Source organism: Schistocerca americana, chromosome 4 (assembly GCF_021461395.2).
Source record: "Schistocerca americana isolate TAMUIC-IGC-003095 chromosome 4, iqSchAmer2.1, whole genome shotgun sequence".
Taxonomy (NCBI): domain Eukaryota; kingdom Metazoa; phylum Arthropoda; class Insecta; order Orthoptera; family Acrididae; genus Schistocerca; species Schistocerca americana.
Genome location: NC_060122.1, coordinates 335,249,914 through 335,322,002, shown reverse-complemented (window position 1 = coordinate 335,322,002; position 72,089 = coordinate 335,249,914). Strand labels below are relative to the sequence as shown.

The 72,089-nt window shown below is 41.8% G+C and overlaps 1 protein-coding gene across 1 annotated transcript; it reads right to left on the bottom strand.

Annotated features, from left to right (window-relative positions):
- Positions 1–41,750: 41,750 nt before the first annotated feature.
- On the bottom strand, positions 41,751–56,367 carry LOC124614061. Its single transcript, XM_047142896.1, has 2 exons — positions 56,343–56,367; positions 41,751–42,457 (listed from the first exon to the last, which is right to left on the bottom strand). Exons 1-2 carry the CDS (start codon positions 56,361–56,363, stop codon positions 42,098–42,100), a joined length of 381 nt encoding a protein of 126 aa, XP_046998852.1. The 5' UTR covers positions 56,364–56,367; the 3' UTR covers positions 41,751–42,097.
- Positions 56,368–72,089: the final 15,722 nt, after the last annotated feature.

The following is a 72,089-nucleotide window of genomic DNA, read 5'->3' as shown; positions in this document are numbered from 1 at the left end:
TGACGTGGCAAACGTCAGTAAGGTGTGCCGTACATTGAATTTTCTGACATGAAGTGAGTGGCAAGGTGTGACGAAAGACCAGTTTGTAAATCTGTTTAATCGGTTGTGTACCTGCAGGAGCAAAATAGTTAGATGTGGCAATATGGAGAGGAAAATATCTCTACACGTCCTGACACGCCTACCCCTACTACCATTATGTCTTGGCTCATATTGCTTATCCAAAGTGAGAGATTTTCTGCCCAAACATACGTGTTATTTTTCTCTACGTCTTGCAGCTCCTGTGCAGTTTTCATCTGAAACCCTGGAGGTACTAACGATTAACAGTGTATATGGGAGTATTCTCCAAATGAATGTGTGTCAGACTTGAGATCTGACGCCTTTCTCATCCACTCCAGATTACAGGGTCATGCCATTATGAATCATGGATAGAAACTTTGAAGTACTTAAAGCTTTTTACTGATTCCAATAGGTGATCTTCTGGTGTATAGCAAAATGATGTCGGATCATTTCATCCATCTATGTTTAATACATCACCTGACATTTATTTATGATATGATCAGCTGCTGCTCTTTGCACCGGGGACTGATTATATGCAACTCTAAAGCTACCACATCATTGAACACAAATGTGCCTGCTGTGAATGGCCTCATATGGCGACAAACCATCTGACAGGCCATTTACATATATATTGTTTAGTTACATAACTAAACAATACCGATAAACTTCGAGGGATTGTTGAGCATGTATTGAGCAACATATTGACGATAGTAACCACTCTCTTGAACGCTCATCGAACGACGCTACACAGCATCGAACCTGCAGCGGCTAGTAACGCCTGCTTCTAGGCCACCCATTCAACAGCTGCCATAAGGCATGGCCTAGCTATAGGCGTTGGCTCACACTATCGTCGTTGGATGACATTTCCAGACGATAACTACGATCCTCAGCTTTTCCCTAGGACATCTTCTACAGCCCCTGTAGTTTATAGATACCGTTTTGTTACGCCTGGTACATCGACAGTAGCAGCAACCTTAACACACTGCGTTGAATTGTTACATTGCTTCTGAAGATGCATCTCTATTAAGAGAGATATCCTGCGATACGTTTACTCGGAAATATTTAGTCCTATCACGTATGTACTCCAGTGTCTCGTATGACCGTGGTTTGTTTACTAATCGACGGTATGACGCCATGCAGAAGGCTCTCCGGACGTCGAGATACACGTCATCTATCTGTGCTCCTGTCCCACCTCGGTAGCTGCACGGTCAGCGAGGCGGGTTGCTAACTGAAGAGGCCGGGATTCGATTTCCGGCCGGGTCGGATACTTTCTCCGCTTGGAACTGGATGTTGTACTATCCTTACGTTAGCGTCGTCATAATTGACATTACATTGTGGAGACAGCCGTATGGGTACGTCCCTAAAGTCGATAAAATGAAAAAAAGGAAATGGCTCCTGGGCCCCCTAGTGACTAACCCATCTAGTCAAGATACTTTTTGTCTCTCGAGCGGTTTCGGTTGTTCGTGTCAGTTTTGAAAGTTCTAGCGCGATCTTTGTTCTTGCTTCTCATCCGGGCGTATCCACTGCTAGCAGCTAATATGACTTACGGAACCATTTTTTCACATGGAATGTGGTGTTTTTGAAGTTATTCGGAGTGCATGACATATGTCTATTGGTTAATGCTGTTGGTTCAACTATAATCTTTAAAATCTGCTATCACATATTTCTGTATCTGTGTAACTTACACTATCCTTTGTCGGCCTTCTTGATAAATCATTTTAAGCAGACATGATTCAGTACTTCTTCCGTTTTATACCATAGTAGTTAACAAGCTTAACGTGAAACGTCCTTCCACATGCATAATTTCTGTACAGAAGTACGGTAGCTTTGAACCTCTGGATCTCGGTAACGGATGATGACATCGAGAAAAGCTTCAAGGTTCCCGAGAACGTCATCGTAAGGGGAGACGGAAGACAACTTTTATCCCTATTCTGCCACAGTATTTCATCCTTTGAATCGGTATATTTTTCAAAAGAACTGAAAGTATTTACTGAATGTATATAACATACATGCCTGCATTTGCAAGTAAAATGAACGAAGTGCATCTTATGAAGAAAATAATTTTTTTATTCTTCATTAATAAAATTTCACTTTTTTAATACGTTAATTACTATAAAACAATCTCTGTTGGATTGGTGGTTCTCAATTTAATTGTAATAACGTATTACCAGCCACAGTTCAGATTCAACAAATTTCATATTTCTAATCACATTTAGAACATAATGGTACCTGACAATCAAAAAATGTAGTTTTGAGAAAACTCAATTTAAAGTTCTGTATTGCTATTTCAGCATAGTTATTGATGAGAATATATTGAAATTGTCCTGTAGTTTAACAAAGTGTCGCGATCGTTCGGGCAAGGACAGTGCTGATGAATACCATTTGCAGAAAGCTTCTGAAGAAAGCAAATACAGCTTTTTCCAAGTTTTCCAAATTTCCAATATTTCTTCATATGGTCGAGCCATAATTTCTCAGGCGTCCTTTACCACCTATATTCTTCCCATCTTCCAGTACTATTGTTGACTTTTCTTTTAGTAATTTTCTCAATCTGGATCCCATTCTCTTCCTGGAGCCCAATGCATTTCTAATTTAGAAATTGTGACATTAGAACCATAGGGTTTTTATGCACATAGCCAGTAATAATCCTTGCTATCACCGTCCCCTGAATACTGTGTGTATTTGACACCTCTGTTTGCTATTGAATGATTAAAAATCCTGAGAACTCCTGCTACTTCCATCCCACCACCTGTATCAGTATAATTCGTCTGACAGTTATGTTCATCCTCTTTCTCAGCTTCACTACCACAAGTTTTACGGTACTTGCTTAAAATCTCAGTACTTGCCTGTATCAAAACATGTAACTCTCCCGACGTCATTTAGTGAAGTGTGGCCACGTTTCTGCCAGATGACATCAAAACATGCACAAATATCATCACTTTGGCTGTATCACTTTCCTTCAGTGCTTCTGTAGCTGCTTCCTTCATTGAGATGTAAAAATTTCAGCAACAGCTCTTCCAATAATTTTATTAGAAGTCATAAATTTTTCAGGTGGATTTGGCATATCATGTAATGCACATAAGAAATTTCCTGCCTCCATTCCTTTACCAGTAGACCTGAGACCATAAACTAGCCTTATGTTTCTCTCATACAGATTATGATTTCCTATTTCTAATGTCATTCTTGTAGCTTGTGCACCTCATTTTGAACTATCCAAAGCCAGGTTTGGCACAATCTCTCTTTGCGTAGACACTGATTCTCTCCCAAGGATATGTAACGACGACATATTCTGCACACATTATTTTTGGAAATGAAATCACATAGTGTGCTAAGTTTCACCACAATATTTCTAAACGAGTGTTCATCTCCACAAGCTCCCGTGGGGGGGGGGGGGGGAGGGGGGGGGGAAGACTCCTTGAAGACACAACAGTCTCTTTCCTGAGGGGCTGATTCATTCTTGGTTCCTTTGACCCACTAATCTCATTTACCTTTACCTATTTATGTCCTCTGAATTTTAATTTAGGCGATAATTTCTTTATTCGCGACGTTTTTATGAAAACGTGCTAAACCGGAGAAAATATAAATCAATACTTACTTCACTCTCAACGGACTTCACTGAATACAACCGTTTTTATATGAAAAAAAAAATTTTACGCAGGGGATAGCGAACGTTTCAAACACGCAAAAATCTAAAAATCTATTTTTTGAGTCCGTTTGCCTTCTGTCCCCTTTTAAGAACATATGGTCAAAATTTCGACAGTTTGCCATGAATAGAAATTATGGAAGTACGCATTCCCATAAGTGGTACTTTAGGGTCGAAGAAATCATTGCTTCTCAGGTATATTTTCAAAATGGTTACAGATTTCCGAAAATGAGAATATGGCGTTTCTAGATGAAAATCTAAGGAACGTACTGTCAAAATTTAAGCCATTTGCTCTGGTTATCTATTTAGATAATTCCAGCCCACGGTGAGAAAGGCAGGTGAAATCTGTTTTTATTGTTTTCTGCACAATTATAGTAAATTCGAGCTTCTGTATCTCGGAAACGGATAACGATATTGGGAAAAGTTTCGAAGTTCCCCGAGGATATCATCTTACAAACGTATAGTAAATGTTTCGACGATTTGGCATGAACAGAAATTATAGAGTGGCCAACCCAACAATTGATTCGTTTGGTACCCAAAAATGATGGTTTTTCGGGTTTTTTTCAGGAATTGCTCTTGGAAGAATGGTGTTTTTATAAGCCACCTACGCTCCACCCTAGATCGCACGTAATGCGAAGGAATCAACTGATTTGCTCAATTTGCCTGGGCCGTAAGAAGTGCGTAGTTTTCAGATTTTGACCCTGTATTCTTAAGATAGGATAGGCATACAGACGGCCGCTAGGCAAAGAGCTATCCAAACACTGAACCCCTTATTTCTGACACCGATAGGATCCGAGGTATGGCCCACTGATACGTCGCGTTCTTGTGCGCGGCTTCATCGAACATGCTGGTACCGTGCACTGTACTGCACAGACAGATGTATAGAACAGAGTGTACAGAGTAACTGCTGGAGGAACTCTATGTCCTGAAACCTGGAAACTTTAAATCCGTTACTCAACAATCTACAGGAAACAGGAAGCGTTAAAACGTCGATGATCTGTAAGGAAGCGAACGCTGAAAACATACGCTACCGCGCACTTGCTGGCTTGCGCGACGTATTACAATACACCATACATCAAGACACATTTATTTCATGATTTGATTTATTTATTTATTTATTTGTTTGTTTACAGCACGTACCCTTCTCCGTACAAATAGGAAAACGCCGATAGCCCATGATATTACGTACTATGATTAGTATGAAAAAATTTATAAATAACGTTTAGATTTCTTTAACAATGGTCCTATGCTTATGCAAGAAATACTACTAGTCACAAATAGATAAAAAGGGTTTACAAACAGATCCCCGGAAACAAATACAGCGAAGGACATGTAACACGAATGATTGGTTGACAAGGTCCAAATAAAATAACGTGTAACTTCATCCGTTTCTGTTCATTTAACATGAAACACAGATCACTTAACACTATAAAATTTTGATTTTTGGACGATGAAACATTGGTGTTTCCAGCAATTGCGACGCCATCTAGATTTATTGACTTCTTTTTCAGTAAACCGCTGCTGCAGTACCGCATACCCTAGGGTAAAACCATTCGATCATAGGTATACCTAAGTCGGTGAACTGTGTCTAAATCAGTGAATCTGGTATCAAAGCTGATTGGTATATTACTTTACCAGGAATGGCATAAAAATCGTGACGAAATGGAACCATTGTTTGACATGAACTGAAGATTGAATTTCTTAGGGCCGTTAATGAGAAACCAGATTCGAACAAGGAAACCTGCGGGGATTCTGCTATTGCTAACTCTACTCTATCGGCGATAATAAAAACAAACATAATATTACTGTACTGAGTCCTGTATGTTTCAGGTAGAGAGGAAACGTATGAGAACAGTGAATTCGAACTTGTAGATATTGCGTTATTTGTTTCGTTCAAGTAGGTAGGTTACGGAATATTTCAGTGTAAGGACCTTCATTGCCGGAACAACTAATATACTTGAAAAACAAAAGCAAACTGAATTGTCCCGGAATACAGTGTGATCAATAAGTTTCAGAAAAAAAATATAGGCTGAAATATGTTTTCAGCACCGGAAATACTAGGTTATTTTACCACTGTTTGCCAAATAACGCCGTACTCTTTAAGGATCAACAGTGTTCATAGACAAAAAGAATTGCGGCGTCCGCAGAATGCAGTGGGAGTGGACCAGAAGGCTTCTAAAAGTATTAGCATACTATAGTAGCTCTACCACCACAACATACTTTTTACTGCTACTTGATTCCAAATTAATAAATTGTGGAATTATAATACCTCTCTATTTTCCACCAGTGTGTTTCATCCTATCCCGAGTACCTTAACTGATAGATTTTACCGCCAACTATCCAACGGCACTTTGGTTGATAGAATGTGATGCGTTATTAATTTCTCAAATGCGAGTGTACTTTCCTGTTTTTCGCGCCGAACATCTCTTAATACGAGGGCGCGTTGAAGAGTAATAACTCCAAACTTTTTATGTGAAAACTCTTAACAACCTTTACATAAAACAAACCTTATTAACATTCTACATCTTTATTCTTCATCTCTACATGTTTGTAGCCCTCTGCCGCTAGAGGTCTCCGAATTGTAACATGGCTGTATGTAACGTAACTACGACGTCGATGCTTGTGAGACAGTGTACTGTAATCGAGTTTCGAATTCGAAGAGTTTGTCCGTAGATGGAGCACCCTCACCTTCACCGATACAATGGCAGACCACATACGAGAGCCGTGACATCTGGAACATTCCGACACGTTGGGACCACTGTGAAGGATCATCCTCCGTACAGTCCCGACTAAGCCACATCCGATTTTCGTATGTTTCCAACAGTTAAACGAACACGATCGAGCGCTTTACATTGATAATAACTAAGCGGTGCAACAGAGGTGAGGATGTCCGACAGGAGAGTCAGACATTCTACAGTGACTGTATGGACAAACTGGTCTGTCGTTGGAAGAAATGCGTTCGTTGGCACTGTGACTATGTTGAGAAATAAATATTTAGGCAAGAAGAATAAAGATATGAAATGTTAATAACTGTTGTTATCTTTGAATTTTCATGTAAAAAATTCGGAGGCATTGCTTTTCAGCAAGTACTCGCACAACTGTGTAATGAGGAAATGCATACGCTGTATGTGATGTAGTAAATTACTGAATTTCACTGTTTACGTTCTTTACAATCAGCCAGATTAATAATCTTGTTCTGATACCATTACATACTTCGAACGGCACGAACTGAATGCCTGTAACTACTACGTCTGACAACAGTATCACCGTAAGAGGAGTAAGCACTGGAAGAAATAGAATAAACAAGAATTTCGCTTCTACAGGAAGACAGGCGACACAATAGAGTACTGAGCGATCTGGTGAAAATGTCCGCCCCCTGCGCGAACGCGTGATCCAGGAAAAAAGCCAACGTTGTTATGAGTGAAGCACTATAGAGACACCATGGACGTAAGTCAGATAGTAAGTGTCCAAAGCGGGGTAGCAGGTAGGAGAGATTTGGAGATTTAACAGACCTCGTGTGCCGTACTACATAAGACTAGGGGGCGCAGTACCTCTCTAACTCCATACTGCTATCGGGGCAGCCCACGTGACCCTGAGATCGTGTTTCTGGTGGCACTAGACAGACGCTGACTATAATGCCTCGGATCTGCTATCGATATCCTCCACTGGTGGGGTTATTAGACTTGCTACGTGAAAAATGGCAAATATCTCAAGCACTATATACCGCGTGATCAAAAAGTCAGTATAAATTTGAAAACTGAATAAATCACGGAATAATGTAGATAGAGAGATGCAAATTGACACACATCCTTGGAATGACATGGGGTTTTATTAGAACCAAAAAAATACAAACGTTCAAAAAATGTCCGACAGATGGCGCTTCATCTTACCAGAATAGCAATAATTAGCACAACAAAGTAAGACAAAGCAAAGATGATGTTCTTTACAGGAATTGCTCAATATGTCCACCATCATTCCTCAACAGTAGCTGTAATTGAGGAATAATATTATGAACAGCACTGTAAAGCATGTACGGAGTTATGGTGAGGCATTGGCGTCGGATGTTGTCTTTCAGCATCCCTAGAGATGTCGGTCGATCACGATACACTTGCGACTTCAGGAAACCCCAAAGCCAATAATCGCACGGACTGAGGTCTGGGGACCTCGGAGGCCAAGCATGACGAAAGTGGCGGCTGAGCACACGATCATCACCAAACGACGCGCGCAAGAGAGCTTCCACGAGTGTAGCATTTTTTTTTTTATTTTTGGTTCTAATAAAACCCCATGTCATTCCAAGCAAGTGTGTCAATTTTTACCTCTCTATCTACATTATTCCGTGGTTTATTAAGTTTTCAAATTTATACTGACTTTTTGATCACCCAGTATCTGAGACCACACTGAAAGGTTTTTTCCTACTTTTTGCCACTACTAATGCAATTACGAATATGGGGCACTTTTCTAAACACACAAGTCAAGAAAATAGTGCACTTTATTTAAAAATATATCTGTTACATAAGAATGAGCAAGGTATCTCTACGGTATGTTTTACTTCCTTGTCCCTGCCCAATTTCCTGCTTGTTCTACGTTTCTTATAGGCTTGTCATTGACGGGTCGTTAATTCCTAACTTTTCTTCTTTCCTTCCACATTGATTATGTAGATTGCAATTTTATCGCCCTTATCGCGCCCTCCTGTACGACTGAAGTATACTGGTGTCCTATCGAGTGTATATTACGTGCTTTTGTGTACAGTCGATAGCACATTTTTAACCAAGTGCGTAATAGTTTTTGTAGATCCATCACGCCGATGTGAATGCGGGACTGCAGCTGATCGATAACTCGAAAAAAAAAAACGGATACCAGAAGCCGTTATTCTTCCTAAAAATATGATTACTTAAGCAACCAGTTTCGATGCTTCATTAGTGACATCTTTAGGCCCCTATGCGAAAAAAGAATGGGGACATCCAACTATTTTAGGGGAGATGTCTGAGCAGTCTGCAGTAATACATCGTTGCATATCATCGAGTGTAGTTGGTATGTCCTTATAGCCAGCGTTTTTGAGTACTCCCAACAGAAAAAATGCCTACAGGTTGTGATGTAATAAAATAAAACTGATGTTGTTATTCAATGGAAAAGTTGGAATTTGAGATTTCGCTTGCTGTTTTATCAATCACAATTGACGTAAGAATCATGGATTGACCATTGTCGTAAAATATTGTCTTATGAAATGTGAATATTCTTTACTTGCAGTTTCGCGTGGCTTGAAGTAGTTACAGCTAGCGTGCTATTGATTAAGAAATTACATTATCGTCTTTCTGATTACTTGATGATCGTAGATGCGATCATATCCGGTCGTGAAGTTATTGTTATGACAAGACAATTTCCTAAAGGACCAGAAAGTTCTTAAGGGCGCAAAAACAACTCTAACATAACACAAAATAGAAATTCCATATTATAGCTGATGCAAGAAGACGATAAAACAGTTTTCGTTTTGTCAATGTAACACGCACATTAGACTGCTAATCTTGGTGTCTGTAATTTTAACATAATGCGTAATTAAAATGAAAATAATACTGAGGAGATGATAGGAATGAGCACTGCTAAATGATTCAATATTTCCAGAACAAATATTTGTTGTAACCAAAACATATATAGTACCTTATGCTTAGTACTGCAATGACGGTAGATTTTTATGTCCGTATCATGTCCATTGAGCGCTCTTTTATATAGACATTGTCCTCTTGAGTCGCCCGTGCGCCCTCACGATAAGTTATAACCGTTCATCTTTTTACACTTCACTCAAACTTAGACGGAACACGTTTTTATATATGTAGTAAAAATTAGATCAGACCGCCACAAATCTGCGTCCGTCTTACTGAAGAAAAACACTACAAGTGTTTAGCGGTCAAGGCTTCATTTGTTCTCCAGCGAACAAAATAGTGAAGGATCGCATATCGATCCGTATTCTTCTGTTTATATTGCCGCCAAAAGACGACGAATTACATTATTTATGAAATTCAACCGTCGCTATGCGACGCCTTATTATACATAAATCATTCTTAAAAACAAGTATTCGCCTTCTGGCTGAAAGTGTTAACTATTTGCTGTTTTAATGAAGCCAAAAATAGCGAATATCACAAGGTGTCAAACCCGGGGAACAAGCCGGCCAAGATACAGGTCTTCTGCGGGCAGTCGAATGGTCTGGAAACAATTCGTGAAGACATGCTGTAGTACTTCGTGCACTACGGGCTGGACAGCCATCATGTTGGTACCACAGGTTCCTCATAGTCTGCAGAGGAACTTCTCCCAGCATTCGTGGAAGAAGGGAAGATGATCCGTTAGGAGGCTGCAGTACCTGTGCGTCTATGAAATCCGGGCGCTTGAGCTGATTGTTTGCTATCTCACACCAAATTCTTATACTCAAGGACGTTGATGTTGCACCTGACGAACCGAGACTTTCAATATGTCAATAGTGCATATTTCCGTGGTTTACCTGACCATGATCGATACATGTTACTTCATCACTAAACGAAGTACGTAATACAGTTGGAGTATCTTACATTAATGCCCATGTACAGAAGTTAATACAATTCTCGTAATCGTTTCCATACAGCTCTTGATCGAGAGAGATGCGATAGGGATGGAATCTACGTCGATGGGGAATGCGTAGGGCGCTTACCTGACTCATGCCGCTTCCTCAAGCGATTAAGAGGTAGCTAGCGAGCGGATCAACCGCCACAGCAGCAAGAACATTAATTTACCCTCTTAATTTGTCACTTGTTTCCTTTAGTTATGTTGCCTGGACGCTACACTACCAGTTTAATGTAAGTGGTCGAAGAGGTTGATAAATAATTGCCAAGATGTCTGTTAAGGGGGGTAGGACGTCAAACGGGACGACTTGGAGCACGAGAGATACCACAGGAATTTTTAATTTCCACTGTCTATAATTTTAAAAATAAATTCGTAAAACTTTGTCAGAAAGACCAGAAATGATTCAGGATTTACACTTATAGTGGTGAAAGATCAAAAATATAAGAAAATATTTTATTTTTTTACATTTGTATTTCACCTTTTTTTCACTGGCTGCATTTGTTGCTATAGGTACACTTTTCTTTATAAGTAAGGGAGATTCTTCGATGAATTTTGCACAGCATACAAACCGTACTTACAAGTATATGAAACTCTAGAATTTTCTAAATCTATTAAAACTGTGGTAAAAATTGAGGTAATGAACTATAAAATTTGAATTTTTTCGAAACATTAAGTTTAAATTGTAACAGCACATTCATTTTTTCATAAATTAAATAGTTTCTAGACTTTCATGCACCTGTAAGTATGGTTTGTATGCTGTTCAATATTCATCGAAGAATCTTTCTTACCTATGAAGAAATGTGTACCTATAGCAACAAACGCAGTCAATAGAAGTGAAAAAATGATGAATTTTAATATGTAAAAAAATTATTTTGTTACTTTTTTGAACTTCCACTGCTATGATTGTGAATTCTGAATCCTTCCTGGTTATGCTGACCAAGTTTTATGAATTTATTCGTAAAAGTATAGACAGTGGAAATTAAAATGTCCTCTGGTGTCTCTCCTGCTCCAAGACGGCCCGTTTGACGTCCTATCCCCTTTAAGATACTTTGCTGCATACACCGTACATGAAAGAAATGCATTCTTCCTAAACTCTCCATACGCCATGAGCAAGTCGACCTTCCTGCGTCAGCAAATCCGAGTCCCTGGCTAACAATCCATTGCGTGAAAACAGCGCATCAATAGCACTTTCCATTTCCCCAATATTTACGGTGCACGTTTTGGGTGATCCATCATGTCGATGTGGATGCGGGACTGGTTATTGTGGGTTTTTATGTATTCTATATGTACACGCCAGACGTTCAACTCTGAAGATCTGTGTTTTCGCTTAGAGGTCTGAAAATGACGTCAACGAGGCGTTTAAAAAATAAGTTTACTAGGGAAAATTGTGGCTGTTGGTATCCTTTTTCTACGAGCAAAAGTGCGGAAAGCCATTTTTCAGGAGCCACTGGAAGAAAGTTAGAGATAGCAGATAACGTAGGACTCTCCTAATCTGACCTTGGAAAGACAGTCCTCTAAACGAGCATACTGATCATGGAGTAGAATTACCAGCTCTGGGTGACGGTTGTATGCGAGCAAACTGCCTCATGGTAACATACACCACGCTGTAGCATGAGATACGTGCAACGTACGAACCATCGATCCAGTGCTGGGTTCTGTATTTGCGGCAACATAGCCCGTAGTACATTCTGATCAGTATTTAAACGTGGGCTGCCAACATCATGTTAAATTGTGCGTCTAATATCAGTTTCACGCACGTGATTGTGAACTGCAGTGAGTACACGGGCATCCGGTAAATGTCGAGTCCATCGATGATGCGCAGCGAATGCATTACACGCCATTCCACGAAATGTGAGATTCTCGGTGCAGCCACGGGATGCATAAATTAGGCAGGATATCGGTTCACCCAAGATAGATTAATATTTTGAGGGCTGCCTGGCTCCCAAGAAAACGTCTATTCTCTTTCCAGCTACAATAATCTGATTTCCGTATTGACAGCCGTTTTCTACAAACACAAATATTTTAATTTTCTTTGCAGGTCGCTTCCCAGCAGAATGTGTAAATTTGCATCCATGCAGATTTGTTGAGTTCACGCAGCTTTCTATGTTATTCTACAAGCCTGATCACCGCTGCATAACTATTGCAATACACTTCCAATTCAGCCCGCCTACTGCAACTAAACCTTGCCGCTTCTCTGCAGTTTTTGCCCGCCACCGTTCCCACCATTTCTAATATAACTTTCCTTTGATGTTGCAGTACATATCAACCGATGTCTCGTTTTAGTCAAGCTGGGCCAAACTTTTCCTTCATCCACGATTCGATTTATTTAATCCTTCATTAGTTATCTACTGAAGTAATCTGCATCATTTTTCTGTAGCTCCACATTTTAAGTTTTCGCTCCCTCATTCTCAATACTGTTTCTTGTCTGCGTTTTACGTTCGTATAAGGCTACATATTAAATTCATACTTCAATTAAAAAACCTCATAACCTCATTTTTTTTTTTTTTTTTTTTTTTTTTTTTTTTTTTTTTTTTTTTGCGATTACAGTTCTGCATTTCATATCTCCTTTACTGACATAATGTTTATCCATCGTCCGTTAATTATTCCTAATAGCAAAGCTCGCTTACTACTTTCTGCGTTGTTTTCCAATTTCCTGATAATAATCCGATTCAGTTCCATTATATTCGATTACCTTGTTTCAATTTTATTGCCATCTTACAATTTTCAAAACACTCTACATTCGGTTAACTGATATTGCAAGTCCTTTGCCGTCATCGATAGAAATACAATCTCATCGGCAAAAAACAAATTATGTTTGTTCCCTGAACATTAATCACCCTCCCTGACTCCTCCTTGTTTACCTTCACTGCATAGTCTACGTATGAACTGATTAACGTGGGAAACAGACTACAAACAAGCCTCACTTTCATCTCTACCACTGGTTTCATAAATATGTTCTTCAGGCCTTCTGGTTAGACTAAGGTAAATTTGCAGAGATAATAGCAGAAATCCCAGCTAAGGTACCGTCTTAAGTCATAAAATACCGATGACTACGCGTGTCAGAGCAGCGTCTCTCTTAGGGTGGGAATGAGAAAACTACACTACTGGCCATTAAAATTGCTGCACCAATAAGAAATGCAGATGATAAACGGGTATTCATTGGACAAATATATTATACTAGAACAGACATGTGATTACATTCTCACGCAATTTGGATGCATAGATCCTGAGAAATCAGTACCCAGAACAACCACCTCTGGCCGTAATAACGGCCTTGATACGCCTGGGCATTGAGTCAAACAGAGCTTGGATGGCGTGTACAGGCACAGCTGCCCATGCAGCTTCAACACGATACCACAGTTCATCAAGAGTAGTGACTGGCTGGCGTATTGTGACGAGCCAGTTGCTCGGCCACCATTGACCAGACGTTTTCAGTTGGTGAGAGATCTGGAGAATGTGGCAGCCAGGGCAGCAGTCGAACATGTTCTGTATCCAGAAAGGACCGTACAGGACCTGCAACATGCGGTCGTGCATTATCCTGCTGAAATGTGGGGTTTCGCAGGGATCCAATGAAGGGTAGTACCACACATCTGAAATGTAACATCCATTGTTCGAAGTGCCGTCAATGTGAACAAGAGGTGACCGAGACGTATAACCAATGGCACCCCATACCATCACGCTGGGTGATACGCCAGTATGGTGATGACGGAATACACGCTTCCAATGTGCGTTCAGCGCGATGTCGCCAAACACAGATGCGACCATCATGATGCTATAAACACAATCTTGATTCATCCGAAAAAATGACGTTTTGCCATTCGTGCACCCAGGTTCGTCGTTGAGTACACCAACGCAGGCGCTCCCATCTGTGATGCAGAGTCAAGGGTAACCGCAGCCATGGTCTCCGAGATGATAGTACATGCTGCTGCAAACGTCGTCGAACTGTTCGTGCTGATGGTTGTTGTCTTGCAAACGTTCCCATCTGTTGACTCAGGGATCGAGACGTGGCCGCACGATCCGTTACAGCCATGCGGATAAGATGCCTGTCATCTCGACTGCTAGTGATACGAGGCTGTTGGGATCCAGCACAGCGTTCCGTATTACCCTCCTGAACCCACCGATTCCATATTCTGCTAACAGTAATTGGATCTTGACCAACGCGAGCAGCAATGTCGCAATACGATAAACCGCAATCGCGATAGGCTACAATCCGACCTTTATCAAAGTCGGAAACGTGATGGTACGCATTTCTCGTCCTTACACGAGGCACCACAACAACGTTTCACCAGGCAACGCTTGTCAACTGCTGTTTGTGTATGAGAAATCGGTTGGAATCTTTCCTCATGTGAGCACGTTGTAGGTGTCGCCAGCGGCGCCAACCTTGTGTGAATGCTCTGGAAAGCTAATCATTTGCATATCACAGCATCTTCTTCCTGTCGGTTAAATTTCGCGTCTGTAGCACGTCATCTTCGTGGTGTAGCAATTTTAATTTGCCAGTAGTGTAAAAACTAGGTTCAAGATAGGTCATGACTGAAACGAACATTCAGTTCTAGAATGAAACTAAACAATATAATTCTAACTGGCTTCATCCGCACAAACAACTTGTGGTTGAAAAGTTTCGAGAATCACCAGTAATTTGACTTCCATAAAATTTCATGTCAGTCAGTGAAAGAATCAGCTATCATTACTGCATGAAAATACTCGAGGACTGAGGAGTAACGTAAGTTACTTATTTGAATATGTGAATTGAGTCGACAAACCCAGTTAATATAGTCTGCCTCTCTCGACACTGATTATCGGTACGGAAAAGAGTTATAAAAATGAGGTCAGAATTTGATTTCTGTAGAGTAGAAACGCCCAAGTACCAGTAGAATTTACCTAGGAAGCTTTATCTCTGTAGGCACTGTTATTCGGAATGAAGTGGAGACAGAAACATAAAAAATAATGCTGCATTTTTCACCAACCCAATCGAGACTGACAGAGACACGAAATTAAATTTTTTTCAATTAGAGAAGCAACAAGGTCACACGGAAACGCATTTATAAAACAGAAATTTTATCACAAATCAGAATGTTCGCGAGCTTCCAGTGTCTTATCTTGATTTATAGATCAAATAAAACTTTACACTGTACATCAACTTTAGAAAGTGGAGGTACGATGTTGTCAATGGATTTCATTGAGCTTTTGGGACAATTGCTTGCTGTGGAAATCTTTGACCCAAAAACTCTCTTTTGGGAGAAAGTAGCACAATTCCTTCCCGTCGTTCAAACACAAGAACTACATTGAAAGAACACTTCCAGATTTCCAGGTGTCATCTTATGTACATTTTATGCTAAACTCTGTCATATAAATCATGAAAAATTTCTAAAGCTGTTGAAAATGATTTATTTTTTTAGAAGTTCGCTTAACAGCACTTAATTCGGTTGATGAGAGTGACGCGTTACGCTTAGTCACAGCTGAACGCATGAGTTAACGGTGCCAGTTGAAGCGAACGTTCCGCTGGCTGGGTGCTAAGAGGCGGAATGACTCGTCGGCATCCGCAGTTCGATAATTGCCGGAGGCTGCGAACTCGTCCGCACACAACAGGCGGAGCGATGACTCCGCAACGCAGGGCCCGGCTCTCGCAAGTGCTGAAGTGAGCCTATTGTCTTAATGAGCTGTTGACTCTCCACTTACAATGCTTCCCTAGTTAATCGTGGCCGCACACTCCGTGACATCTGCGTCTATTTGAGGAGCACTCGACGGGCTGAGTAGTGCAGCCCTCTCACGTGCGAGTGTCGCTTTTCGTGTTTTCACCTACTGTCTGCAAGGGTGTTGCGCCAGTGTCGGGCGTTGTTTAACAGCGTTTTCCAGAACGATATCTTCACTCTAAATCGGAGCGTACTGTGTAGTGAAACTTCCAAAGAGACTAAACCTGTCTGCTGGATCGGGTATCAACTTAGCAGTCACACCACAACTTAATGTCTCTTCAGTACTTTGCAAAGACTCTTCGGAATAAGGACCATCACACCTCAGCGGTGGTAAAGTTATCAGTGAATGAAAAATTATTCGTTAGCTGTACGGGGGCCAGTATACAGTTTTAATGTGGTAGAAAGTTTCAAAAGAATTACAAGTTTTCAGGAAAACATAAGTAATATTTACCCTGTGAGCTCTGAAACAGGGCTGCAGCAGTTACGATAAAGCACAGTACAATGCTGGATCCAGTATACGTGTAAGAACGTCGATTAACTTTCTAAGAACGGTATTATGACGGATATACTCTCGTGGCAAAAGTAAGTTACCCCAGGAAGAGAAGACAAACTGTTAATATGGGTAAATAATTATAATTTTTGATATATCGTCTGAATGATACTGGCGAAGAAGAGATATGAGAGGAAAAATATCGATATTTTTTGCATATCAGGTATTCAACATAGTCAGCTAAAGAAAAAAGTTGTGCTAAATCTGCAACAGGAAACTGTTACTACTTCAGTTTTGAGAAGAGTAACCTGTTACTCTTGATTTGCACCGATGTTTTTTCATTAATATCTTTTTAACTAATACTTTATGAACTGGTTATTTGATTAAAGATATGAACATGGATGTCAGGTAGAAAATAGTTGTTCAAATTTGAAAAATAGTATTAGGAAACCTGCATAATTTGATCTGTTTTAAACTACTGCTTGCTATCTTAGTTCAATGGACGTTCAGACGAATGACGTTAAGAAGTCATGTCAGTTGAGATAAAAACAAAAATTATCAGTAAAGGAGCCGTTCACGATTGAAAAGTTTGAAGATATGCCATAAAGCGTATGACTTTTTTACCCCTGAGAAAGGTCCATTGTTCTCCGTCGTAAAAGTGAGAACTAAAGAGCTTTATTGGAGGCTGGAACATTCATCGTGATTTACTAGTAGGTGAAATAAGCGTAATTCTAATATTTTTGAAGAAGTCCATCGAAGGAAGGTTGTTTATTCACCAGCTTCAACCAATTCGCTAGGAAGAAAATCACGATAACACTCAAGTATTGCTTTGGGAAAAAAATATTTTTTCCATGAAGAAACCAATATTATAGTCACTGAGAAAACAAGAGATCTCCTTGCAGAAAAAAAAAAAACAAATGAAACCATCAAGGAAGTTTACAGTTGCTCAATATTCAACTAAGTGGCATTGAAAATGACGGAAAGAAATCGCATTAATTACAGTTTGAAGAAGAAATGTGACACTGTTAAATTAATTACAGGTAGTTACTGCATGGATGCGTCATAAAAAAAGTAATTTTAGGAATCAGTGTTGATTCTCAGTTGCGATGCTGTGAACACACAGATATTTGCAAACAGAATGTCATTAGCACGTTATGCCCTTAGAGTCATGTCATCAGTGTGTAACATCAGTGTCTTTAGTTAGAGGGTGACAATTATTGAACTATAAGAAAACTACGGTGTGCACATATTTTATTCAATATGTAAACGTCACTACAGATATTCGGATTTATGTTATGACATGTTCGATATGCTTGCCGTCATTGACGATGATGTGGCACAGACGAATAGCGAAATTCTGAATGGCCCGCTGAACAATCGGAACATTGATGCTGTGAATGATTTCCTGAATGGCTGTTCTCTATTCAGCAATGGTTTTGAGGTTATTGCTGTGCACTTCGTCTTTAATATAGCCCAAAAGGATTCGCATGTGTTCACATCCGAAGAATATGGCGGCCAATCAAGGTCCACGCCAGTGGCCACTGGGTACCCAAGAGCCAAAATGTGGTCCCCAAAGTGCTACTCCAGGACATCAAACACTCTTCTACTTCGATGGGGTCGAGCTCCGTCTTGCTTGAACCACATCCTGTCGAAATCAGGGTGACTCTGGATAATGGGGATGAAGTCATCTTCCAAATCCTTCAGGTGCCATCAAGGAATATCGCACATATTATTCCGTGACTGGGTACTGCAAACCACACAGTCAACCGTTGAGGACGAAAAGACTTCTCGATAGCAAAATGTGAATTCTAAGTCCCAAAAATGCGCCAATTTTGCATATGACGAACCTATCGAAATAAAAGTGGGCTTCGTCGCTAAACCATGCTCATGCGCATAGTAATTCCCACCCTGCCACGCTGCCAAAGATGCAGTTTGAACGTCCTAACGCAAAACGTTCAGAATTTATGATGATTTTATTTCGTGTTGTTGTGATTTTCAGTCCAAAGACTGATTTGATGGAGCTCTCCACGCTACTCTATCCTGTGCAAGCTTCTTCATCTCCCAGTACCTATTGCAACCTACATCCTTCTGAATCTGCTTAGTGTATTCATCTCTTGGTCCCCCTCTACGAGTGTTACCCTCCACGCTGCCCTCCAATACTAAACTGGCGATTCGTTGATGCCTCAAAACATGTCCTACCAACCGATCCCTTCTTCCAGTCAAGTTGTGCCACAAATTTATCTTCTTCCAATTTCTATTCAATATCTCCTCATTAGTTATGTAATCTACCCATATAATCTTCAGCATTATTCTGTAGCACCACATTGGGAAAGCTCCTATTATTTTCTTGTCCAAACTATTTATCGTCCATGTTTCACTTCCATACATGGCTGCACTCCATACAAATATATACTCGATGTTAACAAATTTCTTTTCTTCAGAAAGGCTACTTCGACCATCATCAGTTATTTTGATCCCCAAATAGCAAAACTCTTCTCATTTGCTAATCTGATTCCCTCAGCATCACCCGACTTTATTTCGTATGGTTCAATAATTGTCACCTTATACTTCCTATTCAATGAACATTCAGTTATTAGCTACGAAATACTTTTCTTTTGAACATATGCACAAAATATGAACACAGTTTACAAACTACCGAAAAGATCTATAAGAATTATAATCAAAAATCTTGGTCGAGCTTATTGTAAAAGTCTGTTCAAAACACTGGAGATTTTCACTTTACCAGGTGAATGCGTTTACCAGTCATTTTTGCTTACCAGCAATAACATTGATAATTACTGTACATACATTTCTCCATGACAAAGGTACTAGAACTCGAATGAACTTGTACGTACCAGCAAGAATAACCATAAAATTCAAACCAGCATTTCGTACCAAGGTATAAGACTGTCCAAAGAAATTAAAAAGATTTCTAAAAAAACTTATTTATTACAAATGCAGTTAAAAATACTGATTGAGAATACACTCTATACACTGAAGGTAGTTAAACAATTAGAGTACTGGGTGTGGTAAAAATGTAACACATAACGATAATAACCACAACGATAATAAGACCTGTTGTTTCACATATCACCTTTACATAATGTTTTCTCTTCTCCTTTTTCTACTTGAAAAACTTAATCCCAAAATCTATTCAACGTATAATACTAGCGCCTTATACCGTTTCTGAGCTCATCATCGTGACGTCAGATGGTGGTGCGCCCAGTGTTGTATTTGAAACAGTATATGTAGTGTGCGTAGTATCTCGAGTGACGGGCGGTGAGAAATGAATGCACAATATAGCACTAACCTTTTACATTATCAAATAACTTCTTTGTAAAACGGTATTGTACACTAGATATAAACCGAATGAGGTAGGTTTTAAACAGAGTGGCCTTGTATTCGGGAGGGTGGAGGCTCCTTTCTTCATCAGGCCATCTAGATTTAGGTTTTCTGTCGTTTCAATGATAAGGTTGCGGCCTGCTACCTGTCCCATACTTGTCAAACTAGACCTATATGTAGATGCCTGTATACATGAATTACGTCGTTTTTATTGTTCTTAAACTGCAATATGGAGACATGTCAAATATCTTTCTAGTAGCGATGAATAAAGCTGCCACTTCAATTACTAGCGCTAATGCTAAAATGGAGTACCAGGTACATGCTTGACATTCTCCCATATTTCTAAAATACCAGTTCCGAGATTGCTAGCTGAAGGATTGATTATGCTTATCGTAAACTGATCCCAAATATAAACACACGCCCGCTCAGCGATTGGTCGTCGGGTGCAGCGTAGCTACAGCACATGTTGAGGTGCCACTGGAAAGAAAATATTGTTATGCATCAGTTATGAATGACGAATGAGACACACGAAAAAGCACTGAACTTCTTCAGTGTTTTCACCAATCACCGTGTTAAGTGATCAACTCGTGTAGTGGTTCAAATGGCTCTGAGCACTATGGGACTTCACTTCTGAGGTCTTCAGTCCCCTAGAACTTTGAGCTACTTAAACATAACTAACCTAAGGACATCACACACATACATGCCCGAGGCAGGATTCGAACCTGCGACCGTAGCAGTCGCGCGGTTCCAGACTGTAGCGCCTAGAACCGCTCAGCCACCCTGGCCGGCAGCTCGTGTAGTTCTCAGTTCAAATCTCAATGGACAGTTGCTTCCTTTGTTCCACCAATGTGATCACGTGGTCTTGTCGTTCCCATGCGCCATGAATATGTGTGCAGTTGTTGCGTGTTCCATGGTGAAATACAGGCGCGGAAAATCCGAATGTGTTTAATGCCTTCAGGAAACTTTTAGAAAAGGAAAAACCGTCACTACCGATAAGGCATATTTAAGAAATAATATCTGAGTTTACCCCACCTTCGAATGCATTCATTTCATGGGAAGAAAAATGGAACACAGGTAAAATATCTTCTGCTGAAAAGTGGCAAAAAAAAGGCAGAGACCGATCTTCCTGGACCGATTTAGGGAAATCACAGAAAACCCAAATCAGGATGACCGGACGCGGGTTTGAACCGTCGCCTTCCCGAATGCGAGTCCAGTGTGGTAAACACTGCGCCACTTAACTTGATTACAAAGGCATGAAAATGACAGTCGCGTGTGGTAGGAAAATGTGACGATTTTGTGAAAAGTGGTCAACAGTGCTTGCCTTGGAATTAAAAAGCTTTACGGATATTGTTGTAGATCGGCTCTTCATCTCTGTAGCAGATCAAAGTTCCAGTTATGAACAGGTGTAGTCGAATTTGACAAATGAAGGAGCTGAGAGATTACCAAGCGACTGACTGACAGTATGTATTGCCTCCTGTGGTTTCAATACTGGATTATACCATGAAATCTCGATAATATGCTTTCATAAAGCAAATTTGACGCCGGAAAAAAAATGGTTCAAATGACTCTGAGCACTATGGGACTTAACATCTGAGGTCATCACTCCCCTAGAACTTAGAACTACTTAAACCTAAATAACCTAAGGACATCACAACACATCCATGCCTGAGGTAGGATTCGAACCTGCGACCGTAGCGGTCGCGCGGTTCCAGACTGAAGCGCCTAGAACCGCTCGAGACGCCAGAAAAACACCCCATGCTAGCGACACGTTTTTTTGCTGCTCGCTCGCTCTCGTAAGTTTCGCTTGATACCTTGCGAAGCGTTTTACGTAATATTAGAGCATATTATTTCATCAATTATACAGGAAATATGCGTTCTGTTGTTCGGCTGTTGCTATACATTAATGCTACAGCCTACAGCTGTAGCGTAATTCTCACCTGTTGCAGACACCACTAGTGTAGAGGGCAGCTCGGCTGCAGGCTTAATGCGCCTGTAGGGCGATGTACTCGTTTCGTAGCTGCAGTGCAAACGTACCGTAATAATCGTACACGACTGCATTCGACAGGGCGTGATTTCCGTTCCGTGGGTAAAAGGCACTAATGAGGTAACAACAAACGCGAGGGAACACAAACTGCAATTTTTCCTTCCGTGTTAAACTTACGATTAACGGATAGCAGTGAAAGTTTTTTTTTTCTGTCAGAGGGTCGCAGAACAGTACAAAGGTGCCCTCATTATCTTGGCTGTTTGCAGCGAGAGAGATAAGCAATGTGACCATCTTCCAGAAGTATATTTCACTGCGTCTATTTCAGTCTCTGATTCTGACGATGATGCCTCTTCTGAAAGCACAGTAAGCCATCTATAACACTGGTGAACTGCTCTTCGTGATGCATTTTAATCTAAATCCGACAGCGGCGGTACTGCCCTGGCCCGCGCTAATTGCTACTGCCAGGCATGCAGCGGTACTGAGACACAGCTGTACTGCTGTATATTCTTCTTGTTTTACTGTCCCAGTTAATGCATATCGATAAAACAAGTATCGGATTAGACTAATTTGGGAGCGCTGTAGCCGGCCGCGGTGGTCTAGCGGTTCTAGGCGCTCAGTCCGGAACCGCGGGACAGCTACGGTCGCAGGTTCGAATCCTGCCTCGGGCTTGGATGTGTGTGATGTCCTTAGGTTAGTTAGGTTTAATTAGTTCTAAGTTCTAGGCGACTGACGACCTCAGAAGTTAAGTCGCATAGTGCTCAGAGCCATTTGACCCAACCATTTTTTTTTTTTTTTTTTTGGAGCGCTGTATCGAATTCCTATGTAAAAATTATTTTGTTGCTAATGGGAAACAAACCTACGCTTTCTGTAGAAACTGGGCGTTGCATGAAGACGTGACGAGCAATAGTTGTTTGGACTTCCTCCAGCTACACAATGGAAAAACCAAATTGGAAATATCTGCCGAAACACCAGAGAAAATGAACGCAACGGTTCTTAGGAGAGAGACTCGGTACGTGGGGAAAAGTTATCTATTTGTACATGTATCGACAATATAATAGCCGGCCAGGGTGGCCGAGCGGTTCTAGGCGCTACAGGCTGGAACCGCTCGACCACTACGGTCGCAGGTTCAAATCCTGCCTCGGGCATGGGTGTGTGTGATGTCCATAGGTTAGTTAGGTTAAGTAGTTCTAAGTTCTAGGGGACTGACGACCTTAGCAGTTAAGTCTCATAGTGCTCAGAGCCATTTGAACCATTTTGACAATATAATATGAAGAGATAAATAATAATATTATTTCACAAATATCGATATTTTCCACACCTAATGTGGCCAGAGAGCCTAGAAAACTATGGAAGTTGATAAATCCTTACCCCACGGGGTTTCGCAGTGAGGTAGTGCTGGCAACGCTATCATTGAATATATGGAAAGATGACAGTGTGATTTTATAATAATTTATTAAGTCATCATCGTTTCGGTACATAAAGTTTTTTCAATATTACTAGTTTCGGCGAATGGTTGCCATCTTCAGACATGCTTAACCCACTAAAAGGCTTAGTACAGGTGTGTAAAGGAATACATATAGGCACTCTGCGCGTCGATGAATGTGACTCATATCGTCACTTGACAAAAAGACTCAAATGTGAGCATCTCTCAGTGTTATTTTGTAGGGATATAGAAGAGACTGAGTGCAGGAAAATTTCGGGACGGGTGAGGGGAGGGTTAAGAGGAGTAGGGGAAAAATCGTGGTCAAAGCAGGTGGATAATAGTGTACTCTGTAATTGCTTATGTTTTCTGTAGTCAGTCATGTTAAACTGATATTTTAGAAAACAAACATGAGCAAGAACACAAAAGTTTAGAGTTATAAAACTTTGAAAATTTCTAACGTGTTTGAAAACACTAAAAAATAAAATACTTAATCACGTATTAGCGACAGTCGTATCTCAAAATCATAAAAAAGTATTTAAACTTTTCTACGATTAATTTAATATTCAAAGCAAATTTGTTAAAATGGATTGTACAAAACCAAATTCTCATGTGAAACGACTTACTTGCGTAAAAATAAAAGACTGACAAAATCATTTTGAAGTACATTTTCTATGAATATGTGTCATTAACGAAAAACATTAAACAGAAAAGTGTCATTGAAAATAAATTGCAAACGTTATCTACTTTATATAAAGAATACAAACAATTGTCATAAAAACAGTTAGAATGAAATTATAATTTAATGAAATGACATTAGGCTTAAGATGCGACAGTTAATATACTTTCATTCGCATATATTAAATGGCTCATGCTGTTCAAAATGCCTGATTATATTTGTTTATGTGTTCGTAAGAAGCATTTTAGTGGATCAAGCATATATGAAGACGGCAACTGCTTGCCGAAACCGGTAATGGGAACATTTTTACTCGTCTAAACGACCATGACGTAATAAATTATTATGCAAACATTTACAAAAAATGTTTCAAATGGCTCTGAGCACTATGGGACTTAACTGCTTTGGTCATCAGTCCACTAGACCTTAGAACTACATAAACCTAACTAACCTAAGGACAGCACACACATCCATGCCCGAAGCAGGATTCGAACCTGCGACAGTAGCGGTCGCGCTGTTCCAGACTGTAGCGCCTAGAACCGCTCTGCCACTCCGGCCGGCAAACATTTACAAAACTCTCATATTTCCAGTTAGCAGTATCTCAGTTTTTAGACAGGCAATCTTCCTGTTTGTTGCGGCATGTGATCGATGTCTCCTTTATAGTAAAGCTCTTTTCTGGATTCCGAGGGGTAAGAAAACACCGAAACGGCTACTTAATGGAAGGTGGGCGGATGGCACCACGAAACATGTAGGAGCGACGTGGATGCGTAATGCATGGGAAGTGCAGTGAAGTATTTTATTCAAGCGGCTAAATAAGATCAAGATGATGATAATATACATGGTATTAGCTTCATTTACGAAAATGCTCTTATGTAACTCTGAAGTCATGGATTTGTAATGGTCTCGTCTTTGTGTTGACTACTACGCTGACATCAGTGTTGCAGAATGGCCTCTTCTACCCCGAGAATGGTGTCTGTGGGAAGCTTTGGGGTCGAGTGCGGAGATAAAATGGTGGCACAATAAAAAATTTTTTACTGTTCAATGGTTCTCATGCAGTAGGTTGGTTGGTTGTTTTGGGGAAGGAGACCAGACAGCGAGGTCATCGGTCTCATCGGATTAGGGAAGGACGGGGAAGGAAGTCGCCCGTGCCCTTTGAAAGGAACCATCCCGGCATTTGCCTGGAGCGATTTAGGGAAATCACGGAAAACCTAAATCAGGATGGCCGGACGCGGGATTGAACCGTCGTCCTTCCGAATGCGAGTCCAGTGTGTAACCACTGCAGTAGGTCGACTTCTACGGCCTAGGTGCTGACCATGGATAATAGCAATGAGTGGGTCCACTGACGCAGCGGAATGATCAGACAGTGTACCAGACGCGACAGACGGTGATTGCTTCGTAACACAACGAGATAACAGCAGTGCTGGCGTACTCAGCCCAAGGCCCAAGGCGGTTGCCAGGTGCGTGAAGACGCCCCGAGTCGATCCCACAAGGGCTCTCTATGGTTGGCTGTAGAGTCATGAGATGATGAATAGTAAGATGCCAGATCGGAGGCAGGGATCTCCAGCTCTAGGTGGCGGCTTATAGACCAACGGCTTGATCTAGTTGATGGTGCTATGTGTTGAGGCTGCAGATGCTTGGCTACACATCTCACTGATAACCGACGTAGAGACTTTACAAATACACGTCGTCGATGGAATGAAGCTGCTTACTAGACTGGGACATATACCAGGAGCGTGAGATAAGAAACGCAACACTTTCTTTTCTGAAAGCGGGTTGGTTTTATTCAGTATTGCAAACGGCACATTATTCCCCACTCTTCTGGGTACAAAATCCTATTTCTCAACGTAATCTCAGTTAAGGGATACGGCCTTACGCAACCTTACAGTGACGGCCTGTATACCCGCCTGGTAAGACTCTACTGGTCGACGTTGTAGTCAATGTCTTCCTGCATTACATCCTTCCCATCATCCACGTACTGCTTCCCGAGGAATGTATCCTTCGTTGGGCCAAATAGATGGAAGTCGGAAGGTGCGAGATTCGGGCTATAGGATAGATAAGGACCTTTGAGCACCCCAACTGGTGGACGAGAGTGTCAGCACTACGTATAGAGACGTCCAGCTGTGCAGCGAGGTGTTTGGTTGTGATCCGTCGATCACCATGTAAGAGAGTGTCCGCACGTTCCGACTGCAGGAGTCACAGCTGGGTGCCTCTGACCGGCAAGTGGGAGATCGGACAGATTTGCGCGACCTTGTTCCGATGATGACAGGCGTCTCGCATAACGACTCACTCTGCTTTTGGTCACTAGCAGATCTCCGTAGACATTCTGCAAGTGCCTATGAATATATTTTGTGCCAAAAGAAATTCATTGTAGCTCTCAGAATGGAACGCACCTCCGTTACAAACATCGTTTTGAAGGCAACGTTTAGCACCGACACCTAAAGGAACTTCATAATACTCTACGGGCGAAGTTAGAATAGTCCTCAGTGTTCCACAACAATTTCCTCATTTTTTGAACCAAAATTGGCAGTCTGAAATAATGTCTAACTTTACTTATTGAATGGCCCTCGTTCTGGCCGTGTGTTCTGAAAGTGGCCGAGTTCCTATCACATAACTAGCTGCGAAACGTTGCTTTTGCTATAGCATGCAGCAATCCATCCCATTGCTGCAACAGACCTCTGCGTGCCAGAGTGTCATGCCTGCATTACTGCAATGCCCAATTGCAAAACTACGCTGGCCCGCATACACTTTACCTTGCTCCTGTGATCTTCCTGAGACAGGGTGCTACAACAGTCTATATTACTAAAGCTCTGTCCCGGAACCCAGAACCCCACACCAGTTACAGTGTAGTGGATGTTTCTTGTAAACGTTGAACGAATATTAAAATTAAAATTCTGTCGTAATGTACTCATTAAGAGGTATAATACAATGTTAAAAGTTTAAACAGGAAGATAAATATTACAGTTACGACCTGTGTATTAGTGTTGAGGCGGAGGTATAATCCAACGTTAAAAGTTTAAACAGCAGGACAAATATTACAGTTAGGACCTGTGTATTTGTGTTGAGGCAGCGTAACTGATGCAAACGCACGGACTTCATGGATCCAGCACTTGAGAATGGGAGAACCTAGGGGCATCTTAAGAAATTTACATATACAGGGTGATCAAAAAGTCAGTATAAATTTGAAAACGGAATAAATCATGGAATAATGTAGATAGAGAGATAAAAATTGGCACACATGCTTGGAATGACATGGGGTTTTATTAGAACTAAAAATATACAAAAGTTCAAAAAATGTCCGACATATGGGGCTTCATCTGGTCAGAATAGCAACAATTAGCATAACAAAGTAAGACAAAGCAAAGATTATGTTTTTTTTTTTTTCAGGAAATGCTCAATATGTCCACCGTCTTTCCTCAACAATAGCTGTAGTTGAGGAATAGTGTTTTGAGGAGAACTGTAAAGCATGTCTGTAGTTATGGTGAGGCACTTGCGTCGGATGTTGTCTTTCAGCATCCATAGAGATGTCGGTCGATCACGATACACTTGCGACTTCAGGTAACCCCAAAGCCAATAATCGCACGGACTGAGGTCTGGGGACCTGGGAGGCGAAGCATGACGAAAGTGGCGGCTGAGCACACGATCATCACCAAACGACGCGCGGAAGAGATCTTTCACGCGTCTAGCAATGCTTTGTTTTTTTTGGTTCTAATAAAACCCCATGTCATTCCAAGCATGTGTATCAATTTTTACCTCTCTATCTACATTATTCCATGGTTTATTAAGTTTTCAAATTTATACTGACTTTTTGATCACCCGGTACTTTCAAACCTTTACTAAACATTTACTTGGTGACACCCCGCCGCCCCCCCCCCCCCCCACATTCCCCCCCCCCCCCCCCCCCCATCCACCAACACCACCACACAGTGCCAAAAGAAAAATGTTTACCACTTACTACATTTTCACCGTTCATGTGAACTTCAGCATCAGGTATATCGCTATAATTTAGTACTTATTAACTACTATCTGTATTCGCAACAGAATTTGCAGGTAGTATCCACATATGCCAATGAATGTACTTGCAAAATTATATCATTGTACGCCACATAACTCAGGAAATGTGACGTCATAAACATTTAGTTCCTTCACAAAGGGAAACCCAGGAGTATTGCCCCAATTTAATTCTCGTGTCATTGATGTTGAGAAACAGCTGCAATAGTTCAAACTGAACAAAGACCGATGGAATCGCTATCAGGTTCTATACCCAATTAGCAGCTGAATTAGCCCCTCTATTAACTATAATCTATCGTAGGTTCCTCAAACAAAAAATCCTGCCCAGTAGCTAGAGGAAACAACAGGTCATACGTGTCTACAAGAAGTGCAACAGGAGCGATCCACAAAACTATCGTGAGAAATCCATGACAGCGAATTGTTGTAGCACGTTCGAACATATTCTCACCTAAAAAATAATGAGATATCTCGAAAAGAACGACTTTCTCCATGCCAACCAGCAAGGATTTCGAAAACATAGATTATGTGAAGCCCACCTCGCACTGTTCTCGTGTTGAAAGCGGTGAACTAGTGCAGTCTGATAGATGGAGTATTTCTCGATTTTCGAAAAGGATTTCACTTACTGCCACTGCGTATTATCGAAAGTGCGACCATATGGGGTTTTAGACAAAAGACGTGGCTGGACTGAGGATTTATTTTTAGGGAGGGCGCAGCATGTTATCCTGGTTAAAGAGTCATCGACAGACATAAAAGTAACTTCAGATACATCCCAGGGGAGGGTGTTGTGTCCATTCCTGTTCATGACTAATCCCTAACAGGCCACGAAGGCCCAACGGTACAGACCGGCCGCTGTGTCATCCTCAGCCCATAGGCGTCACTGGGTGCGGATATGGAGGAGCACGTGGTCAGCACACCGCTCTCCCGGCCGTATGTCAGTTTACGAGACCAGAGCCGCTACTTCTCAATCAAGTAGCTCCTCAGTTTGTCTCACAGGGGCTGAGTGCACCAAGCTTGCCAACAGCGCTCGGTAGACCGCATAGTCAGCCATCCAAGTACTATCCCAGCCCGACAGCGCTTAACTTCGTTGATCTGACGGGATCTGGTATTACCATTCCTGTTCATGGTGTATGTTAATGATCTTCGGGCAGTATTAAAAGTAATCTCAGACTTTTCGTGGATGATGCGTCTGTCTACAACAAAGTGCACTCTCAACGAAGCTGTACAAATGTTCAGTCACAACTCGATAAGACTTCACAGTGGCGCAGTGTTTGGCAACTTGCTTTAAATGTTCAGATTTGTAAAACTGTGCACTTAACAGAACGAAAAAAACATGTATTCTATGAATATAATAGCAATGAGTCACAGCTGAAATATGTAGACCCATACAAATACTTGGATGTAACGGTTAACAGGGAAATAAAGTGGAATGAACGCATTGACTCAGTCGTGATTAAAGAATGTTGCAGACTTCAGTTTATTGGTGGAATACTAGGAAAATGCACTTAGCCTACAGGGGAGACTGCTTGCAAATCACTCGTGTGACTAACCCTAGAATATTGCTCAAGTATGTGGGGCCTGTGCTAAAGAGGACTAGCAGGGCATATTGAAAGTACACAGGAAAGGCAGCACGAAGGGTCACAGGTTTGTTTGTCGCGTGGTAGAGCGCCACTGAGATGCTGAAAGAACTCAACTGACAGACTCCTGAACGTAGACGGGAATGATCACGAGAAAGACTACCAAGAAAGTTTCAAGAAACGACCTTAGATGGATCTAGGAACCTACTACAACCCACTACATATCGCTTCCACGAGGATCATGAGGATAGGATTAGTTTAGTTACATTACGCATTGAAGCATTTAAACAATCATTTTTTCTGCGATCTATACGATAATTTAAAGGGGAAACATACCTGATAACTGATACAGTGCTACGCACCCTCTGTTGCGCCTTTCACAACGGTTCACATTGTATGAAAGTAGATGTAGCTACGTGAAAAAGCTTTGCGTGCAGTGATACTTCAGCAACAGGCATGACGTTATAATTTATCATTTCTTTACTATTAACTGTATTCAGAAACATACTTTTCAGATATTATCCACATAAATCACTGAACGCACCAAAATTATATCATTGTACGACACACAATTCTAGAGAAATTACGCCATGAACATTGAGACGCGTGGAGAACTAGCTTTTACTAAAAATGGGGCTCAAATTATTCAGTTTATATTCATACAGTGATTAATAATAAGCCCTCTTGGTGATTTCCCAGAAAGTTTAAACGTAATTTAAAACCTGTCGAAAACGTCTTCTATCTCACGTGCTTAAATATTTATTTAACAGGTTAACTCATTTGTAGCGTACTAAGACGTTTGAAGTTGTTTTACACATGGCAGTTCGAGTCTTTTACTGGTAAGCACTATTACTTTACAGACTGTTCTCTAGAATTCGTTTGATTTCCGTGTATTTGACCATGTAAATTCCATTGCTTCTTTTTAGTGCTGTTTTTGGTTGGATTGACGTATCGTTGGAGCACTAAAAAAGACGACAAACATTGTGTAGAGATTCCATCGCGGGATTTAAGGTCACATTGTGGTATTTTTGCAGATTCCCTAAAATTACAAAAAAAATTGATCAGAAGTTTCTTCATCTTTCATAGCAGTTTATTGACATTGCCAGGAACTGACTTTCAGTGGAGAAAACAGTCTTAACAAAAATTATAGTGATTCGTGCTGTTGACGGTGGATTTTTTTCACTGCGGGTGTGCCAATAGCTTGCAAACACACACTGAATTTATTAAATCACATATCACCATTGTCATGTTCACCTGACAAGACAGAACAGTGGTCTGACAACCCTCTATAAAACAGTACGTGGAAAGTGCTATTGCCGTATATAGGTAAATAAGAATTTTTGCAGCCAAGATCGTGTGTTGAAATAATTTTATTCCCTCAGTGACTTGTTCTGAAAGGCGTAGCTGCCACCTTCGGGTCTTCTGTAGAAATATTACTATGCATGAATCGTACAACCATAATGAGAACACACTACATTTATAAGACACATACGCCACATTGGCTTTCCAAGTACATAGAACAGAGTAATTAAAAAGTACATAGCACCAACAGTGTGCCCCGGGATGGAGCCGTTGTTGCTACGGCCCATCAAGGAAGACTCAGTAATTTTATTTCCAGAAGATCCGAAGATGAAAGCCAGATCTTTCGAAACCGGTCATTGAGGAATTAAAAATATTTGATCACTCAATCTCGGCTGCAAAAATTCTTGTTTATCAATAAAGATCAGATCGCATCCAGCGACATGTGCAACTTATACTATATATACGGTCCGTCAATTGATGCATCTACTTAGGTAAAATGCTATGTGATGGGAGAGACTCCCATAATCTGCATAAAGACTCACTTTTGGCCACAAAGTATGTGTGAAGGTCACTCTTCAATAATTGTGACTGTCTTCGGGGCTGCTACGAATCCACACAACCTCGAATGACGACGTAAACTTGGCTACAAAGCGTTAGAAAATTCAGGAATTGCTTTTAGTGATGATGATGTTTGGTTTGTGGAGCGTTCAACAGCGCGGTCATCAGCGCCCATACAAAGTCCCAATTTTTACACAGTCCAATTATTTTACGGACTCCAATCTAACAACTGGCACGAATGATGGTGATGAAATGATGAGGACACACAAACACTCAGTCCCCGGATAGAGAAAATACCCAACCCGGCCGGGAATCGAACCACGGATCCCGTGGTCCAGAGGCAGCAGCGCTAGGAATGGTTTCAAACAGTATGATTCTATTGTGTCTCTTTCGTCTTTAATACCAGTTTCCGGCACAAATCGTCGGAAGAGTTATGGGGCTCATGTCACGCCCCCTTTGGTGACTATTTTACTATAACAGTTTATACATTTAGGAATAATTGTTTCCAAATTTCTAGATAAATTTGGTGTACAAAGTATAATGGGTGTCTCGAAAATCACCAGTAACTATAGAAAATTACAAGCTATACGCAATTCAGTATACGTTTCACTGTATATATGAGTACTAGTCCACGGCTAGCAAAGACCAGAAAACGTTCATCCAGATTAGAAGGACCTAACACAGACTGACCGTAACCGATGCCAACAAGGGAATCGGCACAGTTTGAAAATCCACTAGCTGAACCGTCAAACCACAGGAAGTTAAGTAACTCAAAACATAAAAGCAAAGATCCTTCACTGAGGAAAAAACAAAAACCATTCCCGAACTTAGGCGATGTGACGCGAAAAAACAGCAGACTCGTCAGTCACACAAACAGACTTAGCCATGGCTACCAAATATGTGTTCACAATCGTAGTACTCAGTGGAATATTGATACTGGGGAACGCACACTAAGGTTTTACATCGTGTAAATTACGACGTTGTCAAAATTATTCGAATTTGTTGCTATTAAAGCTCTCAAGTCAGACGCATGGCACATGTACGTTCAAATTTTCAAACAAATGTTTTAAGATGATCTAATATACTATTTCTGGTGAGTTACGCTAATACGATGTGCTAAACACTGGTGTAAGCAAATTATTATTTTGTCTTAAATATTTTATATATTTTACTTTTATAATTGTTAAAATACTAACTATTTTTGCTCATGAAAATTGGTTGTGGTGGAGACAAAAACGAATAGTGGATGCCCCACAGTCAAACCGACCCCTTGGTCCATATCTGACTAATTTCTCTTGGTTGGTCGGGGAAACTTCTACTACAAAGGCGTGGACGTAAAGTTCTAGAACAGCTGTTCCTTCAAGTAAGAGTTTCACACCAAGAGAGGGCACAACCCACTAATTTGACGGAGCAGAGGCGTCTCACAAGTTTCAGCTCGATGTCACGATGGTGGCGCTGTTCCTAACAATGTGCCCCTTATGTGAACTCGCTTGCTCTAGAACTTGCGTGGACCCCCGAACAGTGTAGATCTTACTCGCAATATTCGAAATTCTGTAACCGTTCTTGTCCCGAGTAGCGAAAGGGTGCAGCTTCCTCAAAATTTTCGCGCCGTTGACAAATCGTGCCACTCTTAGACTGACCTTCGGTCACTCTTACAAAGTAACTAGAGGGAAGGATGCAGTATTGAACATAAGATAATATGTAATTTGTAAGTGTGCGCAGAGCGAATGACAATAGAGCATGAACCTTTCTGGAAGATTAAAAATGTGGGATGCCAGACCGACACTCGAAACCTGGGACTCGGTAGAGTACTCGGCAGCGAAAGGCAAATGTCTAGCTTCGTGTCCCATTCCGGTAGAGAGTTTTAATCTGCCAGGAACCTTCAAATCAGCACACTCTCCACAGCAGAGTATATAATTCATTTCGATTAAATAATATTGTTGAGTGGAGCCTCAGTTTCAAATCTTTGCTTTCAATTTTTGAATCCTTCATCGCTACATTCCCCATTAAGAACACACGAAATTTTCCAGCGATTTTGTGTTGCATACGTCGGTGTTTGAGTTGAATAAAGCCATACAACAAATGTGAATGTCCAAAATTTCATCCTTGATCGATCTAACCATTTTTTCTGTCACATACTACTTCTTTTATCTCTGAAGATTATTTGAAACAGATCCTGATGAACCACAACATTATGACGGCTCACACGAGATATAATGCCACCTGGTGGCGTTGCGACCACGTGAGGCCGTAAGGGAAGTCACAGGGTGATTCTGTGATGGTGTTACAAAGTTTCAGGGATGATCGAGAAGGATCATTGGTAAATTTGAGGTAAGGGACCCTGGACCGGCAATGACCGAGTCGAAAGTTAAAAGCGAAAATCGTTTTTATACTTCTGACAATGGACCTTTTTTACTCCAAGCTGTTTGCTTTCCATATTTTGTGAGAAAGCGCTACGGACCAAAACAAGAAAAAAGTCTAGTAATCTTTGCTGTTGTGAAAAACATCTCTTCTGAACAAGAGCTCATGCCTCTTAAAGTGTGCGTTTTAGAACCTATGTTTAGTAGGCAGTTTCTTTATTGTTTTGTTTCATACTTTCTCCAAAAATATGCAAAGCAAAGTGCTTACAGACAAGAGGCCCACTGTCAGAGGAACCAACACGATTTTCGCTGATAGCCGTCGACTCGGTCATTTCCGAACCGGGGTCTCTTACCTCAGACTTATACATGTAACACCAGCACAGAATCTCTCTGTATAATCGGAGCAAAGACAAATGGCGAGTCATTCTAGCAACGATACGGGCGACAAATGGGGAAATTCCCTGGCATAAACCACTTGGAGAAAGGGCAGATTGTTGCGGTCAGGCCCGTGCAGGAATCTGGGAAACAGTGAAGCAGATTGGCCGTTCGCCTACTACTGTCTTAAGCATCTATAGAAAGTGATAGAAGGACAGTAAAACAACATATGGGTGACTGTCATACAGCACTGGCTTTCATGGACAGTGTCTTTGATGACTTTTGTTTTATGGGCTTTAGGCCGTTGTACAACGTAAATTTCTGTGCCTAGCGTTTCCTGTCCTAATGTCAGAGAACCATCAGAGACTGTATGGACTCATCTAGCACTCTGAAGCTTATACAAGTTCATTTACACGTATTCACACAAAGGTGGGTTCGTGGCGTTATCATACCATTGTATAATGACAGCGGAGTCTCGCAGACGTATGTTATGGACCTGGTAGAAGGGTAGAGTTGCCCCTGTTTATTTAGCTCTAAGAACCACAAGTTGTCTACTTTCAGCCCTAATTTTCTGTCAGTGTTGTTATTAACACCATAGTCCCTAAGATACGAATTTGTGGCTCTATGGTCCCATTGCATGACCTGCTACCGTCGATTTATCCATGTTTCCAGTACTGATGCACCTTTCGTGATAGCTTGAGCACTGTGTCAATACCGTGTCTAGTTAGCACTCTGCTGATGCGATGTGTAACTTTTTTTCTTTTTTTTTACGATTGGGAGGAAATCAACACAGAGGTATTCAAACACGTTTGTGCATCACGGCGGGTTTCATTCAAATCATCATGTTACACTGCCAGCAGTCCTCATAGTAAATCCCTGCAGAGATGAGCCAATATCACGAATTAAGAAGTGTCTTTTCTGTGTGGGGATTTGGTATGACGAATGTTGCCAGTGTAACCCGATAATGTAGCCGGTCGTGATATAATAAACGTATATCAATAGTGCTGCAGTGGTTTCTTACTAATATTAACAAGAATCGCTTGTGCAGCCGATGATGGCTAAGAAGCTCCCCTTATTGTGCTTTTCTTCTTTTGTTTCACTAGAAGCTCGAGATCTTTCAGGTTGTAGTGCCCTATTTATGTCTTTGACAAAGTATCCGTTTCTTCTTAAATTATTTGTCATTCCTCCAAGTATTGTGGTACGCAGGTTCCTTTAGCCCGGTCCATCAATGTTCTGATCGCTCGACTCTTCTTCTTGGATTGGTACTAGGCATTTTTGTGTAGGAATCTACCCCTGTGTGGACATTCTATAGACATTGAGTGCTAAAGCTCCATCAGGTTTTCGAACGACTTAGACACTCGTAAAAGCCGTCACATATCTTCTTTTGAAATCCAGTGATGAATACAGGTCTCGCCGCTGTGGCCGAGCGGCTCTAGGCGCTTCAATCTGGAACCGCACGACCGCTACCATCGCAGGTTCGAATCCTGCCTCGGGCATGGATGTGTGTGATGTCCTTAGGTTAGTTAGGTTTAAGTAGTTCTAAGTCTAGGGGACTGATGACCTCAGATGTTAAGTCCCATAGTGCTTAGAGCCATTTGAACCATTTTTGAATGAAGGCCTCCTCTCGATTTCCCTAAGTATTACACTCTGTAACTGTATGCACCCAAGCGGCTCCCGCATGTTTCCTAGTATCGTATTACCACCTTCCATTAGGTAGCCATCTCGTCTCTCGGAATCCAGAAAAGTACGATTATCAATTCCATGAGCGCGGGCTCATAGTAGCTTGATCATGGATCAATGGAAACGTGTCGCCTGTTCATATCAACCACGTTTATTGTTAAAACAGATCGATATTTGTATCTGCATGTGCCGATACCGAGGCAAACGGCTGCTCGAAATATGTACCGCGGGATGTACAGAGGCCGATGGGTCTCGTATTATACTATGTGGGCTTCATTGAGATCTGTGATAGCATTGCAGGGCATTATGACAGCTATGGACTAGCATCCCTCTACGCTTTATATTTTGCCCGACAGCGATGGCATCTTCCAGCAGGTTGACTGCCCATTTCACATGGCCAGAACTGTGCTACAGTCGTTTTAGGAGCATGACAGATAACTCACGTTGACGTCTTAGCCACGAAATTCTCCTGATCTCAAACCGGTGGAATACATCTGGGAGGATACCAGATACCAGCTTTGCGACCACAATCCACCGGCCTGTAATTTACGCGGATTGCGTGACCTCTGTGTAGACTTCTCGTGACACATACCGCCGAGAAACTACCACGGAATTCCCGAATCTATGCTAAACACAATTTCTGGTGCATTACTTTAACCTTCATATCTTTAAGAATGTCCTAGAGTAAATGTCCTAGAGTAACTTTTATACTTGCTCTCAGTGAAACATTTTGACTCTAAGATGATCTGATGTGACTTTACGTTGACTGGTGGCTTACGAAACCACTAACTATACTACTTATGAAGCTTCTGTGTTTTAAAGTACATACGAGGAATATTACGTATATTATATGCAGTCCTGATGAACACAGCATCTGACCTACCACATTTCATTATTATGTTGCTGTATAAACTTTGTAAGAAATCTCAATATTTTGACTCTCCAATGCAAAGCACTTACACAACCACTAAACTGAATAATGTCAGAAAATATTTCAAACCGATTATTGTTTCACTGCATACAATCTCAATAGACAGCCACTGTTCCCTAACTACGCAAAATAATATTTTATTTTGCCCTTAATAATCACTTGGATCGATGAGCTACACTGAACAATCGCATTCCACTGCTGCGAGCCGAAATAAAATTACTTGAATAGATCTAGCATGTGCAATGCATGAGTGTTACTCGCCAGCATAAAACACAGTTGACAGTCGGATCATGTTCGCTGTAATGCGATTCCATACTAGTCTATTTTAAAACTTTTAAATAGCGGATGGGATGTGGTGGCTCAATGTCAAATAATCCGAAAATTAAGCGCACTCGTAGTTTGTATTCATTAGCAGAAGTTAGATGACATGGACATACCTGAATATATGCATTTACGACATATTTAAGCAAAAATACAGTAACAGTCAAGCAATGGAGGTTACGAAATTTACATCCCAAACCTGAAAATGTTCGCTAAATGCGACATCTCATTTTCTGCAAAGCACGCGGCAACAGCATTCTGAAATTAGGTCACCAATACGCACATCTGCTTCAACCAACGCTCGACATCCAAGTCTCTCCGTCTCACGCTGACTGACTACCTGACGACAACATAAACTTCCGAGTCCAGAGAACCTCATTCATATATGCACTGAGGAAAAGTGTTATCTGTGGCCAGTATCACGTACAAAACTGCCACGTCTCTTAATGTAACAACGTCTCATACCGCAACAACCTTTTACACAAAAGGAAATCAGCTGTAAAATGTGTTCAGCCTACTTGTGAGTAACTCTATTAGCAGGCGTTAACAATGGCGATTAAAAGAATTATATTCTTTCGAAAGTAGCCACAATTTTTCATAACAAAGAGACAAATAATGGTAATGTTGTCCAACATTACTTCCACCTTAAAGCGAGATTTCGTTTTAAAGCATTCTGAGTTAGTGCAAAAATATTAGTATTAATCGTAATTTTGTAGTTGCTTTCCCATAGTATCTCTAAACATTTTGATGTATTTAACATAAAAATAAAAATACTTAAACGGATGAGTCAAGTAATTAGCAAAACATTGACGCAAGCGCTAAAAATCTGAACCCGCTGTATTACAGGCATTAAACAAGTTCATTTCAGCAATATTTACTATCACTAATTCAGGTTCTGAATCTGCAATTTCAAACAAGTGAACCTTGAAAACATCGTAAAAATGACTGTTATCCTCAAAAACCGAAATTTTTGTCACCTACGAAGTGTTTACTGTTTGGTTACGGAATGTTCTTTTCAGTTTGATTGTGACCGTTAAGATATTCAAACATACGGTTTTACTTAGGTAACATTTAAAGAGTCCTCTTCGATTGCGGCATAATTAGCTATCTCTGCAAAAAAACTGCCTAGTACCCTCAGATGTGCTTGTGGAGTTGGTCCAGTGGTTACTCGACACTAAGTAGATTCAGTAGAATCATCTCTTCATGTCTCTGTGTATTCAAGCCCAAAACACTGTATCGTTCGCCACAGTTAGTTTGTACTCTTGTGTGCTCCATTAACCACCGCACTGATAACGTACTGTGACATCGTTGAAATATAATCACAATGAATGGGCAAATAAAATACTTCAGGTGGTCCAGGACACAGTCTTCGTGCGGAGCGATATAGTTTTTGACGTCCATTTTTCCTGTACTGACGAATGTGTCTGACAGCGTAGCTCGTTTCAGCACGGTTAAAGGTCACTAGTGATAATCACCAGGTTTTAAATGAACCACTGAGTGAGTTAGATTGTGAAGAACTGAGCAGAAGTAGAAATCATGTCTGATATACAGTGAACCCGTCTTCATGTAGAATGTCGGTTAAAATACTTGGACCACTCTGTAGGCAAAGATAGGCTGATATTTAACGTCCCACCAGGGTCGGAGACGCGATAAAGTATTAATTTAGGTGAAGTATTTTTTGGGAAGGAAAAGAATATCTATGAAAGTTTTCAACAACAAATCAAATTTTGCAGAACAGTTGGAAGCATAAATTAGGACGGCTCAACGCGCGTTTCAACTTCTCTTACGAATACACGCGCAGCCTCGTTATCACTGGACAATGTTACTTGATCTCAAAGTCACATTTTGCATTTTCACGTGAGTTTCGCATAAGTGATGCGTCTATTCAATTCTCTCGAAAACTGGTTAGATCAGACTAAAATTCTAGAAATCAGTTTGGACATATTCTCCTTGACAACTCAAGCGCACTACACCTAATCACGACTTACATCACTGATGATGCAATCAAACTGATTTTGGATACTATCGGTCTCTACCAATCGTGGTACTCTTTTCCCACGGTGCTCTAAAATAAATTGATCCTCACCTGATTCTTCATCCAGGGAACATGACAAAAGTCTTCATCATTTTTGTTTGCTAAGATACTGATTCAGATACTGATCCTTTCCGAAGACGAGGAAGAAGTAGAGAAAAATTACTGGTACGAGCATTGCCAACGTACAACTTACTAAATTTTCAGCTTCGTAAGACAGTATTCTCATATTCATTTAAGTCGCATACCTCTGATTTATAGTGAATGTAGGAATAGTGATGCTTATAGGTCAATTAAAGCGTTTCAACACATTAGCTAGACACCTAAGAAGTAAACTGAAAAAGTAAAACACTCTATGAACAACATTAAATGTTTATGTATTCACAAACTCCAACAAAGTTTGGTATTAACCCATCGCTTATCTTTGTTCTTTACCAACCTGTTCTTGAAATTGTTCATGATGTTCCGATTGTCTTCGCTTGTACAATGGTTACGTCTACAAATAGTCCATAATCTTACTTTAATTTGCAGTTTCATTATAACCTGGCTTTGTAGTGGCGCCTTTAGATATTGACGCGTAATATTTGACGTCTGTGCATGTGCGTGCGTGCGTGCATGCGTGCGTGCGCGCGCGCGCGCACGCGCGCGCGCGCTTGTGTGTGTGTGTGTGTGTGTGTGTGTGTGTGTGTGTCTGTGTGTGTGTGTGTGTGTGTATATGTGTGTGTGTGTGTGTGTGTGTATCTGCGTCAGTATCAATGCTAGCTTTTCCCTCTTCAGTTACAGTGTATGAGTATTTGACGCTGTTAGTGCTGTTTCAAATGCATTTTGATTGTCGTGTACAACTTTCTGAAATTAGCAACGCTCAATGTTGCTTTCAGTTCCTCATACTGGTGAAACAGTTATTGAAGCAGAGGTTTTACAGGCAAATCATTGCTCACTGTGGCAAGTGAGTGAATCGTATAGTATAACAGTAGGTTTATTCAACAAAATCGTTACAAATGGTCTGTCGAAGCATATAAATTATTATAACTAAGTTACAATGCAGTTCAGTCGTATACAACCAACACTTTTTTAAAATCAGTTACACTCAAAGTTGCTTTCAGTTTTCAAATTACTGAAACTACTTCAGCAGTGAGTATATCGCACAATATAAAAGTAGGTTCATTAGAAAATAAATCAATACAAAAGTTTTGCGAAGCACGAACTAAATTACTAATGGCAGTTGTTATTAAGTCGCAATGCGGTGGTCATACTATCGGCCAATTTGCCCTTTCTTCTTCAATTTCATAGACTTGCCTTCAAGTACGAAGTTCACCAGTCGTAGGGGATACATAGAAGAACTCTTCTAGTGTTGTTTGGTGGTTATGATGTACCATTATTAATAACACAGCAGTAACAAAAGTAGTGAGGGTGGAATTCAAAGTATTTATAGCGTGCGTATCGTGGTCACACCACTTCATTTGAGACAAAGGAACCATGCATCTGTAAATGCAGGGATATTCACGACGCCTACGGTGTTTCAGAGGACGACTGGACGAGTACTACAACACATACACAAAACAGACGTATCTGTGGATGGAGGATCTCTCCAAGCTTTTAAGTCACGTTGGAGATGTTCAGTATGAGCATTGTTTGTGACGCAGAAAACGTCAAAACAGGCGGAAGAGCACGTACGTGCAATTCACTGAACTCACAATCGCTGCTGCCCGGGAAGCACAATGCCAGCAACCCGCTTTGGAGATCTGTTCACTAGTTTGCCAACCTGCAGGAGCGAGCTAAATCAATGCGACGTTACGAAGCAGCAGATTTGTCTACATCAGTGGTCATCAAACTGCGGCCGCAATCAAGTATTCGTGCTGCCCGCGGTTCTCAATCGTGTTTTATAAAATACTAGTATGCATGTAGCAAGTAATATCTGAATTCGAAAACGTGAACTAACGTTAAGAGCTTCTTAAGAGTATAGTTTTCCTCGTGAGTAACACATAAATCTGCTTACAGAGACAATAATGTTTTAAGAGATGTTTCATTTAAATTGACGCTGATGAATTTGGATAAGTTGACCCCTTACCACCGAGGCTGAGTCAAGTAGCTTCGTTCCTCCGGAGTTGCATGATGCGTGCGAATTAACGTTTTGTTTCTCTTCCATTATTGACGACTCAAATGCATGCACGATTCGTACTGATCAGTACGAAAATAACATGTCATGACTCTAGGTTACAGACGATCCTCATCAAATGCGGTACACGTTTTTAGCAAGTAAGATGGAATTAAATTAATGATTTTGTCATGCAATACAATGAGTAACTGAAAAATGGCATTCAAAACATGTAGGTAACATGTCTGATGGTGTCTCATATTGCATAATTCATTTAACATTTACGGTTATTAATCAGTTAATCATCCGCTCACACAGACAAAACAGCAATACTTCGTCCGGTAATTATAGTGTGTTAACTTTCGAGTCGCTAGTGGCAGCAATCTGGAACAGAGCTCAGGCCACACGAAGTCTTCCGAATGGTGGCGACTTTTAACGATCAGTACTTTGGGGGGTAGGCGCCCATCTCATCGCGTTCTTCCTTAACTTGTCCATCGGAGATTCGTAATACAGTAATTTATCTACGTTACCAATCAATAACAAGCTCGTTACATTTACGACCCGAAGTGACGCCGCACGATGTCAGCATTGACTCTTGAGAACAAAGGTTTGAGGACCACTGGCCTTCATATTCTGACACGTCTGTCTCCAAGTGTTGCGCTTTGCGACTACTGTGCAGGTCGTATCAAGAATCAAAACTTGGAGAGATGCTGTGTCCACTAAAACATGTATGTTTCGCTGTGTCGTGTAGTTCTCAGGCAGTCGTCTCCTGAATCTCCCGGAGGTACTTTAAACCTGTAACTATCTGAAAGCCCTTTATTGGCAAGAAAGGAACTCGATGAAGAGATATTGACAAATGTGGAGTGGTGCAGGTACAATACAGCGACCTCGTGTGCGCTGGTTCCTGGACGTGATACGCTGACGGCACGGCTCGCCAATAGCCGCTGCTGTCGGCTCGGCCGTAACGCGCCGCATCACCAGTGGTTTCTGCTGCTGCGGTAGCGGCGCTCGGCGCGCATCCGCCGGCGGTTCCTCTGCTGCGCCCGGTAGCGGAACAGCGGCCGGAAAGCCATGGACGCCGCCGCAACCATGTCGTCGCCGCCGGCCGCGTACTCGTCTTCCACGCCGGCCGGTGCCGCTGCGTCCGTGTCATCGCCGTCGTAGGTGTAATAATATGCGTCGTCTTCCTCTCCGTTTACAGCGTGCTGTGCATGTCCGCTGGTCTGTGTCAGTTCTGCACTCGGTGAGACATCGATTCTAAGTGCTGAGTTCGTTGTCGCCGGTGTATTCTGGGCCGGAGCGGCAGCAGTGTTGCTGAGGAATGCAGCGAGAATCTGGCAAACAGAAAAGTTGGTATTAGATTCAGTACTTTTAGCCAAACGAATATCAAAGCAACCAAATGCAACAAGGAAAGAAATGCATTTCTTCTCCAACGAATGAGGAAACTCACGACATTGAACGGAAGAAAAAAAAAATGAAACAAACTCCATTCCACAAGTTGACCTTTCTTACTATTGTTTTTCTTTTTCCTCTCCTGCATTACCGGTGGTTTACTAGCGTGACTCAACGTGAAGATGGCCGATTATAAAGCTAAAGAAGATTCTATGTAGACTCTCTTTTAAAAATAAAAGTGACATGATTACTGGAAGATTAAAACTAGTTAGGCTTGAAGAACATTAATTTATTTTTATTTGTATTTTGGTGCGTCATTTCTCACAAATGCTGTTATAGCCAGTCTTCGTACCGCGTCATCCTCAGATGGAAAGGAAAAGGTAACAGTAAAACAACAAGCCATAGCCGTGTTTGCAGACCAAGTTACTGGGATTCAGGTCCTCCTGTTATGTAAAAACTTGTTCATAAAAACCAAGACATGTTTCAACACCTTTATGTTAGCAGCAGTGGGTTCCTTTATTCAGTTCTGTAAAATGCAAACGTGGCCTAAGTAATAATTATTCTAAGGAAACTGGACCTAAAACAAGTTTATGTCACTTGGTGTTATTACCATATTTTCCGCGTTGTTGGGTTCTGTAGAAATTTCTTTACATTAGCGTGTATGAATAGCATATCTGCCACTACTAATAATGTTACAGTGAGTCTGACTGATGAGTTACCAAATCAGCTTATCTATGTATGGAGTTTTGTTATTCGACGCGACTGTGTGCTGTTCAGACGACCAGTGGTCCAGGGTCGAAACGTTGACATGAGTGACATACAAGCATAATGCCGACAGACCGAACAGAGTTGACTGTAGTTACCTGGCTCAAGAGCAAGCGGTAACAAAATATATTCAGGATAATAGTGTAGGCATGGATCCATCCCGGAAATCTACCTGACGATAGGATTGCCCGATTGTCTCTGATCAGTATGTAGATGACAACAGCAGAGGTTACAACGGGGAGGGTGTCATTCCGAATCACTGCCATCAAATCAATGGATGCTGTGTTAAGATCACGAGCTGCGATACATCATTTGCCGCCAACATCATCCCACAGGCAACAGAGCCTTTAATGGCGTAATGTCAGATTCGCTTTCGTTTGTGGTCGTCGCCTTAACTCCAACGTGGTCTCTGACGACATAGTGCCTCAGAGAACAATGATTCTCGAGACCGCTACCTCTAAATCTCTGGCAGTCACGGTGCTGACAGGTATCTGATACAACAGTACTGATTTGGTAATTATTGAATTGAGACTGAAGGCTTGCCAGCATGTCCCGAGAACTGTAAACCTCGTTGTCACAACTTTCACTACCAGATGCCAAATAGCATATTGCCGTAGGATACTGCAAAACCCGACTCTGCTGATTGAACCAAAATCGAAGGAACGTACGGATCCTCGCCTGACTTCCCTGGTAATCCCTTTTCCACCTAGAGAGCTTCTCTGGAACGCGATCGCGAAACGTTTATTTTCATACCGGTTTCCGTCGAGCATCCTTCGTGTTCTGACAGCACGTTTTCCTTGCGCGGTAAGAAATTTCCGAAGATGAGATTAGGAGACTGTATGCATCAGTGGCACAACGAATAAAAGCCATAGTGATGTTTATGAAGGAGATCAGTTCAGATTGTGATTACAGTTTAATTATTTAATATACCTTATGTTATTAACGGGTACACAAAGTTTGGCAAATATCGGACCGGTGCCTCACGATACAACACTTTCCATTGTCGTCGATGTAGAAAGGACGTGTCTTGTATGACTAATAGAGCTGGCAGGAAAGGTAATGTACGCGGAAGAAATGGTATACGAGGAAGGTTTTTCCATATAGTTTTATACATAAACGTGATACAAAGTGTAATTCTGTAGGATTACAAATGAAAGTCTCTTATCGTTCATTACAACACAGCTAATAGATATGATGTATACTGGGCGAAGATGCTAATGGTATATCATGTCACTAATAACTTGACGTTCTCCGCTAGAGACACAAACAAAATTACACAACAGTCTGTTTCGAAATTTTTCTCTCTCGTTATACGTCTGATAGGTATGATGTACGTGTGGGAAAAGATCACGTAGATTAAGATTCGTTAGTCCAGTTCACATACTCCTTCTAGATTATTATCTTTATTATTGTTCTTGTGACTGCCTTATTTTCTTCCTGTTCCTAACGAACAACGAACGGGTGTCTACTATGTTAGTGTCAGTTAACAAGTTTTAGTTCCGACCTGATACGTTGTACGCTTCGGATCTTTGTGTTACGGGCTGCGTGCACTCCAGATGTTTAACGCATTTAAAGCATTTGTCCGTTATTGATGTGGAACATGCGACTACGATGAATAAAGATTTTCAAAAATAATTGCAACCAGACGACTTGTTGCAGCTAGTTATGAAAACCTTAAACCTCATTTGTTTTGCATTGAATAACGCAATCTTCGCGCTATCTCCATATCAAGTACATTTTTGAATCCATAATTAATGTGATATTTGGTGCTTATAAAACTGAACGTGATATTTCCGTTAATACACGGGAAATGTTTTGTGAAGCGGCGAAGGGAAATACGGTACGTTGATTAATTGTGCCCAAGACTTATTACTCGAAGCTAAGTACATCCAAGACATCTGATGTATTGAAACTAATCTTACCATCAAATTGTGTGTTAATGGTGTCAAGAGAGGTAGAACACCTGCTAACTGCTACGTAGAAAAACTAGGTTGCAAAATCAAAGTGGCTTATCTGGTGCATAACGCCCAGTCCTAATAAATGGTTGCCTCTCTGACGGCTTCTAGGGGCAACAAAAAATTGATTTTCAACTTTTCGTATTGTTACGGATTTGATTTAAAAATTTAAAATGCTTTCATAATCTAGCCATTAAGAGATACACTCTCACGGTAAAAGTTTAACCCACTAAGACAAATATTTCAGCCAGAGACAAAGTGTATGATTTGAGGCAGCGTAACTAATTGCGCCCAGCTACCAAGAAATTTTTCTTCGAGTATTTTAGAATAAGAGCAGGTAGCGAACCAAACAAACAGCCGGTCGCTGTGGCCGAGCGGTTCTAAACGCTTCAGTCTGGAAACGCGCGACCGCTACGGTCGCAGGTTCGAATCCTGCCTCGGGCATGGATGTGTGTTATGTATTTAGGCTAGTTAGGTCTAAGTAGTTCTATGTTCTAGGGGACTGATGACCTCAGATGTTAAGTCACATACTGCTCAGAGCCGTTTGAATCATTTGAACCAAACAAACTGCAGATTTGTTTAAACCTTTACGAAACATTTTCTCACTGAAATCCTCCGCAAAATGATGAAAGGAAGAAACGTTTATCACTTACTGCACTTCCCCTGGTCATGCAGTAAAACTGATGCATCAGGCACTACGTTTTTATTTATCACTGCTTTAGTACAAACTATTCACAACACATTTGGCAGTACACTGACAATCTACAATTTAATTAGCATGTGTGAAACTATTTTTCTTAGCATGCTTAAATATATCAGTAATGGTATCCTTAAAATAGCCCTACCGGCAACGTAAGTATCGTAGGAACCGGAACTAATTTTGGCAGATCTCACGTACCGTCGGAAAGAGACAATGGAACACTGCAGAGACAGGTTGTAAAAAATCGCAAGAAATTAGCGGGAGGAATCACTGACGAATTCCGCTGTATTACCAGTAGTCCAGCTAGCATAACGACCGTGTAAGGAATTAAAAGCAGTGGGGTACAATCGTAAAATGTTGGCTTTCACGGCCGGTGTTGCCTTTAATTGAAACTTCATGGCTGAGAGGCCGTGGTCGATGTATAAAATTCCCACCTGACGTTTCGCCTCCATCTGCGGGAGACATCTTCTGAGGTCTTCCGGCTACTGCCACTGAGGCTCCAGGAACTCTCGCATTTATAGAGCGCATAGAGGGCACCACTATTCGTCACGTCGACATTCAGCAGAATGACAATCGATTACTCTTAATTGAGAATGATGACGCCTTCCAAAGATAGGCATACCGTCGGCATCACGTGACGAATGGTGGTGCCCTCTATGCACTCTATAAATGCGAGAGTACCTGGAGCCTCAGTGGCAGTAGCTGGACGGCCTCAGAAGATGTCTCCCGCAGATGGAAGCGAAACGGCAGGTGGAAATTTTATACATCGACCACGGCCTCTCAGCCCGGAAGTTTCAACTGAAGAATGGGGTACAATGTTCGAGCAGCTCCTCATAAGCCACACATTTCTACAGTCAGTGCTCAGCAGCGCTTGAGGTGAAGTAAAGATCGATGCTGTTGGGAAGCGGAAGCCTGGAAACATGTAATTTGGAATGATGAATTACGTTGTAGTCAGTGTGAAACCAACAGAAGGAATTTGGAAATTTGTGGTAAGTTCCTATTGGGCCAACTTGCTGAGGTCACCCTAGGTTTACACACTACTTAAACTTCAAGTAACTTACGCTAAGGACAACACACACACACCCATGCCAGAGGGACTCGAACCTTCGATGGGGAGAGCCGCGGGAACAGTGGCAAGGCACCCTAGACCGTGCGGCTACCCCGCGCGGCGCAACAGAAGGGTTAGACTTTGGGGAGTGGCTAGAAACTTTACCTGTCATCATGCGTAGCGACAGTTTTGAAGTACAGAGGACGTGGTGTTATGGTAACAGTGTTCTCTGTTATTGGGCTTAAGGAAACACTAAATGTGGAAGGGTATAAACGCAATTAACAGCATTGTGTACTACCTACTGCAGAGAAACAGTTCGAAGACTATGATTGCTCGTATCAACATGACGACGTCCCCTGCCCTAAAGCATGGTGTGTGAGGCAATGGTTTGTGGATAACAACATTCTTGGAATGGACTGGTCTGTCCAGAGTCCCAGCTTCAGTTCAGTGGTACACGACTGGGATGAGACCCTGTGTTCAGCATCACTACATCCTCTGATTTCGGATCTTGAAGAAGAATGAGCTGCCACTCCTATATAGCCCTTCAGAAATCTCACGGAAGCTGTCCCCAACAGAATTAAAGTGATCAAAAAGGTGAAGGGTTGGCTCTCCCCATCTTAATGCCTACTAGTAGGTGTCCGCAGAGTCAGTCAACACAAGGGGTATTCAATATGTAGTGCAACACATATTTTTTCCTGCAAGAAGGTTGGTTTTATTTAGGATTCCAATAACCACATTATTCCCCACTTCTTTGGCTGCAAAAACCCTATTTTCCAACGTAAACCGTTAGAGAGACCACTTTGAAGGCTACCACCTATCAGAACTTCACGAAACTACAGGGGCTCAAGTGAGAGTATTCCACGATTTCCCACAGTAAACTCCGTATTTTTTTAACTGTAACTGGCCGAGAAAACATGTGTAGCATTACTTACTGAACGCCTCTCGTATTTAGCTATCAACATAATTTTTCTTATTCATTACCTTCTCCTGTGTATGATGTTTAAATCAATTGTGGGAAAGCAATCGCGATGAAAACTCCACCATTTTCTGTTGAGGCACATGATCACTTAAATTACTAGCCTAAGCAGAGACATAAAGTATACAGGGTGATTATAATTAAACTTTCAAAATGCTGTGGAAATATCACCACTGGTCAGAACTGTAACGGAATATTATGGGAGAAGGAGGAAAACGTATGGCAGAAGAAAAAAAATTGTCGGAAAATTGATCAATAGATGGCACTGTATGTGTCAGAATACGTAAATGAAAACACCTGTCACGCACACGACCCATTGAAGTTGGTATAAACACCCCGTGTACATGGCTTTTCCTCCTTGCGTGTCTGCGACGTTCACCCTGACTGGCTCAATGCAGGATCGCCCTCTGCTTGTAAATCTGTATTACAAGAATGATGACGTCACCCTGCAGACATTCCGGACACTGAATGGTTTGAAAAAAAGACATTGGTCCTATGACTGCCGTGGGTCTGGAGAAAATGACTCGGGAATTCGAAAATACGGGTTCATTTAATGTGCAATCTGGTAGAGGGAGGAAACGAATTGATTCGATATCAGCGGAAGCAGTGACCACAGCAGTGCAGGAGGAGACGAGTGGTGGTGTGCAAGCGTGTAGTGCACGGAGAATTGTCCGAACATTGGACATACCCGTGAGCACGGTGCGTAAAATTGTACGAAGCATCCTTCTTTGCTACCCGTTCAAAATTAGCCATGTGCCCGACTTGTTTCCCGTTCACCTACCAGCAAGAGAGACCTTTGCTTTAGAATTTCTTGCTCGCATGGAAACTGACAATGACTGGCCGTGGAAGATTTTGTGGAAAGATGAAGCCCACTTGCATCTGACAGCATATGTTAATACACTGATTTATCGAGTATGGGCAACGGAAAATCCACACGCAAATCAACCAGCGCCACTTCAACCTGAAAAGGTCACTGTGTGGTGCGGGTTTACGGCATCATTTCTCACAGGGCCACATTTTTTCGAAGTGACAGGTGTTTCCGGTCCTGTTACCTGTACCGCCACTGGTAAGCGCTACGAGTGTATTTTACGCAACCACGTCATTCCAGCTCTCCAACAGCGTGGATGTGTGGATGGAATCATTTTTATGCAAGATGGTGCACCTCCGCACATTTCAAATCCAGTTAAGCAGCTGTTGAAGCGCCATTTCCGAAATGCTAGAATTATCTGCCGCCATTTCCCTACAGCCTGGCCGTCCCGATCACCTGATCTTAATCCGTGTGACTTCTGCCTGTGGGGCTATCTGAAAGATTTTGTGTTCAGTGTTCCGACTGCAAATTTAGCTGCATTGAAGGCACACATTGCGCAGCATATTCTGAACGCCACCCGAGAAACACTTCGATCAGTTGTGGAACCCATTTATCCCAACCGACGTGATACAACCTAGCCGTGATGGACGGGATTACGTACACTCATGCACACTCATTGGTACAGTTTGTTTATCGTCAAACGTACACCTTAGGCATTGTTGCATGATTCATTTGTCATTTGTAGTCGACGACTATTAAATTATGTTGCTTACAGCGCCATCTATTGCTACTTTTTGAACTATTTTTTTTTCTTCTGCCAGACGCCCCCCCCCCCCCCCCCCCCCGATAATATTCCATTGCAATTTGACGTCATTCTGACTAGAGTTATTTCTACAGCGGTTTGAAAGTTTAACTTCAGTTATAATCACCCTGTATATCTAAATCTTCATTTGACAACAAAGAGTTAAGGTTTGTGTCCCAAAAATTAAAAAAATTAAGAATTAGTGAAATCGAAAACAATAGAAAATAACCCGGATTTCTTCATATTCTGCTATGTATAGGGTAAAAGGCAGTCAGATTTGCAAAACATGGGTGATTAACGTTGAGAGCAGTCAATTTAGAAGAGAATTACGCAAAAAATACCGTGTCCTGGCTCCAAACCAATATGCTGTAATAAAGTGAACGCAAGCGCCCTTAGATAACTCATGCTGACTCTTTATTATATATAATTCTAGTCTCTCTGGGGAAATCAATTTCGGTTTTGGAGAAATTCAGCAACATGGGAGGCAACACAAACTCGACGAATTATCTTGGAAGACAGCTGGAAGAGAGTAAAAACTACGTTTATAGCATTGCTGGATATAAAAATGGATAGTCACATTGTTGACTGGAATATACAGTCAGGGATAAAATGCAGTAAACCGAAGTTTACCAGAATACTTCGAAGAAATTTCAAGCTTGCAGCTTCGTCTTCTACGTTCCACGATATTTCGATAGGGTACCCGTCACTCATTGTCAGGTAATGAAAATGGAAATGAGCGTTTGGCGTCATTGGCCGCCTTGGTGCTGGTCTTATTACATTCGACGCCACGCTGGGCGACCTACCGGGAATTGAACCCAGACCCGTAGGACGGCAATCCGTCAAGCTGACAGCTCAGCTATCGTGGCAGACACTCATTCTCAGGTGAACCAGGAGAACGATGCAAGACGTAATCCGCTCACCAATCTACAGCGCGCTGTGACTATTCCACGCATGCGTCAAAATCGTGTTGCCAGACGGGCAATACTTCCCGGCGGCAGCGCCCCCGCTGGCGGAACTGCGGAACTCGGAAGTACTCACAAGGGGACCATAGGTGCTTGCTCTCACCGTTTTGATTCCCGTTGATAGGGTGTGTGGAGCACGGCTACGACTTCAACTTATGTAAGAAGGAAGGCGCAGCTCTCAGCCGTTTAACAGAAATTCGAGTTTCATTCTTTTAGACCTGCGTGTGGTCGCTAACAGGCACGGTGTTCGTAGCCAGATGATCAAGTGCTTAGTTTACAAGGGCTAGGTATCTGGTTGGAGTGTCGCTGCAGGTGCTTTTTATTATTACCACGTAACTCTAACAACAGATTTATTATGACTGTCCAAAATATCATATTAATGATTCAGTTATTATTTGTACAAAGTTTATCCTGAAAAACAGGAAAAAAATTAATTTTGTAAGGACATAGGAATCAGATCGTTATAGCATTTTTATTGACATTATTGCACCTACATTTGTGACACGTATGAACACTACACGAATAAGGATGATACTTATCGTAGAGAAATGTAAAACAATAATTATTGTGGCACACAGCACACGTAATGAACGCCGAAGTTTATCATGGGCACGGTTCTTTTTTTTTCAATTTTTCTGCTGCAAAGCACGGTTATCAGAGAATTTCGCGGCGTACCACGCCTATCTTATCATATCACCGAATACTGATGCAGACAACTGGTGACGTACGATTTTTGTGCAGTCTTCTCTCGAGGCTATCTCTCTATTGTATTCGACGATATACGAACAATTTTACAGTCGGGTTTTCGCCTGCATGTAAAAATAAAAGACGCAGGGCTGCATCAACGGTGTACATTTTGGAGGAATTATTTTGATACTGCACTTTGGCACACCCTCTCCATGCAGAAAAATTTTAGTCGTACAAAACCAGTTTCGTTTGCCCTTCCTATGCATTGAGAAGCAAAAAATCTGTTCTTCTCTCACTTATGGCTTCAAGACGTCAATCAAATTTCCTACATAGTGCTGTTGTGAGTTTGCCGGACTTTGAAGACGTTATCATAACGTTTTTGTATTTGTGTACGTAATCGGTAGCTGATTTTCACGTTATTTGTTCAAATGAGCCTGTGGTCTCTTGCAAGCAAACGAAGACCGTTGTAGTAATTTTCCAGGTAAGGTGACAGCATATTGTGCAGTGCACGAATGTGTCACCTTGTAAACATCCTTTCGCAGCACAAGATCCACCTTTGTTCGACTAGAGTTCTGTCATAAGCTGACTGATATTGGTACCCTAGAACAAACAGTAACAAATTAGCTTTTTGTGGTCTATGAAAATAGTACTGTAAAAATGAAATGAAATGAGCGTAAGGCATCGCTGGCCGGGAAGCCCCATTCGGGGAAGTTCGGCCGCCAAGTAAAAGTCTTATTTCATTATTTTACTTTAAACCTGATAGCTTGGGTATATGTAAGATTCGGAGGAAATAACTCAAAATGTCATATATAAATCTCATCCGTAAGTGGAAAATTCTCACATTGCGTATACATTCAGCAAAGTATCTGGCAAAAATCTCGCACACAATGGAATTTCTCTAGCATTTGTATCATAAATGTGAGGCTACGAAAGCACAAAAATTATCTCTAAGGTATTAATTCTATATCATATCGTGTCTCGATATTTTACTCATCTGAGATGGTAATCCTATACCAAGGAATATTTGATACGAGTCGTCGACTTTGACCAGCGACAAGAAACATGCGACAAAGATCATAAAAAGTATGGCGACTATAACGTGATGTTAGTGGCAATTTTTCCAAATGGGTTTAGGTATAGATAAGTTTGTCTCCGCAACCAACTTTTCCTCCTTTGGTGTATTTCGATTTGTCATGCGTAGCAACAACCGTTATGCACCATTATTGTTAAATGTAAATACATGTGTAAAATTGTTGAAGGTTCGATCTTAGAGTGAAATTCGTGAACAATTTCATCTCGACGTTGGTGTCATGCGCTGTAACTTGTGCTCACGTAACAGTCAGTTCATCCCAATGAGAGACTGTGGCACGTTATTTAGTGTACAATGGTGTGCCACGCTGTACTAATAGTCACAATGTTTTGTGGATGGGTTTTCCATTCGAGAGACGATGTGCATAAAAGCTTGTGCGTTGTGCTCAGAGGTAGTATTACTTCTGGCTATAACTGATAAACGCTAACACATGATGGTTATATCGTAATGTGCTTGGCTACTATCCAGTATGAAATGCATAAAGATCAGATGTAACAAAAGTGTTGCCATTAGAACTTGCTAGGACCTACATGTTAGATGCCAAGAATTACCTATAGTGAAATAGCTACAACCTTCGTGATTTTCAGGTGATAGTGTTTTTCACCCACTAATTAAGATTACCGACCTGCTGGGATTAGTGAAGGACAGATTGTTATTCTGGATGGCTGGAATTTACAAAATACCTTGCCAATGAAGTAAAGAAAAACTAAGAAATTTGCTGGCGTGCCCTCCTCTTTAGTCAATTCCTGGTTCCTGGTTTTAATAATGCCGTCTTTAAGTTACCGAACAGAGTATACATTATCCAAAGAAACTGTCTTCAGGCAGGAGATCTCTTCAGGGAAGCTCTCTGCCTCTATGTGTGCTCCCTCCATATAGAAGTTTTTTAAGCGCACTGACACTTTGGACGGGTGATGACAACTCGACGTTTGTAAATACAAGTCCATAAGTAGACTTACAATAAACTGAATGCCCCAGAGAGGCATCGTTCTTATGTCTAATCAAAACATCCAGTTAAGGCAGACAGTCATCATTTTCTAACTACATAGTGAACCAGATGTTGCAATTAATGGAGATGTGACCTAGCACGCCGAAGAAGAACGCTGCACTGAACATCAGAATTGCATTCGCCATTTGCAACCAAGCAAATCTGTTATTGCCTTACCTTGTCTCCAACACCATTCGTCTGACTATGATAAAACAGTAGTTCTGGCCATAGCAACATCTTTTTGGGACTGCATTGTTAAAGAAACAATGGAGATAACCATGCGGAAAATCTGATGAACCGTGACAGCGGCTACCAGCAGGGTAATGCTTGGAACCGTTATCTCCTCCACGATTTGCTAAAATCGGAGATTACAGAGTGCTCGACGAGTGGCAACGCTGACAAGGTAACGGTACGTACTTGCCCTCACCGATTTGATTCATGTTGATAGGGTGTGTGGGTCATGGCTAGGACTTCAAAACATGTAAAAACTAAGGCGCAACTATCAGTCGTTTTAGAGAAATGTAGCCACTCGATTCTGCCACCACAAGATATTATATTACAAGAGAGACTCAGATATCCGATCAAGTGCAGCTAAAATCTATAAAATGGTGATGAATATCTCTTTTTCCTATAAGAAAAAGAAATAGCGCTCTCTCAGCTGTAACTGGTCGCAGACAAGTGAAAAATACCCTTGCGTTTATCTTTTCAAAGCTTTAAGGCAAGTTCATTCTAGCTATAGGATGCTAATTGCTAAGATGCCTACGAATTGCGTGTACAAAATTAATCGTGATTTTGTACGGAATGTTCCTGTACTAGTAACATTTAAAATATTCAAGGCACTTACAAGTATAGTAAACCCCACGACGTACCATAGCGGAGTGACTTTGGAGATGTATGTTTGTGGCAAAATTTCTGTTCTGTGCATCTGAATGCTCACTCCACAGATATTCCTATTCTGTGGTACTAACAACGGTAATAACATTTTCGAAGCGTCAGCTCCAGACACAAACAAGACTACACTGAAAGACATTAATGTAACTGTAACACTCGAGTGTACGTGCGAAGTATATGACAAAGTAAGAAGAAGAAGCATTTTCTAGATAACTGTTAACAATTGTCGTGCATATTCGGCTTCTCATTTAATAAGTTCTCGCAGCCGAAATTTTAACACCAATCAATATAGAAATTAATTTTATTGCAAAAGACGTCATCCCACCCCTGCCCTGGCGTACGGGACTACAAGTCCCACCGCCACACCTTCACCTGCCCATGTTAGGCAAAATTTTTCAGCCTGACTCATGCAGTACTATCACCGTCAGAGGGTGGTACGGGACTACAAGTCCCACCGCCACACCTCCAAAGCGAATTGCAGTGACGCAGTCACTGCCCTGTGGAAATTTACTGCCTCACCAACACAGTTAGACCGCAATAGACCGGTGACGCTGTATTGTAACATATCACCCCGGACTACAAGTCCATTTAAAAAAAAAAAAAAAAAAAAAGCAAAAGCGTAACGTGTAATTAGAATCAAAATCTCTGGATGGTACACACTGTGTGCAACAGTAATACTCGACGTGTATTTCATACGAAAACCTTTGTATTTATATGCTCGAAAAGTTGTGTGCTTTCCCAAATTGTTTCCTAAATGAAGGCGTTCCGGTAGAGTAATTTACTCTTAGATTCGAGCAACGCTATAGCTACATATCCGTGGAGAGCTAATTAATTTACCGGAATACGTTGCAGTGCAATTTAACGCACTTTGACTTCGATACACAGTATCGACGTAGAATTCGGAGAACACACTTTAAGTTTTCATCGCAATACCGTAGGGACTGCGTTTCGTTTCCCCAAACCGAGGAACAACACATCATTTACAGACTCTTTCTGATCAATATTTGCATTGAGACGTACGTTTCTGTTTGTGGCTTGAGTGGCTCACTTATGTAAAGAAACGAGGAAATTTTCTCTTGTAATTAGTCCACCTCAAATTTGAACACTTTATGTTGCAATTTTTCTTCCGTCAAACGCCCAAGACTTGAACTTGTTTTAACTTTACCTACAACTTTACACGGCAGCGTCCTAGTATGGAAGTAGGTATTGGAACTGTGTCCTACATTAACGATCGCTGGTATTTGTTAGAGGCATCTACGAGTAGGTTGTGGCTTTTAAGAGATATCTGCACATATAGGAAAATTCTGTGCTCAGAATTTCACCACAGACAGCGGCAAACTCAAAAACGCTCAGAACAAAGATGATACTAATCGCAGACATGAGGAATTTTGCAGCAGAGAGGCAAGAACACTTAGTTATAAGAGCGCGAAATCCACGATGTTCCAGTTTCCACCACGAATAGACCCAAGAAGCGAAAAAATGAAGTTAGTTATGTTTTCAAGCTTCGTCGACAACGAAGTGATTTCTTACGGATCGCCGGCTGGGGTGCCCGAGCGGTTCTAGGCGTTACAGTCTGGAACCGCGTGACCACCACGGTCGCCGGTTCGAATCCTGCCTCGGACATGGATGTGTGTGATGTCTTTAGGTTAGTTAGGTATAAGTAGTTCTAAGTTCTAGGGGACTGATGACCTTAGAAGTTAAGTCCCATAGTGCTCAGAGTCATTTGAACCATTTTTCTTACGGATCACAGACTCGAATAGACACAGATGGCGAAAATCCGCCAAATGGTTTTGAAGGGAATCAGCCGAAGTGGTCGAGAAGAGACTGTGAGAGACCTAAAATGAATAAGATATAATGCATTAACGGTTTCATCACGGAAGTCGAAGCTGACAGACTTGTCTCCCGCAGACGATGCTTTTCCGTTTTCGACGCACGCATTACTAATTCTATAAATGGTGTGGGACTACCTTACCCAGAAGATTCTTTCGTGGTGTACCACGGATCCTATCAAGAATGAGAGTAGAGATCTGAAAGGAGGCGGACGACGGAATGGAAGAAATGAAACCGGGTCAATATAAATTCAAGGAGACTTTTACAGAATTTGTATATGAGAGAGAATTTAGAAGACGTTGAAAATCCAGCATGTGACAGCACTTACCAGAAACGCCAGAGATGCCATTCTGTTACCGCCTTGAAGCAGACTGTGTAGCGACAGGCGAGATTAGCGGTATTTAAGACTTGACGAGCGACTGTACACCTCAGGGGAATTCCCTGAAACACCTATCAACCCATGGCTAAGGTCTTTGGAAGTTGTCCGGGGAACAGCCAGTGCCAAGTGACACGTCGTCACTTCATGGAACACGTGCCTGTGGCGTGGCCACTGACGAAATCCTCAGTGCTGACCACCGCTTCCGGGTTAAATTCCATCGTGTTAGTTGTCAGGTTGGTTTTCGAAACGCACCCATAATACCGTAAGATAACTCGGTTTCATTCTTCTACGTGAATTGCAAACTAGGCGTAGTGATCTTGATAATTTATTTGGTGAATCATATGGATCCAAACAATTAGGTGACGGTTTTTCTGTATGTGTTCAAATGGCTGCGTATGTGGTGGTCCCAGCAGACCTATTTTAATGTAACGGCGTTCCTTTTGTAACAACGTTTCACAGTTATTGAAAACTGCAGTGCCTTGACGATACCTCTGTAACTCCCGCAGTTGTCTCTAAATCTTCTGTATGTAAAGAGCAAAACGGGTGACGCAGTGAGCTTTCAACTCAATTGCCGCATAAACATTGCATAACTTGCTTGAATAAATCAGTAAGTAAAGAAGTAAATTAAGCAAACAGGATAATAGGTTCTATCATGATTCGTTATCTTAAATTGTTTTATAATGTTATGGATAAGAAAATAGTGCGGGGCAATCTACGCTCCAAATCAGTTAAAGATTAAATAACTGTGCTTGATACTATATCCAAAGGACACTACCTATCTGCATTTTGTGAACTGCAACATGTTACGTTTCCTGTTGTTTAAAGCAAGTTGTCAACATTTGCACTACATCCGAATCTTGACAATATCTGTCTGATTATTTGAACGGCCTGTTTTAGGACGGTATTTATTACAGAGAACTGCATCGACTGCAGAAAGTATGAAGTTACGCTACGGGCCATTAAAATTGCTACACCAAGAAGAAATGCAGATGATAAACGGGTATTCATTGGACAAATATATTACACTAGGACGGACATGTGATTACATTTTCACGCAATTTGGGTGCATAGATCCTGAGAAATCAGTACCCAGAACAACCACCTCTGGCCGTAATAACGGCCTTAATACAACAGTTCATCAAGAGTAGTGACTGGCGTATTGTGACGAGCCAGTTGCTCCGCCACAATTGACCAGACGTTTTCACTTGGTGAGAGCTCTGGAGAATGTGCTTGTGCTGGCCAGGGCAGCAGCCGAACATTTTCTGTATCCAGAAAGGCCAATACAGGACCTGCAGCATGCCGTCGTGTATTATCCTGCTGAAATGTAGGGTTTCACAGGGATCGAATGAAGGAAAAATCCACGGGTCGTAACGTCCACTGTTGAAAGTGCCGTCAATGCGAACAAGAGGTGACCGAGACGTGTAACCAATGGCACCCCATACCATCACGCCGGATGATACGCCAGTATGGCGATGGCGAATACACGCTTCCAATGTGCGTTCACCACGATGTCGCCAAACACGGATGCCACCATCATGATGCTGTAAACAGAACCTGGATTCATCCGAAAAAATGACGTTTTGCCATTCGTGCGCCCAGGTTCGTCGTTGAGTACACAATCGCAGGCGCTCCTGTCTGTGATGCAGCGTCAAGGGTAACCGCAGCCATGGTCTCCGAGCTGATAGTCCATTCCGCTGCAAACGTCGTCCAACTTTTCGTGCAGATGGTTGTTGTCTTGCAAACGTCCCCATCTGTTGACTCAGGGATCGAGACTTGGCTGCACGATCCGTTACAGCTATGCGGATAAGCAGCTTGTCATCTCGACTGCCAGTGATACGAGGCCGTTGGGATCCAGCACGGCGTTCCGTACTACCCTCCTGAACCAACCGATTCCATATTCTGCTAACAGTCATTGGATCTCGACCAACGCGAGCAGCAATGTCGCGATACCATAAACCGCAATCGCGATAGCCTACAATCCGACCTTTATCAAAGTCAGAAACCTGATGGTACGCATTTCTCCTCCTTACACGAGGCATCACAACAACGTTTCACCAGGCAACGCCGGTCAACTGTTGTTTGTGTATGAGAAATCGTTGGAAACTCTCTTCATGTCAGCACGTTGTAGGTGTCGCCACCTGCGCCAACCTTGTTTGAATGCTCTGAATAGCTAATCATTTGCTTAACACAGCATCTTCTTCCTGTCGGTTAAATTTCGCGTCTGTAGCACGTCATCTTCGTGGTGTAGCAATTTTAATGGCCAGTAGTGTACTCTTCATACCGACAGCAGTGCCGCTAACATTCAACGTGAATAACAAGGGTCCCAACACACTTTCATACACTCTTGAAGTTATTTTTACATCTGTCGATCATTCTCCAACCGAAATACGCTGCGGAGTAGAAACACTTTCCGCACGTCAGTGTATATTAAGTGTGAAATTTATATTCCCTTCATTGTGTGTTTTAACAGTTTTTGTTGAGTTTATGAGAAAGACGTGGGTAACGTACAATGAATTCGTCTAAAGATATGATGAAAACCGCCTCGATACTGCACTTAGATTGTCCAGTGTACCAAATCGGCGCATGTTAATCGGGCTCAATGTTTATCCATGTCCTGCTGTCATCAAGCCTTTCGTTAAACTATCTTACTGGGTTATAGTGCATTGATAATAATGTACTCCTCATATCGTTCCAAAATTATCTAGTCATTTTCACATTAGACAGAAATAATCTACCTTTCATCTACCACACAATGTTGAGGAAATTATGGAAGAAGTTCCTTTATTGTCATAGGAACGCTAGTTTTATTTTTCGTCAAACTCACGACGATGTAAAAAATAGTGAAAAGTCTGTCTTAGAAACGAATGTCAGTAACCCGATATTTTTTCACAGATATGCCCTAAATGCCCAAAATTCCATTTTAGTGAAATAACAGAAAAATTATGTCATTTACAGCTACGTACAAGTAATATATTGCCTTTGCACTAATTTGTTACCGTTGTGCGAGGAAACCTGAAGTGGTGGACGGGGATGGGCGGGTACAACAGGGTGAAAGCCAGAAAAGTCTTTGGCTTGTTGCTCATTGTCACCATTGACAATCACTGTTCATAGAAGAGGCAGTGAGAGGAGTAAAAAAATACGTTAATATGAGGATGGCTTTATTCCGGCAGAAAATTTAAGTAATAGTATTTGCTAACGACATAGCATCGTCACCGGAAGTGAAGAATTGAGATGAGTACTTAATGAATTGCAATATATGCTAGGTTATGCCTGCAAAATGCTCATAAACAGAAAGGAAACTGAGACATCGGTGTGTACAGCAGATGGACGTGGTGAATTTCTGAATGCTCTCGAAGCGGTGGGCAGTTTCACTATTTCGGTAGTACAATAATCAAAAAAGGGAGGCACAATATAGAGTCGAAATATCTCTGGAGTGAGCGTTACATTCTGCACATTAAGCTGAAATTGTCACGTGATCTCGGGAGTATTCTGTTCGCTTAAGGCCAATTCACATTTGCCGTCACGTCACGTCAGAACATTCCACAATGCATTTCAAATGACAGTATCCTCTCAGGTCGTCAACGGACTGTCAGGTCACGTCACGACACGTCAAAGTTTCTCGGGAAGAAAGTTTTGGCGGTAGTGTCGTCTCCTAAAATCGTAAGTTAACCAATGTTCGCCTTGCTCTCTCGTGTTATAGTAGTTGATTCCGTGCTTTTGTTTCACCGTAATCTTTATTTTATTATTATACTTTATTTTCGTGGCAAATTTCAATAGTACCATGACGACTTGGACAGTGTTTCCATTGAGTGTTCTTCCAAAACTGGAGACAGACATTTGAAAGCGAAAAATTATTTAGGTCTTACTATAACAGAACAGAGCTGAAGCCCACAATGTATATAAATGAGAAACTAAGATGACGAAGCAGTTTTCATTACATAAGATTTTAAGTGAATGGTCAGCCTTACTGAAGGAGAATAATACAATTGTTTATGATGTTATTAGTTACAGAAACACGCGAACAAATACAAGACTCAGATGACATCTAAAACCCACATATAAAATCATCACAGAAGTAGCACATATGAAATGGTCAATTACGCCGCAATTAAAAAAAAAACAGAAAACTGCCATGAAATTGTCAAAACATCCTCGACCAGTATCTCAGTAATTAAATAGATATACAGTTAAAAAAATTGGGTCTCAGTAAATGAACCATGTAACCTTTATGAAAAGAACTGCGCCGTAAGTGTCGTGGCTTCAACAGAAAAGCGCGACTGCTACGGTCGCAGGTTCGAATCCTGCCTCGGGCATGGATGTGTGTGATGTCCTTAGCTTAGTTAGGTTTAAGTAGTTCTAAGTTCTAGGGGACTGATGACCACAGCTGTTAAGTCCCATGTGCTCAGAGCGATTTTTTTTTTCAACAGAAAAAAATTCTTTAAACAGGAAAATCCTAACAAAGCTTTCTACAAAACAGATTTTAAAATACTAAGTTTAAATGAATTTAAAACCAGTTATCTCTTGTTATCACCTCAAAACAATCAGTCGCTGAAGGCCATTCAGATTTTACAGCCTAGCTAGTCTCTTTGAGTAATACTTCAAAACATAACCAAGAAGAAATAGTTTAAGTCTCATCGGTCTGCGTGGCTGTTACAGGACGATCAACTCTCCTAGAATAAGTGAGCCAGCAAATGAATAATTCGAAACATTACACTAAAAAAACACATAACGATACACCAAGCGAATTTTCATCAAACATAGATACAATTCGTAAGTATCTGGACGCCTTGTGTCCAATGAATATACAAAACTTGAAGGTAAAGTCACGCACCGCACATCAGGGGAATAAGTGTGTCACTCGTCCCAATATGTCACAACTGTTTACATGCAAACAGAACTCTCACCATGTGCTTCTTGTTCTCCACCATAAAAATCCATCAGTCATGTACTGCCAAGCATCCACAATTAGCAACTAATAGAGGCTGTGGCTGGCAGCTCCGTCTGATCATCCCGATCGCAGGCAAGTAACAACTCTATTAACGGAGCCTATTCGCCCACTGTACTCTACGGCTATTTTATACCACGGTCTGTCCCCTCCATGGTGCACTGTATCGACTGCCAAATGACCACATGTCCATGTGCTAGAGCGACGGCGCACAGCCCGCTCTGGGTCTTCCCTCCAACGGAGTCAACAACAGACTAGCCATAGAAGGCAGTACTAGCCAAGCAGCCGTAGGCAGGGCGGCTGGTGGACGGGACACTCTGAGTGTCCTCCCTCATCCGGATCGCGTGCGACCCATTTATCATGCCTCACGCGAGTAGGCCGCCTTCTTGCGAAGCGCCGGGAGAACGCAGTACCGAACGCGGCGGCAGACATTTCACTGCCGATGGCGGACTGACTCCGCAATCTTGCGGTAACAATTCAGCATCCTATCGTTTGAACGACAGTGACTTGATACATCTGGCTAATATTGTGAACGGCCCTGCGAGCACGCAGAAATGCCACAACACGTCGTGGCATGGACTCGACTAGTGTCTGAAGTAGTGCTGGAGGGAACTGATACCATGACTCCTGCAGGGCTTTCTACAAATCCATAACAGTACGAGGGGAGAAGATCTCTTCTGAACGGCACGTTGCAAGCCATCCCAGATATGCTCAATATTGTCCATATCACTCCAACTGGACAAACCCCACACCTTTACGGAGCCTCTACCAACTTGAACAGTCCACTGCTGACATGCATGGTCCATGGATACATGAGGTTGTCCTCATACCCGTAACGTCGATCCGCTCGATAGCATTTGAAAAGACACTCGTCCGACCAGGCCACATGTTTCCAGTCATCAACAGTCCAATGTCGGTGTTGACGGTCCCAGGCAAGGCGTAAAGCTTCGCGTCGTGCCGTCATCAAGGGCACACGATTGGGTCTTCGAGTCCGAAAGCCCATATCGGTTTTGTTTCTTTGAATAGTTCGCACGCTGACACTTGCCCAGAATTGAAATCTGTGGCAGTTTGCGGAAAGGTTACAATTCTGTCACATTGAATGAGTTCACTTCAGTAGTCGTTGGTTCCGTTCTTGCAGGATCTTTTTCTGGCCGTACCGATATCGGAGATTTGATGTTCTACCGGATTCCTGATATTCACGGTACACTCGTGAAATGGTCGTACGGGAAAATCCCCACTTCGTTGCTACTTCGGAGAAGCTGTATCTCATCGCTCATGTACCGACTGTAGCACCACGAGCAAACTCACATAAATCTTGATAACCTGTCATTGTAGCAACAGTAACCGATCTAACAACTGCGCCAGACACTTGTTGTGTTATATAGATGTTGCCGCTTGCATAGCCGTATTCTTCCTGATTACATATCTCTCTATTTGAATATGCATGTCTATACTAGATCCTTTGGCGCTACGGTGTAAAAACAAAGACATATGTCCCTGTAAATTGTTCTACACATGGCTGACTATGGCAGTAATCTGAAACTATTGGATGACCATATTTAATTTCAATTTTGTATAATCTGCTCATGAATCATAATTTGCAATTAGTTTTAACCCGCACTTCATCCAGCAGCTAATTTAAAACAAAATGAAACGGCAGCAACGCATTACCACAGATCGTCTGCATCAATTAAATGTAGTTATTAACTGTATAATGACGTCTGATTCACACATGTGCGTTAATTTGAGTGGTGAGTAAATGCGCTGACACGATTACGTGACTATATTCTATTGTTTCGCTAATTATTTTTCACATAGCAGTTTCATTAACACGCGGTGTTTTCTACAGCATTGTAGGAACGTGCGACATTTTAATCGACATTGTTGTACATCTGAACAGTTGTTTATTATAGTCTATAAAATGTTTCCCTGTCTTACTGTGTTCCCAGAACGTTTCAAAATGATCTGTGACCGGCAGCCAGATACTACCACTCCAACACACGTCCATGGCAAGTTTCATAGCTAGTAAGCACCAAAACTGACGAAAGACTACTTTTCAGAAAATTTTGCTACTTATAACACTGAAGTAGTGAGGACTTATCTCCCTGTGCCTACTTCGGCATAGTTTCGTGTGGTATTTACACGGCCTTGTTTTAATACGAGGGCTATTCGGAAAGTAAGGGAACGATAGTCCATTGTGTTTTTTGACGGACTTGGGAAATTTCAGCAGGACAATGCGTCACTCAATACATCCATAATTGCTACAGAGTGGCTCCAGGAACACTCTTCTGAGTTTATATTCTTCCGCAGGCCACCAAACTTCCCAGGCATGAACAATATTGAGCATATTTGGGATGCCTTGAAACTTGCTCTTCAGAAGAGATCTCCACCTCCTTGTATTCTTACGGATTTATGGACAACCCTGCAGAACTCATGGTGTCAGTTCCTTCCAGCACTACTTCAGACATTAGACGAATCCATGTCACGTCGTGTTGCAGCACTTCTGCGTGCCCATGGGGGCTCTACACGATATTTGGCAGGTGTGTCACTTTCTTTGCCTCTTCAGTGTACTACAGACGGTATAGAAAAGGCATCGATGGATTTCAGTTCCAGTAGCATGCAGTCTGTTTCACTCAGGGTGAAAAGATCCGTTCCATCACCTAACGCGTGTAGCAATGTGGAAAGCCGAAATACACCTATTACCCGCCAGATATGTTCGTTCCATGATATGCGTAAATTTAATCATAAATAAGTTCATTCGTGATGAAGTTCCTTGTAAACATCCGTAAAGCCAACAAAGTTGTGACCTACCACCTTCTAATCTTAACCATATTGTCTCACAAGTCCGTTATGAAATGAAATGCCGTTGTGTACTACATTGTCTGTTGACCTTCTGATTAAGGATTTAATTCCACAGAGAAAACAGGCCTCTAAAAATTCAGTAACTGATATATGTTATTGTAATATTGTTGTTAAGTCCATTGTGTTCAACAACATGCTGACATCAATCTGTTTGTTACACAAAGAGTAAGCAACTGACAACTGGTATAATACCACTGCAGTACGTACCAGATGATGAGCGCTATAGGGTAAAACAATTTTTTCTGTTATAGCAACGAATAAAAAAATCTTATATTTGCTATACAGCGTAATCCAGACTGTGGTTTTATCAGTAGGGTGTGCTTCTCATATCGATGGGTGAGGTCTGTGTAATATAGTTTTATGGATATAGGGCCCTAGAAAAAAAAGATATTCCAAGAAATATTGATACAGTCAATCACGGTAGTAGTCAATATTGGCTTGCTGCACCACAGATTTCAAGAGGCGAAGATGTTACAACTTACGAGCACATTTAGTAATTGTCAAATCTGTTACAGTAGTTTTAACGCAACCTGAAATTATCGGATGCCACAAATCAAGAATTTAGGCATAATCGTTACAAATGATGCAATAACTATATCAATACACTGAGGTGAAAAAAGTCGTGCGATAGCGATGTGTACAAACGTAGGTGGCGGTAGTATTAAAAGGCATTACATTGGCGGGGCTGTCGTTTGTACTCAGGTTGGTCATGTAATAGGGTTTCCGACGTGAGGGTATGACCGCACGACGGGAATTACCAGACTTTGGACGTGAAATGGCAGTGGCAGCTAGATGCATGGTACATTCCATTTTGAAAATGGTTAGGGAATTCAATATTTAGAGATTCACAGTTTCAAGAAAGTGCCGAGAATACGAAATTTCAGGCATTCCTCTAATCACAGACAATGCAGTAGCCGACGACCTTCACTTAACGGTTGAGAGTGGCAGTGTTAGCGTAGAGCTGTCAGTGTTAACAGACAATCAACACTGCGGAAGTAACCGCACAAATCAATGCGCGACGTACGACGAATGTGCCCGTTCGAACAGAGCGACGAAATTTGCTGTTAATGAGCTAGCGCAACGGACGACCGATGCGAGTGCCTTTGCTAACAGCACGAATTCGGCTGCAGCGCCTCATATGGGTTCGTGACCATACCGTTTGGACCATAGATGATTGGAAACGTGACCTGGTCACATGAGTACCGACTTCAGCTGGTAAGGGCTGATGTTAGGGTTCGAGTTTGACTCAGACCTCGCGAAGCTATGGACACATGTTGTCAACAAGGGCTGTACAAGCTGATGGTGGCTCCATAATGGTGTGAGCTGTATTTGTATGAAATGGACTAGGTCCTATGGTGCACTGAGTGGATCATTGATATGGATATGTTTGGTTACTTGGAGACTATTTACAGCCATTCATGGACTTCACGTTACGGACGGCAGTGCGTCAAGTCACCAAGCCTCAATTGTTCGCGATTGGTTTGAAGAACGTTCTGAACAGTTCGGACGAATGATTTGGCCACCCATCTCCCCCCTACATGAATCCCATCTAACATTTGTGGGACGTAATTGAGAGATCAGTTCGTGCACAAAATCCTGGACCGGCAACACTTTCGTAATCATGGGCAGCTGTAGAGGCAGATTAGCTCAAAATTTCTGCAACGCACTTCCAACGATTTGTTGAATCCATGTCATGTCATCTTGGTCCACTACGCGGGTCAAAAAGGGTCCGACATGACATTAGGTACCCCATGACTTTTGTAACCACAGTGTGATGGTAGATTGTGAGATGACAAGATCACTTCCAGTAATTCTACGAAAATATAATTCATCCACATTGGATATTAGTTACCAAATTTTCATTTCTCCATCCCTCTGGGGACTGTTACTGAGCTTTTTCATGAAGGAGGTAGGGAAGAACTAGAGAATAGCCGTGTCATTCAGTACAGATTCCCTTACAATGATGATACCGTGGAAACCTTTTACATGAATTAATGTGAGTTTGTGTGAAGGTTGATTTTATCATGGCTATGGAACGCATGGAAGTATTTCAACAAAACTGTGAACACATTTGCTACCGACAAAATGATGCTATGGAACAGAATCGTCCCTTGCCTGCCTAGAAGAGAGAAGATTTCGGCTGCGACTGTAGTAATTTCAAACAATCTTTGTACGCATAGAACTAACATGTATATGCGTATAAGACACCCATATCAAGCATGGACTCGGCAGTTCTATGGAGTGGAAAGGGTTTGAGATCGTGGATCATCACGGGAAGGGGGGTGGCAAGTAAAAATTAACGTAATTCTCTGACGGTTAATCAAATTTTATAAAGCACGACATGCTAATTAGAAAAATATGCCGTCAGACTCACATATCCGTAGCTCCCTAAAGAGTGGAGTAAGTACAGCTAATATATATTTCTTAAAACTCGGCATTATTCTGGAACTCTGGTAGAAACTCCAACCGAAACTGGTTAATACCTAGAAAGGATTATTATCGGGATAACTGACTCCGAGTTATAGGAGTGAGGAAAGGCACTGTGGAAACCTTATATCAGTTTTAATTAAACTTTGTGCAGCCATAGCGTATCCGGGGAAAAGACTATAAAGTTACGGCATACGACCTCTGACCGTGGAAAGAACTATAACAACTGAAGCCGCTTCCCGCTCAGAGGTTTCTGTGTTTGTCGCTGACCACCAAAGGTCATAGTCCAAAAGTATATCCTTCGTTCCTCTACCTGGAAAGCCTAACAACAGTTACGTGGTAGTTCGTCTGCATGATGAAACTGCTGAAATGTGGTTACGCAGCAAGGCGACTATAGACCAAACATATCTTAAGCGGCTTCCCACATCCGTATCCTTTTTCTCAGCTATCACTACCAGGAATTAAGTAGGGTCACTGCCATCGTAATAATCTTGTGGGACAGGACTGACAGCTATTCTACTACCACTCTCCGCTCACGTATGTGACCAGATGAAAACCTGAGACTGTACACTGCGTTATTAAAAATATTGCAAGTTCCTTTTGTTTTACCTACAAAAAAGTCTTACACAATGTAAGAGGAGCTTTCAGTCTTATTGACAGAAGGTCAAAGGCGAAAAACTGGTCCCCAAATATGAAGTTATGTCGTAATTGTTTTATGTGCTAAAAATGTTTCAGATAAGATCTATCATCTTCCTCTATGAAATGTACAAATTGTTCACTAAATAACCAGCAATGGTTAAGAAATAAATGGACATTAACCAGGCGGTGGGAAAAAATGGCTTTGAAAATTGATGTAGCAGAATTTAAAATTTACAGATCGTGGATGGAATCATCGAATGGACCAATGTTCATGAATTAACGGCTGGCCTGGGATTCATAAATTCTGAGACATTTTTTCACTAGGCTTTCAAAAAACATGTACTAATCGTGCTTCATAAACGAAGCACTGGTTTCAGCTATGTCAGTGTACTCAAGAATGTATATCCTGTGACCAGTTTCCATTGTCAGGATAACGGGAAATACGCAACTGAAAGAGCACTCAGACAAGGAAGTTACATACAATATAAGTAGTATCGGCATCTTTAAAGGATATTTTCACAATTTCAAACTGGAAACTAGGAGAAAGAATACTACCGAGACTACACAGTAATGAAAAGGGGGTACAAAACATGCAGAATCAGCACGGACGTCTATCGCTGAAAACTGTAGTTCCTAGAAAAATGAAGTGCCGGGAACTTTCACTTGGTAGTTGATCCTCATCATGGTGCACAGTAGCTTACTACGGCTCCAAAAGTTTGACGAGACTTGTGAAATGTGCTAAACTTCGGCAGAGATTTTCTCATATGATTAGGCCAGAATATTTATAAACCTGAGGATACGGGATAAAAACGAGAAGTTTGATAAGAGTGCAGCCAAATCTCAGATCTGTCTTTTAATGATTCCACGCAGTCAGAAATGCTCTACTTTTGGTTTGTTTTCTGCTTGAATAGTCCCCTGCTGACATGCAGGTTTCATGGATTCATGAGGTTGTCTCCATAGGGGGTAGAGATCCCTTCTGAACAGTACTCTGGAAGGCAACCCAGATATGATCAATAATGTTCATGTTTGGGGAGTTTGGTGGCCAACGGAAGTGTTCAAACTCAGAAGAGTGATTCTGGACCCTCTCTGTAGCAATTCAGGACATGTGGGGCGTCGCATTGTCCTGCTCGAACTGCGCTGTTCACATCCAACTGCCCAACACTATAATAGTGGCTATTCGAACAATGCCAAGCAGACTATGCACACAGCACATTCAGTGATTTTCATACAGAGCGCTATGTGGCGTCACCAACATAAAAACAAAGAAGTAAGAATTCCGGCGTAGCGCTGCGCAGTTGGAGGTGAGCCTACTTACACTGATAATCAGGGTACATACGGGAAAATCCCCACTTCATCGCTACCTCGGAGATGTGGTGTCCCGTCGCTCGTGTACCGAGTATAATATCACTTTCAAACTCACTTAAAGCTTGATAACCTGCCGTTGTAGCAGCAGGAACCGATATAACAAGTGCGTCAGACAGTAGGTGTCTTATATAAGCGTTGCCGAACGCAGCGCCTTTTTCTGCCTATTTATGCCTCCGTATTTGAATACTCATGCCCATTTCAGTTTAGTTTGGCGCTTCAGGGGCTATATAAACAACAAACAATTGTTTATAATATAAGATTAACACAAAACAGTGTAATTTACATTTTTTCTTGGTAACTTGCTCATCGAAAACGCTCGGCTAATGGTTTATATCTTAAAAGAGTAAAAATGTTGTCACAATTATTTCACTGAATTTGCAGTGTTTCGAGTTTCAAATAATTTTTGACCATCATTTTAAGTTCTTGTCAAGCATGTTAATACTTTTTTCAGCTCATTTTTGTCACTGCACTGTCACATTTAGTGTATTTTCATAGACGTAAAGTGCCAATTATGTAGAGACAGCGCGTCATTAAGTTTTATTGGTGAAAAAATGCTGACTGAAAGCACAGTTTGGTGACATAAGAACTCTTGAGATAACCCTACACCCCTTGTCATATGTTCGCTACTTCAATTAAAACCACATTTACCCCTCAGACCAGATATTACGTTCATACACTCCTGGAAATTGAAATAAGAACACCGAGAATTCATTGTCCCAGGAAGGGGAAACTTTATTGACACATTCCTGGGGTCAGATACATCACATGATCACACTGACAGAACCACAGGCACATAGACACAGGCAACAGAGCATGCACAATGTCGGCACTAGTACAGTGTATATCCACCTTTCGCAGCAATGCAGGCTGCTATTCTCCCATGGAGACGATCGTAGAGATGCTGGATGTAGTCCTGTGGAACGGCTTGCCATGCCATTTCCACCTGGCGCCTCAGTTGGACCAGCGTTCGTGCTGGACGTGCAGACCGCGTGAGACGACGCTTCATCCAGTCCCAAACATGCTCAATGGGGGACAGATCCGGAGATCTTGCTGGCCAGGGTAGTTAACTTACACCTTCTAGAGCACGTTGGGTGGCACGGGATACATGCGGACGTACATTGTCCTGTTGGAACAGCAAGTTCCCTTGCCGGTCTAGGAATGGTAGAACGATGGGTTCGATGACGGTTTGGATGTACCGTGCACTATTCAGTGTCCCTTCGACGATCACCAGTGGTGTACGGCCAGTGTAGGAGATCGCTCCCCACACCATGATGCCGGGTGTTGGCCCTGTGTGTCTCGGTCGTATGCAGTCCTGATTGTGGCGCTCACCTGCACGGCGCCAAACACGCATACGACCATCATTGGCACCAAGGTAGATGCGACTCTCATCGCTGAAGACGACACGTCTCCATTCGTCCCTCCATTCACGCCTGTCGCGACACCACTGGAGGCGGGCTGCACGATGTTGGGGCGTGAGCGGAAGACGGCCTAACGGTGTGCGGGACCGTAGCCCAGCTTCATGGAGACGGTTGCGAATGGTCCTCGCCGATACTCCAGGAGCAACAGTGTCCCTAATTTGCTGGGAAGTGGCGGTGCGGTCCCCTACGACACAGCGTAGGATCCTACGGTCTTGGCGTGCATACGTGCGTCGCTGCGGTCCGGTCCCAGGTCGACGGGCACGTGCACCTTCCGCCGACCACTGGCGACAACATCGATGTACTGTGGAGACCTCACGCCCCACGTGTTGAGCAATTCGGCGGTACGTCCACCCGGCCTCCCGCATGCCCACTATACGCCCTCGCTCAAAGTCCGTCAACTGCACATACGGTTCACGTCCACGCTGTCGCGGCATGCTACCAGTGTTAAAGACTGCGATGGAGCTCCGTATGCCACGGCAAACTGGCTGACACTGACGGCGGCGGTGCACAAATGCTGCGCAGCTAGCGCCATTCGACGGCCAACACCGCGGTTCCTGGTGTGTCCGCTGTGCCGTGCGTGTGATCATTGCTTGTACAGCCCTCTCGCAGTGTCCGGAGCAAGTATGGTGGGTCTGACACACCGGTGTCAATGTGTTCTTTTTTCCATTTCCAGGAGTGTATTTTCCGTGTTTAGGTACGATAACTTTAAACCTCCAGATCTCAGTAACAGATAATGACACCGAACAAAGCTGCATGGTTCGCAGAGGACATCACCTTAAGAAATCGTGGTAAAAATTTCAACTATTTTGCAGGAATAGTAATTACAGAGGCTGTCATCGCCACAGTACGTATCTGTGGCACCCAGAAATCAAGGTTTTTGCTGTGGTATGTCGAAAACGGATACAGATTTTCGAAAACGGGAGAATGGTCTTTGTATATCAATGTCTGAAAAAAGTACATTTAAAATTAGACCCTTCTTCTATGGTTAGTAATTTAGACAACAACGGCCCACGGTGCAAAAACGGCTAAAAACTCGGTTTTTGCTGTTGTCTGCATCAGATCAGTACGGTAACTTTGAAGCTCTGGATCTCGGTAATCGATAAAGACATCAAGGAAGTTTAGGAAGTTCCTCAAGAATATCATCTTAAGAAGAAATGGTAAAAAGTTCGACGATCTACCATTAATATGAATAATTATAGAAGTGACAATCCCCACAATTGGTAAATTACGCTCTCAAAAATCATAGTACTTCGTGGTTTCCTCAGGAACAGCCCATGAACAAATGATGCTTTTACAAGCTGCCTAAAGCTCACCCTGGACCATACCTAATGCAAAGGAACAAAACGATTTGCTCAGTTTGCCTGAGATGGAGGATGTGTTTATCGTTTAATTTTTGAAAATGTAGTGTGGGATACCTACAGTACGCCGGTTCCTCCGGTAGGTATACAGATGAACAACAGGTCATTATCTCTGTGATCGACAGAACTCGAAAGATGGCCCCCTGAAAAATCGCATTTTTCGCAGTTGGCATTTTGGAACGTATTGGTACCGTTCACCATCGTTCACGGATTGATTTTAGGAGAAGGCAGTATACACTAAAGACACTACGTGTAACGTACGAAAATTTTTATTGTTTAGATAGATGCAGCCTATTAGAATGTAACCCTAACAAATACTCACATAAGGTATTAGTCAAATGCACATTATAAAGATCAAAGCTGACTGTCAAAAATTCCACCTCCGACTTTAATGCACTTTCGAATTCCTTTGACCACACCACGTTTAGCTCTTCTATGGTTGTTTTGCTGTTCTTTCATGGGGTGGTACAATTCACGATCCGAACGATCAGTTTGTCTTACGTGTTTATATTTGTAGACTTAGTGTTTCCTCTAATCCCACAGGCAAATATATAAGAGGGTAAAATCCGCGAATTTTGATGCCAAGAACCACTGCCTTTCGTGAAATGTTCGGTTTATATTATGTGTTTCCTGACAACTATAATGTGAAGTAGCCTCATCGTGCTAGAACAACTTATCCATC

What these genes read in the sequence shown, in the direction of transcription:
- LOC124614061 (XM_047142896.1), bottom strand. Translation starts at nt 56,363, where the DNA reads ATGGCATCTCTGGCGTTTCTG. An exon ending in TGGCATCTCTGGCGTTTCTG is followed by an intron (nt 42,458 to 56,342) that starts GTAAGTGCTGTC and finishes TCTGTTTGCCAG; the next exon opens with ATTCTCGCTGCATTCCTCAG.